This window comes from Peromyscus eremicus, chromosome 15 (assembly GCF_949786415.1).
Source record: "Peromyscus eremicus chromosome 15, PerEre_H2_v1, whole genome shotgun sequence".
In the NCBI taxonomy this organism is placed as follows: domain Eukaryota; kingdom Metazoa; phylum Chordata; class Mammalia; order Rodentia; family Cricetidae; genus Peromyscus; species Peromyscus eremicus.
In genome coordinates, this window is record NC_081431.1 from 25606874 (window position 1) to 25678962 (window position 72089).

Consider the following 72089-nt stretch of genomic DNA (forward strand, 5'->3'; position numbering starts at 1 on the left):
CAAGTTGTTCAAGGCTCAGAATGACAAACACTGTATGTTTTCTCTCGAATGAAGATCTTACCATCTGCTAAATAAGTGTATCTGGGTGGAAGTAAATATGGGTAAAGGAGGTTGAAAGAGTATGTCCGAGAAGCAAGGTAGGGAGATGAGGAGAGAGCAGAGGTGGAATCAACCGAAATGAAATACGTATGAAAACCTGAAATGGAAATCTATTACTTTGTAAACTAATTAAAAATTTTCTAGAAGTTTACTAATGATGATGTTCAAATCTGATATGTGTCCTTCTGATTTGTCATGGTCTGCTAGTCCTACCAGTTGAGAAAAGCATGCTAAAATTTCAATTACAATTGAGAATTTTGTATTTATCCTTCAACTCTGTTAATGATCCCAAATTATCTGTACTGGGGGCAGATTCTAAGTCATGCACTCATGTATGCCTGCACGTTTCCTTCTTGTAGAACACCGTTCTCGGTTTGCAGCACTACCTCTTCTCCTGAAAGTCTATGGCTGTCCAAGTCCTTTCTACCACGTGGACTCAGGCACTTCTCAATCAAGAGCCATGTAGGCACTATTTAAAAGTAAAATCTATAGAAATAATTTGAGCCTAGGATGGCGTTCTTCTTTTCATGTGGTTTAGTTAGTTGTCAGAATCTGCTGTTGGTCCAAACAGAGTCATAGTTCCATGATTCTTTATAGATATACAAATTGTATTATATGTGTATGTGGCATGTAAGCAGAAATACCTTTGTCTAAGGGTGACGAAAGGACTGATGGGAAGGGGGAAGGGAAGCAAAGGGGATAGGAAGGGGACTTAACATATAATCTATACCTCTATGAAAGCTTTTGAAAATAAATTTAAAAAATTTTAAGATAGTTTGGCATTTATCTAGGTCATGCTAAATTTTTAGTTCCTGTTAGTTCTCTATGGTCATTGGTGTGGAAGCCAAAAGGAGACGACCTGCTCACCAGGCTCTGTTTGTTCCCCCAGGGTTCTAACTTGGCCTTCTTACCCACTGGAGGTGTGAGATACTGCTAAGGGAAAAAAGTGTCCACACTGTGCTAAATTCTTTCTTTTCCATCATTGTCTCAACAATAGTCTGTCTATGTCTTGTGATGTGTGATAAAAAGTCTCTTTTGTGACAAACTGCAGCCAACCTCTGCCATGTCCTCCTCTTTACTGGGCTTCAAATATGGCCTATGGAGGTTGGAACAAAACTCCAATGTGGATTCTGACAGCCAGAAAATACATCCAAACATGACTTAAAGTGCTTCCCTAAAAAAAAAAAAAAAAAGTTCCAAATTTGGAAATTTGGCTTTATTTCACTTTTACCTTTTTGTTTGTTTGTTTGGGTTTTTGAGACAGGGTTTCTCTCTGTGTAGTCCTGGCTGTCCTGGAACTTGCTCTATAGACCAGGCTGTCCTCGAACTCACAGAGATCTGCCTGTCTCTGCCTCCCAAGTGCTGGTACTAAAGGTATGCGCCATCACCGCCTGGTCATTTCACTCTTCTTATTGGTGCTGCTAAGCTATATTTCTTTCTAGTCAGAACTAAGGGGACATGTTTCTAATTGACTTCAATGTTTTCCTCTTTCCCTCCTTCAATCCATTCTTCATATGGCAATTTAATTTTAAATACGTAAATTGAGTCATGTTATTTGTGCATCTAAAAATCTCTCAATGATTTTTCATAACAATGTAGGGTTAAAATGAAAGTTCTGTTTTTGGTGTTTTTAAGGAATTGTGTTCATCTGTTGAAACAGATTTGACAAAGTTATTTAGACAAATCAAGGCTTATTCTTTTATGGAAAAGCACTCTGAAGGCATTGCTGGGGGTCAGTTTGGTGGCTGCATCAAGTCTAGGGGTATCTAATTTTTCACTTCCGCTCTTTCTAGCCTTAGCTTTGATCCCCAGTGTTGCTCTATGACCACACAGGGCTGCTGGACCTCAGCTTCGATCCCCAGTGTTGCTCTATGGCCACAGAGGCCTGCTGGACCTCTAGCCATCACATTTATTTTTCATCTAAGGAGGAAAGGCAGAAAGAGTCTCATGATAGTGCTTTACCTGGCTTTGCAGGGACTTGTCTGGAAGAAGGTATAATTTGAAGGTGCCCATGCACATCTCCTTGGACCTAATTCCCTGTCCATATCTATATTCAAAGGGGACTAAAATCACTTTATATGAGTACATTTCAATGTTTCAAGAAAGTGAGTCTTCTGTAGTAAGAGTGAAGAGGAAAGTGGACTTCAGACAGACTGCAGCCAGTTGACTGAAAGTTGAATGATCTCACCCTTGGCTCCTTCTCCAACTCTCTGGCACAATTCTTTCCTTCCCATCACCATTGCCCAATGTTTGTGCCTATTCTGAGAAAACTGAGATTATCTTCTTAATCCTCTTCACAGTAATCTTCAATTCTTCTGTGACTTCAGGAATCCCTCTCAAGAGCCCTTTTTCTCAATGCCTGTGCTGGGCATCTAACTGTAACTATCAATATCATTTCTTGATATCAGCTGAATTGTTTTCAAACCATTCACATTATTCGTGAATTAAGAAAGAAAAGAATCACTACACATAAGAGTGTAGGAATCAAGGCAATCAAATAATAATAATCCCAGTTGAATTTCTAGTAGCTGGAATGAAAAGATAAGAACCTTCTCTTCAAAGTCAACTGTTCTGTCTCTGAGCATCTAACCTTATATCTAACATTAAAAGTCCCATCAGGCTAACATTGCTCATTACCAGCTTCGTTCCTGCATTTCTAGTTTTATGCTAGTTACTTTGGTTTATAATTAAATGCAAACATTGAAGTCCCACAGGTAGACTATTGCTATAAGTAATTCAGGATACAGGAAGTAGGTCTAGTCATAACATTAAGAGGCTTCACAATGGGGCATGGAGCAGAAGACAGATGTAAGAAGATAATTTGTTTTTAAAATGTATATGGCCTGATGGTTTAAATTGATTGTCATTTTGACGGGATCTAGAATTATTTTGGAGACAAATCTCTGGGCATGTCAATGAGAGGTTTTCTAGATTAGATTAGCTAAGGAGGGAAGACCCATTCCGGTTGCCAGATTGAATGGAAAAAGTGGAAGAGGGAGGTGTACCAGCATGCATTGCTCTCTGCTCCTTGACTCCAAATAGAGTGGGACCAGCTGTCTGGAGCTCCTCTTACCATGGCTTCCCTGTTATGATTCCCTGACCGCAGGAGCAGTGATCCCAATCAAATCCTTCCTGTCTTGAGTTGCTTCTGTAAAGAATTTTGTTGTAGCAACTAAACAGACAACTAACACCTTTGATTTTGCGTTTTAATAAATATTTTCAGCTAATCTTTGGTCTTTTTCTCAGTCAGCATGGCTAGCATGGCAGTTTGCAACTCAGTTCACTGCTGTTCAGCTGTTCAGGGTTTTATATTGTACGGAAAGATATATTTAGAACAGAGGTCATGCCACTCAGTTTGATGACAAAACCACAGCAAAACCCCTCACTTTATCTCAGAGGGGACGAAATAGAATGTGTTCGATGATTTTTTCTCTAACTATTCCTGTGGCTCTGCTCATGAACCCAGGCATATCATAGGAAAAAGGCCCTTATACAGGGTGGGCTCACCTTACACAGGACACTAGCTCTCATATTCTGTCCTCAGAGTCAGGGGAGTCCCAGAAGTGGGAAGGAAACGTGTCTCTGTGTCTCTGGGGGGCATGTGAACATGTGGTTGGCACACTTCCCATGCACCCTTGCAGTGTGTTGGGTCCTCAGGCCCTTTGCATCGTGTGGCAGTATCTGTTCAGTGCCTGCTCACCTTCACAGAGGGGGATGGGATGGCGATGGGGGAGCCAATTATGGCAGCTTCTCGCTGCAGTGTGCAGAGTGGCTGAGTTGTCATTCATTACGGCCTAATGTTTAGCCGCAGTATGCAAACCACCAAGGCTGTGAGGAATCACAGCTGAGAAGGGAATGCCTGACAGAGGCAATAAAGCACCTTCTTCGTCAAGAGGCACCACCGCAGGGTCATAGAATTTGCATGCGGCTCCAGTTGTGCCTGCAACTCAGGTTATTAATTATTATCCAAATCACCCCCCTTGTTACCTCCAAGCTCTCATTATGGCTGCAAATACAGGTATGTTCAACTCCCGCCCCACTGCCCTCATATATTACGCCACCACTTTGTTATATAACTACGGAGCCCAGGAGCCCATCAGAGGGACTTTAAACAAAATAAACACTCTGCAGAGGAGTGCTTCCTCTTTGTTCAGCTGAAGGGATAGTGGGGAGGTAAAACACCTTCACACTCAAGTCTCACATCCACACTCATCAAGACCTTAGATCCTGAGGTTCCCGTCTGTCATTTCATTGCTCTGCATCCACTCTGCAAAAGGGCAGGATCCGTCAGGGATGCCTTTGGCCATCATCACAACCAGACCCAGCTGCAGACTGGAAGGCAGGTGTATCTCAGAAGCAAAAGGTTAACCTGATCATTGTTGTTTATCGAGGCCCATATAGAGCCTTTCACAAACCTCAGAGCTTTATGGCCTGCAGACTGACCCCATAACTCTGCCTGCTGGAGGAACACGCCTGCCCTTGCTTTGGAACTCTTCCCTTTTGTAAAAATCACCAGCAGTGCAGCTATAAACAATTTTCTTTGGAAGAGTGGGCTGTCTTCTTGCCCTCACAGCCTCTCTCCCTCCCATCCTCCCTCCCTCCCTACCCGCCCCAGTGCCGAAGAACAGTCTCTATATGGTTAACCTGGTCCACTCTCCATTGCCAGATGATGTACCAATAAATCTAAACTGCTTGCACAGTGTTTTGAATTTTTTTCTTTTACTAGTAGACCTATAAGCCTCAATAATGATATTTACCACTCTCAGAATTGATTCCTGAATGTGTATCTATGGTACTGATTTTATTATACACTAATATAGTTGTGACAGTTGTATCAGATATATCATTTAGTCCAGTACTTGGTGTTTCCATCAACATAGCTACTATTATTTAAATTAGTTTTAATAAGTGTACTTAGTTAATGACAAATTTCTCTATTAAAGGCTATCACCATGAGAAACTATGCCTTTATATACCTTATCATTATTATCATTTTATTGTTTCAATCTAAAATATCTCAGTGTCCATTTTTCCCTTCCTCTGTTTGTTATATACATCAGTGTATGGGTGTGCACATTTGTGTCTGCATGAAAATATATACTACAACTCTCTGATGTAGAACTTCCCTAGTATACTCAGAGCTCTGGGGTCAGTGTTTAGGACAGGGAGAAAGGGAGGGGGTGAGGTATACTCTACAAACCAAAACTTTGGTTCAGTAAATATTTGTATGATTTATTCTGGGTTCTGATAATATGCTAGCTCAATCTGGAACTTTCTACCAATTGACTTAATGAAGTACTGAACAAGTCTCCATTTTATTACATCTGTCAAAATGGAGTCACCATTGATGAATGTTTGGAGTCCAGACAATCATATCTTATCCGTATGACATCTTTGTTTCCTGAATGCTCAGAAATAATTCTTTGGCTTGAGTGTATGTTAAAACCTAGAAGCATCAGATCTGGGATCTCCATGCTCCACAGCAACATGATTCTTTCACTTGTTCTAAAATTCCCACCTTCAAGCTGGAAGGTAGCTTTCAAAAATCTTGGGCTTTGTCCTTTGCAACAGGAAAGTAGGAGCATCAAGAGCCCTAACCATGGGCCACCAACCTAGCACCATAGCCTGTATACATCTTTGCAAACAGACATTATTCACTTATTACAACTGAAAACTGTAATGTGAATAACGACCCCCCCTCACATAAAATGCCCCAAATGCTCTCCAAAGAAGCAGAGTGTAACTTTAGCTCCGGAGATAACCCTCAAAGACTGTGTTTTCATCCCAGCCCCATCCTTCCTCTCCAAGTGTCCCGCTTCACAGTCCTTTCATGGGAAAAGTTCAGGCATCTCTGTAAATTCCTCTTTGGGGATGTGCTTAACAGCTCTTTCCCCAGGTAAAGAAAACATCAGTGTCTTCACAAGATTGTCACATCTGGCTTTTCATCCAGAAGCACATCACTCACCTTAATTGTCAGACATAACTTTTGCTTGCTTCTAGAAATTAAAATCTTCACAAAAGCTCAGAAGTTTTCTCTGCTGAATATACAGATTAAAATTAATTAAAACTCTGAAAAATGCATTTAAAAATGGAATCATCTATGAAATCAATATTCAGCTTGTATGTATAGCTACCCCTCCTTCCCTAGATCTTGTAGCATTCATTTTTTGAGCATGCACTAATTTCTTCTCTTCTCCCATCTTTCTTAGCAAGGGTTTGCTATGTTCTATAAACCAACTGGGAGACATGGAGGAACTGTGTGGCTATGGGTTCCTGCAGGATAGATTCTGGTAAGTTCAAATCCTGGGCCCAGGAATCAAAATAAAGGACCTTGACTATCAGTCCCCTCTCATTGCTTAATGCTCTTTTTGAACTCATTGAGGGGTGTGTGTGGGGACACATCAGAATACGGATATGAACAAACATTCCACACTGTTCAATCTTCCAGCAATGGGGCCAGATTTGTTTTACCCCTGGCTACAGCCGAGCAGCAGCACTGTTAGGAGAGCTGTTCAAACCTCGGAGTGGAGAAGTGAATTCATAATGCAATGGCCTGGTGAGGCAATTTAGGAAAGCTCAGAAAAGCTGCTCTTTGTGACAAGTGACAATGGGATTCAGTTAGCATCCTTGGAAGCTCTCCAGAAAGTCAAGGGCTTCTAAAACAGTGAGAATAGAGCGTGAGCAGTGGTCTTTAGGATGCTATACACCGAAGGCTGCATGGCAGGTAGGAGGACTTGCAGATACCTGCATCTTGTAAGGAAACAACAATTCTGTAACATTCATTTACAATGTCAAAAATAGCATTTGATGGTTACACACGTCCTGTGTATAAGGAAAATAGCTTATGAGAGCTCTCATCCTCTGATTGACATTTAGCAAGCGTTTAATATGTGGCAACTTTTATTGAAATGTGTGATCTTTGCAGGCTCACAGCAAATCAGAAAAGTGTGAGAAGCCTAAATGGGCCAATGCTATTTTGATTTCCAAAAAAGAAAGAAAAGAAAAGAAATCAAACTTTAGAAATCCCAAGATAGCAACAAGATAGTCCACACAGAGTTTGAGGAAATCTTAAATTGGTGGAAGTCATGACTAAGGGTTCAAGTGGCATTGGGTTCATAAAGAGCAAGTCATGCCACACCAGTCCTTCGAAAGTGTTACTAGATGACTATAGTAGGGAAATGAGGTTGATGTAGCTGGATTTCACCAAGGCACATAACAAGCTCACTCATGATACTCTGTGAACATGGAGAAATATGAGCTGGACACAAGGTACTTGAATCAGAAAGTACCTGAATGACTGTATCCAACAGGAAACTAATGAACTACAACAATACAAAAGGGACCCTTTAATATTTAAAAGGGAATATAGTTGAGAAAAGGCCTCACTATATAGCCCAGGCTGACCTTGAACTCATGAGTCCCCTGCCTCAGCTTCTTGATGCTGGAGTTCTAAGGTGTGCATGATCACACCTGGGTCAACATTTTTATAGAGTGTATGTATAAAGTTTGAAGGAAATATGTCATCACATTTGTTCGACATACTCTATCTTCAGAAAAGTTTTCTACTTAGGGAGTGTGGACCGGATTTGCTTCTTCCTTCTCTTCCTCTTCTGTTTTTCTTCATATTCTGGGAGAGACACCAAAAGTAGTAGGGACTGTCATCCAAAAGGATCCATTTTAATCCAACTTCTGATTTTCGCATATAAGACATGCCCCCATGTGTGCGTTTAGAATCCCATCAGGCCCCAAACATTGTTACAGGGAAATAAAACAACTGATGATTTTAATTGCGGAAAGCATGATGCATTGACAAGGCTCAGCTATGACTTGTGAGAATCCATGACAGGCGTGCTGTTTGCCAGCCCCTCTGCTGACATGCCCCCCCAAACATATTTGCTGAATGTTTGAGGAGCATAGAATGAGGGATAGCATAGGACCAGAAGATCAATGTTGTCATCCTCCACCTGTTTTCCATCCATCGATTTCTCATCAAACGTGTTCATCTGTTTGGGAGATGAACAGCCTTCTGGTTATCTGGAGTTGTACTTCTGAGAAAGCAATTTAGCCAACCCCTGCTGTTGTTCCTCTTGATCTTGGCATAGCCAAGTCGGCACTTCAAAGTGATCGTACCAACTGGCTCCACGGTATTGCTCAGAAGTAGTTTGGCAGCACCTTTCCAGTGACGTTTAGGGTCCCTACACTCTAGAAGAGTGCTTCTCAACCTTCCTAATGCTGCCACCCTTTAATACAGTTCTTCATGTTGTGGTGACCCCCAACCATAAAATTATTTTGTTGCTACTTCACAACGAATTTGGCTACTGTGAAGAATCATAACGTAAATATCTGATCACAGCCCACAGGTTGAGAACCACTGGTTTTGAAGCTGCAGAAACCACCTCTGTGAATCGGTAAGAATCCTGTATCACCCAGTAACCATAGAATTTATCATCCAGCCTAAAATACATTTGGAAAGTAAAAGGTGGCACTATTTGTAAGTTGGTAGTGTAACAGACACCCCATGGAAGTGTCCCAGATTGACCAGGAGGGAAGCATCCTACTTACAACTACTCAACTGCTATGAGATTAAGAAAGGCTGTGGTTTAGGATTGACCTTTGGCCTTTCTTACTTGCAAAACAAACCCAGAATGTTTTGGTTCTGTGTGGTCCCGCATCTGGTTCCTGAGAACAGAACAAAATGAAAAAACAAACAAATGAAAACACCTACCATTCCCCCCCGGCCTTTAGAGGACTTACATCACACTCTGAACACAGGCAACTCCTTTGTTTTTCCCTTAGGCCAGGACTAAGCTTAAGTTCCTGTCCGAGTCTCTGCCAGGGCAGGGGTAAATGCCAGTCTCTGTGTCCTGTAACCTCCGGGACAAAAGTCAGATCTGCTGGGAGTTCTCCAGGAGAATTGTCCACTTGACTTAAGGCAGGCAGACCCCAAGCCCTCATCTGTTCACTGGGGCTGTGCATTGGTATCCAGTACGTGCTGGACACTAATGGCGAAATGTTCGTAGAGCGTGTCCCACTTTACTACGGAATTCACTTGTACCTGACACTTGTGGCTTTATTCTTGGCCTTGGGAGTCACAGCCCAGGAAACATTTCACTCTAACTTCCTGTTATGCTTTTATAGCGTGTTCTTGTGAATTAGACCTCAGATTTTTCCTTCACAGATGTCTGTGGTGACCTTAGTCTTCGCATCCAACACCATTCTTTTGGCACACGCTTCCAATCTCTCCTCCTTTACTGTTGACAACGTTCGGATTTAATTTGGGGCGGTAGTCAGCCTGTTGAAAAAAAAAAAAAGATTCATGATCTTCAGACTTCCTTGGGAGCTGAGATGCCCACGGACCGGGGTGCTGCTCAGTGAAGCGGAAGTGGCAGTGACCGGATAAGGTTTCCGAGAAAGCTTTCCAAAGGGACGCAACCGACATACATCCTTTCACCTTCTGCTCCTTTGTCTTCCTCTGTCTGGAAAGCAGGCAGGGAGGGTGCTTGCAGGTGCAGCTGCCACCCTGAGATCACTAAGGTGAAACCTCCCTGCAAGGGTGGCAGAGCAGGAAGACAGGCGATCCACAGTCCTACTTGCCCCCAGAACTTGTGACATGCGCCAGTGGAATCCCTTAAAGGCATTGAAGGTAGCCTAAGACTCACAACTGGGTTCTCTTTCTGACTGACCAAGCTTTCCGATAACCCAGGGTTTTGGTTTGTTTGGTTTTGTTTTTGTTTGTTTGGTTTTGCCTTGACTATGAAGGGATTGAAACAACTATGCTAGCCACATGCACTAGTGTGAAAGGAATCATTGCCTCCACTGTGTTCCTGGCCCTCACAGGATATGGCTGGGAAAGGGAATAAGAATGACAAGAAAGTACAGCTACAGCGTGCATCACTAGATTCCCCCACGTGTTGAACCACAAGTATGCTCCTTTGTGTAGCCAAAATCACAAGCTGTAGCCCAGTCTACCTGTTCTTCCTGGAGCGCTGATCAGTGTATGAAGGAAAGGAAGGAACGCCTCAGTTTGAGCATCCACTCCCCAGTATGAGGCAGAGCCTAACCCATAATCCAGGACCACTGGATGGAGAAGAGGCCAGAGGAAGGCTTATCCTGGGGTGACCTCCTAGGTCTGGCAACAGTTTTGACGTCCTCAGAGTGTGCCTTAGTTACTGTTTTGTTGTTGTGAGGAGATACCATGACTAAGGCAACTTGTAAAAAGAAGTGTTTCATTGAGGATGGCTTATAGATTCATAGGGTTAGTCCATGATCTTCATGGTAGGGAGTGTGGTGTGGGCAGGCATGACAGGAGAACAGTAGTTGAGAGCTTGTATTATCCTCAAATTGCAGGCAGAGAGAAAGAGACACTGGACATTTTAAACCCCAAAGCCCACCTCTAATGACACAACTACTCCAACAAGGCCACATCTTGTCCCTCCTACACATTTTCACTAACAAACACATGAGCTCTTATTCAAACCACCACAGAATATCTCACTTACTTCTGGATTCAGTGAATTTATGGGAAGGGTGTTTCAAAAAAATCTTCGAGGTCCAGGCCAAACATATAAATGTACATGAAATATGAGGTGATAGATACAATACAACTGGCAGTGAAATAATATTTTAAAGTAGGGTGGCAAGCTGGCGTAAAAGGTTGAGCTAGCATTTTCAAAGTGCTCAGCCAACTCCCCTACCTTCTTCCCAAAAGATTGGGTCTGTGAAGGGGCTCGAGGAGGGATGAAAGCTTGCCTTTCTTTCCTTGAGGATGGCAGTTGTGGTGGTTTGAATGAGAATAGCCCCCTATAAGCAGCTCATATGTTTGAATATTTGGGCACAGTGGAACTGTTTGGGAAGGATTTGGAGGTGTGGCCTCGTTGGAGAAGGTGTGTTATTGGGGGTGGGCTATGAAGTTTCAAAAGACAAGTGCCATTCCCTAGGTACAGCAGTCTCTACTTCTTGTTGATGGATCAAGTTATGAGTTCTGCATTCATGTTGCTACTGGTTTGCTGCCATCCTGTCTTACTATGAAGTTACCCTCTGAAACCATAAACTCTACTAAATGCTGTCCTTTCCGAGTTGCCTTGGTCATGGTGTTTTGCAGCAGCAATAGAAAAGTAACTAGGACAGCAGTTAAACACCAAACAGCAGTAGATGAACCCCAAACACAAAACTATGGGGATCGTCTCTTTGTGAATCCATGTGTGTGGAAGTACAGGTGCAATTGTGTGTGTCCCTGTGCATGCATATATGTGTGTGGGCATGTGAAAGGCACAGCATGACTTTGAGTGTTATTCCTTGAGAACTGTCCTCCTTGCTTTTTAGTGACAGGGTCCCTCACTGCCTTGGAAACTCACTACATAGGTTAAGTTGGCTGACCAAGGAGAGCCAGGGATCCACCTGTCTCTGCCTTCCCAGTGCAAATGTGTGCCACCAGGCCCAGGGTTTTTTTTTTTTTTTTTTTTTTTTTTTTACTTTAATGTGTGTTCTGGTGATCAAAGTTAGATACGCATTCTATTTATGCATGTATTTGCTTATTTTTGCATGCACTTGTGAGTATGGTGTTTGTGTACTTGTGTGCAGTTGCTGAAACCTGACAAGCATAGAGTCCAGAGGAGGATATCAGATGTCTTGCTCTAGAGCTAGGTTGGTGACCAACAAGCTCCAGTAATCCTCCTGTCTCTGTTCTCTACACAGTGCATGTGAGACTACTCCCAACTTTGTATTATAGATGCTGGGGATTTGAACTCAGGGCTTCATGACTGGTTAGCAAACACGCTTACCCACTGAGCCATTTCCCCAGCTCCCTATCCTAGTTTTTATAAAGCAAACACCTTTCCTACCAAGTGACTGCCCCAGCCTGGGGAATGTCTTTTACTAGTTTAGAGAGCTCTTTACTTCATAATCTCTGAAAGAAGTCCCCCAGTAATCACAAAATCTAACTGAGAAAGAATCAAGTAGGGCTGACATTTCAGGAGTGATGAGACAAAGTCAAATTTCTTCTGTTCTTCTAGCTGTGTCCATCTCCCTTTCCCCAGCATATGATGGAGCATTGCTTGGTTCTGAGAGTACTTTTGTGAATAACTTGAAAAGTGATGAAGAACATTCATGAATGCTTGGTAAGCCAATGAAGGAGATTTCAATTGTTCCTACTAATGATAACAATGATGTTAGTTACAAATCTCTGCTGATAATAACCATAGCTATATTATATTAAGTTACTATTATTAGACATTACTCATGGTTAATCATTACTTCACAAGTGACAAGATGGGAATGTGTGCAGTGGGTGAGTTATAAAAACTAGTGAAGCCAAACAGTGTAAAGTGATGAAACCTGGCATGAAAGCGAAGACAGCCTTGCCCGGGAGCAGGGGGCTGATCACAGGGAGCAGGGGGCTGATCACAGGGAGCAGGGGGCTGATCTCAGGGAGCAGGGGGCTGATCTCAGGGAGCAGGGGGCTGATCTCAGGGAGCAGGGGGCTGATCTCAGGGAGCAGGGGGCTGATCACAGGGAGCAGGGGGCTGATCTCAGGGAGCAGGGGGCTGATCACAGGGAGCAGGGGGCTGATCACAGGGAGCAGGGGGCTGATCACAGGGAGCAGGGGGCTGATCACAGGGAGCAGGGGGCTGATCACAGGGAGCAGGGGGCTGATCTCAGGGAGCAGGGGGCTGATCTCAGGGAGCAGGGGGCTGATCTCAGGGAGCAGGGGGCTGATCACAGGGAGCAGGGGGCTGATCACAGGGAGCAGGGGGCTGATCACAGGGAGCAGGGGGCTGATCACAGGGAGCAGGGGGCTGATCTCAGGGAGCAGGGGGCTGATCACGGAATGTGGGGGGAGGTGGTGATGCTGATCAAGGTAGGTGGGGGAGGGGCCGATTGCTGCTTTGTTGTACCACTGAGGTTGAGCCTAAGGACTCGGACATAGTGAATTCTAATATTTCAAAATAAACGATGTTTCTAAAAATTTTAGGAAAACAAAGGAAGAAGGAGCAGAGGAGCGAAGGAAGACTCTGATAGTTAGAGCAGCTGACTCCATCCACACCATGCCAGGACAGTCGTTTTCCAGGTTCTACACTAACTGGTCTGCTAAGTGGCTGCAGAGGAAAAGGCTGCGGGAGGCTTCCCGAAGACACTCCCACAGATCCTCTCACAATCCTCCCACAAATCTACAGATCTCCCACAGACCCTACCATGATACCCACCCACCCCTAATCCTTCCACAGAGTCACAAATCCTTCCACAGATTTCCCACGGATCCTCCCATGATCCTCCTGTAGTCCTCCCATGGTCCTCCAGGGTCCTCCTGCCTTTCTCTCCCCTTGAATGGTGGAAGGCTAAGTAAGGAAGGCACCATGCTGTCTCTTGTGTTCTTTGCTGGTGTGGGGTCTGAAGTGGAAAGGCATGGAGGGGTGATAAAGACACATTGTCCTAAGGTTGTTCCAGAGAACAAAAGAGAATTCCAGAAGAATGTTCCAGGACTAAACTCCATCCCCTTCCCTACCCCCAACTCCCAGCCCAGGCCTTCTGTAAACTTCCTTGGGGACTGAACTTCTGAGTTCAGGCCCAGGCTGACTTGCAGGAATATAAACATCACGCGGTTCCCATGGGAGTGAAGCTCGGACTGCTGCGCTATTGTAATTTATTAATCGCAATTATTTCAAGATGAGAATGTAAGCTCGCTCTTCGGCCACACACACATGGTACACATAAAAGGCTTGAAAATACCAGAAGAGCAGATTTCTGCCCTGAACACAGAGCTAGAGACTCCAGCTTCAACTAGGAAGAGAAATGGAGCAGGGCCCTAGCACAGCCCTAGGCAGGAGCTCTATTTGTGTCTTTAGAACTTTTGTTATTTCAATGGCTAACACTGTCTTGTGCTGCCAAGGTACCTGTGGTGTTGGCTTACCACAATGAAAAACACCTGTAGTTCAGGAGGTGTCCCTAAGTTCTTCATCAATGTCTTTGTTATTTTTGTGGGCAACACACCAGGAGAGATTCTTATTTCCTACAAAGGCCTTGATTCCACTCAGAGGCCTTAAAGGCTTTGTCTTTCAAGAGATTTTGCTTTAGATGTATGAAGGCTGATTGTCCCTTAAGAAGTAGAATTAAGCATCCTTGTGAATATATCGGGATGTTAAGACGTTTATTTAAAAGGCAAACATAAGTTGGCCTCAAGGTCAGGAAGGCAAAGGATGAGTGTGGTATTTGTCCACATATGCTCACATTCACTCAGTATCTAGTGTCTGTGGTTAGTGTGTTGGTGGCAGTTCCCGAGGTGAGTTCCAGAGAGAGAAGCAGATGCGTTTCCTGGGGAGGAAATTCAAACATTCTTCCCGTGCTCTGCACAGAGAAATGGATAGCATGGACAGGTCAGGGACTGAATCTCTACCTGCACAGGAAGTTGGCCTCACAAGTGATTTACCAGATAGGAAGAAAAGGAAGCCAGCACTGGGTAGAGAGGCACACAACGATGTGAGAACCTCATGGAACTCTCCCTCGGGGCTGGTCCCCAAACACAGAGACTTTATGAATGCTGGTGAGATACTTTGTCTTCATGGCTCTGAAACCCAGAGAACAAATAAATGCCCAGGGACTAGGAGAAAGTAAAGCAAAGGTCTGTGGGGGCTGCACACTGGGAGAGAAGCGCACTCGGGAGGGTGAGTGTGAGGTGGTGTCTGCAATGTCTGGGCTTCTTCGTTCCTTCCGCTGTACTCTGAATGCAGATGCAGAGAGAAGTTGGGAAATGAGGAAGGTTTCAAAGAAAGGAGGATTAGGTTCCCCAAGTTGTCTTTCTCTGTGTCCCCAGATAGTCAGTGAGATCTTCCAGGGGGGATCCCTAGTGGGGGAGTCAGGACTGCAGCTCAGAGGCACCATAAGCGGGATACACTAAGTAAATTGTCAAGGGAGAATACTCCTTGGCCATGCCCTTCTCCTGCCCTGGCTCTCTCCTCCCAACACATCAGCAATGTTTATTAAGCGATGACAAGTCTATCAGGCCTCCTGAGGAGCCTTTCACACAGAGATCTTCCCGTACACTCGGGGAGTGTCATCAATCTTGTGCTTGCCCTGAGCTCCAGAGCAGCTGAGAGTGAAGAAGGACCCGTGCTGTCCCCCGCCCCCAGCCACTTCTCTCATTTCCTTCTTCAGTGCTTTTCAGCATGCCAGGAGGTGGTAGGAACAGGGATGCCGTTTGCACGACGTGTCTCAGGTGAAGATATGAAACACAGGAAAGCAGGAACAAAACACCCCCTTTTTCCAATGTCCTTGGCATTATGGGATGGATAGACTGTAGAAAAAAACCTGCTGCTGTGCACTTAATACTGTTTATGTTATAACATCAATAGTATAAAAATGGCTTGCAAGCTTCATAATATACATGTGAATATTGTACCCATCTCACAGAGAATCAGCTGTCCATCTTTTTAAATATCAAATATGGACATCTACTGAGTGAGAACAGATCCATGTTGCCTTTCCTCGATGCATGCATACCTGTGTGTTACTCCCCACCCCAATTTCTTTCTGGAAACAATCTTTAGACTATAACTATCAACTGCTGCTACTCAAGGAGAAGATGCGTTGCTCTGTGTAGGAGGCAGAATTGATACCAGTAACTAGTCATTGCAAGTAGAGTCATTGAATATATGTGTCTTTCAAGTATTACCTGTGCCACAGTGTTTGCAAGTCATGCATGCCACATAGTCGCTTTTCATCAGAAGGCCCCTAATCCGGGCCACACAGCTCCAAGTCCTGAAAGACACTGTCAGATGGGACAATAATACCACTTTTAAATTTCATGAAATTTATTGAGGCTTACAAATCACTTTTTGGCACTGGTTCAATATTTAAACGTTTCCATCGAACACATCATAAGGTTGTTTTTTATTTGGCGATGGAAGAGAGAAAATTATTTCTCTCTGCCATGAATGCTTCCAAACAGTTTTTTTGAATCTTGTTCTTTACTATAATATGTGCTTTTCAAAGATTTTGACACTTGGCTTTGTTCAGAGAAACGAGGAAGGTCATGAAAAACGGCTCTTTCATCCTTCGCGCGGCATCTCTGTGACTACAGCTGAATCAGATAGGAATGAAATATTGGGCTGGTTTAATTCACACTGGAAGGTCTATGGGAGACTGCATCGTGTGGAAAGTGTGTTCTCAGGCACAGATCCTGCGATTTGTGAGAGAGCCATATAGGTCCAGAGGTAGTGTTTTCAGGAATCCACAAACTCCAAATTAAGGAGTTGCATAAGCCAGCCTGGCCAGGGTCTGCTTGGCTTTTGTAGACAAGGTTTCCAGAATATTCTATGTTATAACTTAATGTTCAAGTATGAATGCATAGGTATGTGTGTGTGTGTGTGTGTGTGTGTGTGTGTGTGTGTGTGAGAGAGAGAGAGAGAGAGAGAGAGAGAGAGAGAGAGAGAGAGAGAGAGAGAGAATACAGAGAGAATACAAATAAACGTAATACCAATATGAATGATTTGTGGAGGTGAAATCTGCTCTGGGTAGCTAGGCAGTATCTTGTTAGTTTCAACGTGAAATTGTACTATTTCCCCATTTTGGTGAGCAACACCAAAACAAGAAGAGTCTTTCATGGGAAAATAAAGCTGGAGAAAAACATTGCTCAAGGTCCAAATTAGTTTATGAAAGATCTTTTCCCTATTAAAAAAAACAAAAAAACAAAAAACAAAAAACTCCTGTGCTGGAGTAAAATTTTGAGTTCTGAAACTTTTTTTCTAGAACATGATTTTATTTTTAGGATGAATAAGCCTCCTCTCTTACATTCAAATGTGCTGTGGTGTTTTTAAAACAGCTTTTAGAAACATCAGTTAAATGGCACTCATTCATTAAGGTATGTACCTCAGTGGAGTGATGCATATACTGTGAGGTAGACCCATGGCCACAATCAACTTTAGAACATTTTCTTCCCCTCAGACAGCCCACAGTCCTTCTACATCATCTCCCAGCCCCATCCACCGGCAATCCACAAATCCACTTTCTATTTCTATGGCTTTGCCTGTTCTGAATGTCCCCATATCAAGGCAATGCTGTAATACTAAGTCTTGTGATTGACATCTTCTGCTTTGCAGAGTATTTTCAAGATCTGGCCATCTTGCATGTGTGGACCCCCTATTCTTTTACTGATGGGTGACATTTATTGTAAGGGAATAATATTTGTACTATTTTGGGTGTGGAGTTACCTTTCACTTCTCTTAGACATGTAACTTGAAGGAGAAACCCTGGTCTTAGGATGATGACCTTTGGTAACCTTTGATGAGCTGCCCGCAGTTTTCCAGCCTGGCCTCCGCGGCACTCTACACTTCCATCAGCACTCTAGGAGGTCCAGGCTCCCACATCCTTTCACTTGCCGCGCTGGCTTCTGATGCTTGCAGCAGTGTCTCATTGTGGCTAGCATTTGTGTTTCTCAGAGGCTGAGCATCGTTTTCATGTGTATCGACTGAATATTTGCTTTGGAGAAATAGCAATGTAGACATCGTCACCATTTAAAATCTACTTAGTTATCATTTTATTATTGAGTCATCCTAGCCCTTTGTATATTTTAGAAACAAATCCCTTTTCTAATATATCATCGGCAATGTTACCCAACTTTGTGAGTTCTTTAGGCTCCTCCTTGTGTCCTTCTCGATACAGGGCTTCCGCAGTTCAATGCTGTGCTGTTTATCTTGTCTTTCCACTCTTTGCCCGTACCTGTAGTGTCGTGGTCCTTTACCTGGCTCCTCCAAGGAATGCCGTAATATTTGGATTCAGGGACTCCAAAGGAGAGTTGTCTTGACACCGGTGAGATTAAAGGTTGACAACAGGTGATCTTCCAAAATCCAACTTAACCGCTTCAGGCATCTTCAGCATGCACCAAATTATCACAAGTATTTGGTTAGGAAAGCATGTGATGACGACTACTGCCTGTACCCTTCCAGTATGTGCAATATGTGGACCTCTAAGACATGTTCAGGACTTCAGTCTGTGCACTCATTACTAAGAAATATTATATAGAGTGTGGCCACCAGGTGGTGATAGCAGCAGCTGTTAACGAGTAGTCTCACTGAACTGTGAGAAATATGATTTATAAGAGACCCAAGATGTCTAACTAGTTTATTACACTTGCAAAAATTGCTTTTTAAAGATGTTGTTAACAAAATAAACTTCTAGTAGGACCTGTGCAAATATTAAGGACATGAACTCTTCAGGTGCCCTGAACACTTACTGACTACTTTATAGAAATTATTTTTAAAGAAACATTTCTTAAATGTATATGCTATTCTCTGATGGGCATGCTTACTCTTCTCAGTATTGCTCTTACTTAATTTTCTTTTTAATATGTGTTTTATTTTCAAGTACATATATACATGTGGGTATATGCACAGGAACGTAGTTCCCATGGATATGGGGCCATTAGATTCCCTGGAGCTAGAGTTCTGGAGTACAGGTAGTTATGAGCCACTCAGTGTGAATTTTGGGAACTAACCTAGTTCTGTCAGAGCAACAAGTGATCTTAACCACTAAGCCATCTCTCCAGCCCCCAGTAAGCTGCCAGAGGAAGCACTTGTCTATTTTATTTAGTTCTTACAATGCTTTATCAATATACTGTTCATACCCTCAGCTAAAAGACTCCCTTTGTCTAGGGTCACACAGAGTGACACGCCGGAATTCAGGCCAACACACCCGCTTTTACTATTGTCTGAATTTGGTGGCTTTAGCACAGATAATAAACATCTACTATACCAGGTTCCATGATAATTAATTCTCACCAATATAGACTCAGTTTGTACTTTTCATCACTCCCAATTGTTATTCAACATTGTTTAATATTTATCTGCCTCCACTCAGATTTGATAAAGTTATCCCTTCCTCTCTCAATCTGATGATCTCTTCTTCCCTTCCTCTTTTCCTCCAGCTCCCCCAACTCTGAAAGCTAGTGCCCCCTACAGGCTGGTGTGTGACTTAAGGGAATCCTATGACTTGGTGATGAAATTCTCTGTGGAAGTGAGTCTACAGCTTCCTGACCATGTCTTTTCTCTCTTTTCAGGACTTAGTGTAATAGATACCAACTGGGTAGCAGGAGGCTTTGCCCATAGAATGGCATCCTGTGGCTTGTTCTCCAACACATCCTTGGTCCTACAAAATGCCTCCAGGGTGTAAGGATGTAGATGCTGTTTTTGCTTTCTCTCCTTATACCCAGCTACTCATCTTGTAGTTATTAATTTCCATTTTTAACCTGAGTCAAGGTTGGCCACTGAGATATTCTCTCTTGCAGATCTGTTGCTTGTCAGCATCACAAGGATGAGAAGCATGGGGCCCCTAAAGAGAGCTCCTTTAGAGCAGGCTCCCTGACCCTTTTGACCTACTAGTTACTAGTTCTCCTGGGGACTCTTTCTTTCCTTTAAAAATATTACCTTATCGTTCATACAGTACAGTTTCTCTTCCACTTAACACAAGTGGTGTTGATTAATCCATACTCTTAGGCTGTCAGATTTGATGGACTTCTGTTCATCCCCCTCACTTTTCTTCTTTCCTTTTCTGTCTCTCTCTCCCCCTTTCCATTGCTCCTTCATTTCTCCTTCCCTTCCTCCCTTCTTTTTTCTCTTCCTTCCTCCTTTCCTGCCTGCCTGCCTTTTGATCTCCTACATCTCTTTCCCCTTTCCTAATTCTTTTACTTCATGGAAAAAGACCTCTTTATGCTCCATCTACACTTAGCCAGTACTCAGGCCTTCCTTATCTTATAGCCAGAGCTTCTCCAAGATTCCTTGTTTCCCCTTTTTGTTAAGTTTTACTTTGTTGTAAAGAAGAGCAGTGTGTTCCCCCTGCTTACACATCTATCCAGAGGAATTGGCTGCTTAGTGGGTTTTGACTTTCATATGCAACGAGCTCTCATTGTCTGTGGGTTCTACGTCTGCAGATTTAAAGCATTTTCAGCAACAGATACAGTCAACTGACGTTAAAAAATGCTTGGATTAAAAAAAAACTATCTGTACTGAACATGTTCAGATATTTTTCTTCTATCACCACCTAAACAGTACGGGGTACCAACAATTGACCTGATATTTTTGTAGTGTTATATATAGTGTGTTCTATCCAGAGGTGATTTGGAGAGGTGTATAGGAGAATGTGCACAAGGTTCTATGCAAATGCTCTGCTGTTCAAGTAAGGGATTTTGCTGGCCACAAGGATCTTGGAACCAATCATGAACAACAAGCATGAAGGAAACACTATTGTGCTTCTCTTTGTTGTGAAAATAATCATCAGGCCTCTATATTTATAACCTGTGAGAGATCATAGAAAGTAATTTCAAACCAGCTAGCACAGACAGTGGAAGAATATATATTTGTAACAAAACTGTCAATGGTGTCTGAACATTAGGATAGTTCCCTCAACCTTTGAAAGGGTTAATTAAGCATACTAGCATGCCAATTGGATTAACTCAGACTTTGGAAAGCAGTGAATTTTTTTTCAGTGACATGATATAAAGAAGGGTGTCACTGAGGGTGATTAAAACACACTTGCTGAGATACAACTTATTTCGAGCACTGGTGTTTTTGCCATAGCCAAGCAAGAGGTGCATATGTAGAAAGTCAAAAGCCACGCCCAAACCATGTTCCTCACACAATGCACAGAATAATAGCCACATTTGTGGTGAAAGGCACATTCACAAACAGCCCTTTGTATCTTGAGGCATTATCTCTGTATAGAAATAAATAACCATCAGTAAGTGGTCATTTCCAGTCTGGGCTAGTCAGAGTGGTGCACATCTGGAATCCCATGTTTCTGTGAGCTTGGAAGGGGCCTGTGCTTCTGGCTTCTTGATCCCCAGTGCTTCCTCTGTGCCTGGCAGGGGTAGGGGTACTGTTTATCTTGCTGAGCAAGTGTGTGGCCAGGCAGCTGAGGATCTTGTAGAAGACTATCCACTTGCTTCACTCTGAGGCTGAGATCTGATGGAAGGGAAAGAGAAGAAAATTAATAGAACATGTAGTAGTGTATGGCAAGAGTGTGTGGTTAGCTAATTTTGGTCCACTTGTCGGTGGTAGGGAATTCCCCGAGTATAACTGTTAGGGTGTTTTCTAGGGAGATTGGTGTGGGAGTCTGAGTAGACTGGGTGCTGAAACTCTACCCTCTGTGGTAGTGAGTGAGAGCACAATCCAATTGACCCTGGCACCAAGAGAACAAAAATAGGTAGAGGACAGTGTGCGTGCGTGCGTGCGTGCGTGCGTGCGTGCGTGCGTGCGTGTGTGTGTGCCTTCCTCAGGGCACTGGGACACAGTCCTTTCCCCATCCACAGGTATCAGAACTCCCAACTCTCCAGCTGTGGTGACCCAGGACTTGCCTTGTTACTTCCCTAGGTTCTCAAGCCCTTGGTTTCAGACTGAGAGTCTCAACACTGGCTCTCCCAGCTCTGAGGCTTTCACATTTGCATTGAGCTTGCTTTCAGTGTTTTAGACTTGTCAGAATGTAGTTTAGCCTGAAGAACTACACTGAAACCTTTCAGGTCTCAGTCTCCATAATCTTGTGAGCCCAGTTTACCAATAGGTTCCCCTCATGTATCTTCTCTTACATGTCCGCTTTGTTCTGTGTCTCTGGAGAGGTCTGAGCAGCCATGCCAAAGTCTCTTTAGCAACAGCTTCTAAACTGTCCAGTGTGGGCTTTGGAGTTAACTCTAGAGGCACTCTGTCCACAGCACTAATCTCTTTGAACTGCACTGTCTCCTCAGAACCTCTTTCCATACTGTCAACCAGATCTTATGATCAGCATGACCCCACCTTCCTAATGTAACTCTTAAAACCAAGGGCTTAGAAGTCAAGTCCACAAAGCCTAATGATGATATGAAGAGAGTGCTTGAGATGTGGCGACTCTTTGTTCCTCTGCAATTTGAACCAGCTCAGTGCCTAAGTCTCTAAGTCTCTGCTCTTCATAGGAAACAGATCCTCTCAAGTACACACAGACTTCTGCAGCAGCAACTCTAGAGTTTTAAATGAGATCTTCCTGGACAAAGGATGACTTCAATAAAGAATGGTTCTGCTAGAAGCTCCGCCCCTGAGAAGGAAGGGCAGGGGAGGTTTGGGGGAGCAGATTGTGTTTTGAAGCTGTCCACATGGTATCGTCAGAGATGGCACCCTTCCCAGCTTTTGAGCCCTGACCCCAGAAAGATCATATCACTGTGGTTTCTGCCTCTGTAATGGCCATCTAGAATGACTTCAATGTGCTTTCCATGTGTGGAAACAATTATGTTCAAAAGATGTCCCAGTGAAGGGTGGATTTGGGAAGCAGAAAGGGAATGAGAGTAGCAGAGATGAAATTTGTGCAGAGAAGAATAGAGTCAAAACCTTAGGAAGAGTCACTCCCCTGTTCCACCGCCGTTTCCACTGGTTCTCAGAGCTGCCCACACTCTAACCATTTTTAGGCTCCATCATCAGCCACATCTGAAAAATGAGCATCTTTCTTTCTTTTAGTATATTTTATTGGTATGTATTAATTGTACAAAAGCAGCGGTTTCAAAGTTAAATTTATGTGAGTTTCATATTTATTTACTGATTGGGGGAAGGAGCATGGGATATGTCATGACAGATGTCTGGACTACCTGCTGGCATTGGTTCTTTCACGTCGTTCTCAATGATCAAACTCGGCTCCTCCAGTTTTTACCTGCTGAGCCATCTCCCCAGCCTGCTTGTTTCTTTTTAAGTTGCCACTTCCCATCTCTCCCCTAAACATTTCTTGTTTTCTAATAGAAATGTAGCCAGGCTCTGAGGACATCTACTGAAAGACTTGTCTCTGGGAACCAAACTGGAATCCTGTGGAAGAGGAGTATGTACCCTGGGTTGCTGGGCCATCTCTCCAGCACCCAAAACTGTCTCTGGTTGAGCAATTTTCTGACCACAGGAACAGAGATAGCTAAATGGAACAGTGGAAACTGCAGCCAGCACCCTCCTCCCTTTACTGAACATATTACCTTTAGCCACTCACTGAATGTTTACCACAGTGTGCAGTAGGTACTTCCAATTTCCCAGTATACACCCTTGTCCATCATTTCCCCCATTTTGAAAACCAGAGGGGGAGACTGAAGTTTAAAACAATTAAATAACTTGCATCTGTCACATATTTAATGAATGACCAGACTTGGTTTCAGTCTCGGCCATGGACTAACTGAACCCTAGAGTACTTCCTCCACCCTCCATGCTGCTATGTCAAGGCTGAGACTCTCTGTTGGTGGACACCTCTGGAAGGTTCCACGGGGAGCTGAAACCCAGTTCTTGACAAATAAGAGGGCCTTACTCAGGCAAGGTAGAAAGGGCTATGCGCAGCACAATAAGATTTCCGTAAAAGGCAATGCCAGAGCCTGAAGGTGTGAGAGGGAGAGGATTGCTTGGAAAAAAATCACAAGATCTCTAGAGCTTGAGATGCAAGCTGTTGTGGTTCTGGAGACACTGGTAGGGTCAGCAGAAGCCAAATGTTATGGAAACTTCTGTTCCTAGATAGGAAATGTGGACTCTACCTGTGAAGATCTTCTGATGGTTTCCTTCATTGACATTAGTTAACCATAATCTTGTTTATATGTATCTTGTGTATAGCTCTATGGGAAATCTAGCTCCATATAGGGTTAGCCACAGGCTCCAAAGGAGGCAACCACTTCTTCCACATGTTTCTGCCTCCACATACTGTATCGGTGACCCCTCACACACTGGCTTCTGTTGGTTATTCATTTATGCACCATTTATTCCATACTATTTCTTGAGCATCTATTGTTGTTAGTAAGTGAGATAGGTAGTAGGATAATAAATAGGGGAGTGAAAGGCACGGACTGTGCTGAGCAGGGCAGGGTTTGTTGGGAGGAAAGTTACATACACGTATGATTTAAAAGCAGCAGGTAAGATGCTGTGTAATGGGTATATCTGAAGGGAAGAGGATGGATGGAAGAAAAGGTAACAAGTATTAACAGCTAAAAGCAGACTCTGAAGTCACACTGTTCTGGGTTCAAATCCCAGCTCTGACTTACATTTGCTATGTGACATCAAGCCAGTTACTGAGTTGCTGTAAGTGTCAGCATCATCATGTAATAACTGCGAATCTTAACATTAACCACCTCATAAGGCTGTTACGAAGATAAATTGAGTGAACATTTTAAAGTTACTTGCTCCAGTATGAAAACAGGAACCCTGAAGTGACAATGTTCCCCAGTAGATGTCACTGCTACATAGCGAGTTAGGTGAGATAATATCTGTGTTCAGGTCGGTCACTTAACCATGCCTTCTGAAAGTCGGTACATAAATGGCTTTCTTCTCAAAATACAAAACCCAGGAGAGGCTGGTGAGTGGACCGTGAGCTGTACAACAGTGAGGACTGACCATCACTTTTTCATCAGAAGTGTTTCATGAGCGCTGTAAACTTTCTCTGTATTGGGGCTCTGGTAGAATCCACTCTTCTCTATGATTCTAAAAAAAGCATGGATTCAACTCCATCGGCCTTGTCAGAGAGCACAAACCCTTCTTGAGGAGGTATGGGGACAGTGACGGGTTGAGCTTCCAAAGGGGCTAAGGTGGGGAGGTAGGAGAGCAGAGGAGGCACAGAACCTTGAGAGGTAGTAGCAGATGACTTTGGAGAGGGGTGACTTTGTGACAGTTTAGAGGTGAGACTACTGCTTTGTTTTCTATGAGCTAGAAAAGATCAAAATAAAGCCGTTCGAGTTTTGCTTGCCCGTGACCTCTAGTGTTCTCAGATAGGCACAGCTGTAGGTGAAGATTTCTTCCTAGTTCTTGATTCTGCCATGGCCAGACTTCGAAGTAAAACTGATGGGCTAAAAGCACAAAGGTCATCACAGATGCCTTTCCTTAGACGTCCATAGAAAATTTCCTTTGGGCTTGGTTTTGTATTGCATGAAAGGATACAGAGATGAATAATTCATGGCTCATTTCTTCCAGCTGTTTACAGTCTAGGCTTTAGTGAGAGAGACAGGCATGTACAACTGTGGATACAATTCAAGATTTTAAATAGTATTTTTAAAATGCTAACAGAGTTTTAAAGAAGGAGAAGTTGAGATGGCATGTGGCCTTTGTATTGCAGGATGGGTAGGAGTTTATACTGTGGAGGAGAGCAAAACACTCCAGGTAGAAACAATATAAATGCAACTTAGTGGAAAAGCAAGGAGCTCTTGCTCTGAGCTGAAGGTCTAGGTGCTTGGGCAAGAGATGAGATTCTATCTTGAGCTCCAGTGAGGCACACTATGGCACTGAGACAGACTGGAGCTCTTAGCAACAGAATCAGAAAATGTTTCATTCTTACAACCACCTTTCTACATTGTGGCATCCGTTGATTTTATAATATCTACTTCCTAGCTAGGCATTTGATGCTAAGTTCAGGGCTGGGCCAGGAAGGATAAAGGAAAGCACTTTCTTTTTCTTAAAATACTTAACAATAAATAAATAAATGTGTGGTGGTCTCCCCTTATCAGTTCTCTGCTGATACCATGATACCAGTAAGATGTTCTAGGGCTTAACTCAATTCCGACATTCATTACTTGAAGCTAGCATAGAACCAACTTGTAGAGGGCTTGGTTTTGCAAGGGGCTCCCACTTCCTGATCCAAGCACAGGAGCATTTCCAAGGCACCAGACTTCTGTTATCTTGGCTGCTAATCAGGAGACTCCCCTGTTTTGATAAATTACAGCAACGGCACACAGAAATCTGGGGAACAATGTTTTTATGTCTACCAGTTGCTTATTAATGACATCATCAAAGATACAAATGAATGTGGGCATAAGGCAGAGCTGGAAAGGACCCTGAGTAGGGCAGCTGTCTTGTGTTTTCTTCGGGTGTGCTACTCTCCTGGAAGTTTTTTATCAGTCTAGAACCTCAGAACCTTTGCTAGGGCTTTCAAGGGGCTCTGTTGCACAGGCAACATTGGGCGATGGTGATGAGCTCAACCGTTTCTCTCCGTGGGGCTGAAAATTCCTATGACTCTAGTGACGTAGTTGATTCTTTTGGCAATCAGGCATTTTCCTGCTGTGAGGGGGTTTTCAGCCACTGGTCATCTCATTAACTCACACTTCAGCAGGTCTGTTTGAAAGGGGTTTCTTAGGAAAAGCAAAAGACTCTCCCCTCACCCCCATCATGTGGAAATTCTTGGGTCAAGAACTAGAAATGAAGACCAAATAAATGTGACCAAATATACTTTTTTTTTAAAAAAAATTATCTCATACTATCACAAGGGATAATTTGGAGCACATAGAACAATTTGCTGTGTCACCTTTGAGGTATGGCCCTGGTTAAAGAGGAAACAATCATCCTCAGTATGTAATGGCTAATAGCATTGATGATGTCAATGCCTGCTCATCTTGTTGAGTACTATCTGTTGAGAGCTGTGATAGATGCATTTTGGGTATGAGCTCATCTATGTCACATTGTAATCCTACTGGGAAGGTAGGATAGCATCAGGGTATAGCTAGAACCTCTGCCACCTGCCACCAGGCTGCCTGGGTTCACATTCCTGCCGTGTCTTTTTTGGAAAGCAGCCTAGCCCATCCCAGTGCTCAATGCTTCCATACCTAAGATGGAAATCACCTCGCCTACCTTTGATGTCTGCACTAACTTCTGGAGAGGGCATCTCAGGAGCTTAGTTGGGAAGCAAGTTGCCTTTGGCCCGCAGAGTCCATGCTTTTCCAACCTTGTTCTGTAGCCAGCTGGTACCATCCATTCTTCATTGTGAATGAATCCAAGAAATTCAACAGGTACAAGCAATCACCAGAAAGCTATTTGTTGTGATTGAAAAACACTCAAAGAAATGGAGTGCCTCATAGATGATTTAATATTTTAAAGGTGGCGCATGCGAATGAGTCAGCTTGGTGTATATGAGTGAGTTTACATTCCACATCAAGGTTTTACTTAAAGTTTACATTTTGTTTAAATTAGAAGTAAGATCAATGTAATACGGCTTAAACCTTTCTCAGAAATTTATGGCTTCTTTTAATAAACCCCATAAAAGACACTTTTAAACATATGCAGTGTTCTTAATGTAATGGTTCCATTCTCGAAATATATAGTATTTAGGTTGCATCTAAAATGCTGTAAAAGTATCACAAAGGCCGTAAAAATATTGTTAACGGGAAGAAATCTTTTAGAGGAATAAATATTTTCTTGGAAAGGGGAAAAAGCTCTGAACCTTTTAGGCAGGGAATGGCTTGGTTTTGAAAAATAACAATTTGCCTTTTTAAAATGTTCTTTCTTTGGTTCCACTCCAGCCAATTATTAGATTAAAGCAAGCTGTCGCTACGCGCCCTAGAAACTCAGACGGGTTTGATGTCGCACCCTAAGTTTGTGAGGACAAGTTCCATTTAAAGCTTTAATGAGGTCAAGGGAATAAAGAAGGAGGCTGGCTGAGGCTTTTGTGTTATTTTAGGACTGTATTTTAGAATTACGAGGCTTGAATAAAGCCATGAAAAGAACACAGGGTTTAGGGTTCAGAGTCTCTACATGAGACCCGGCATTGCTATTAGCTAGGTTTGTGACCTTGGTTAAAAAAAAAAAAAAATCACTCAAGTACTCCAGGGCTCAGTTTTTTGGTTCTGGAAAATAGGGTTAAAAATACCCATGAACACCATATGATCTCACTTGTATGCAGGATATAATAAAGTTAATCTTTTAGAAGCTTAGGGTAGAATGGTGGTTACTAGAGGCTGAGGAGAAGAAGGGAGGGTATAGACAAAGGTTGGCCAGTGGGTATTAAATTATGGTAAAAAGGAGTGAGGAGCTCTGGGATGCTATCACCAGTAGGTACTTGTGGATGAAGATAATATCTAAAAAGCTGACTCTGAATGGTCAACATAAAAAGCATGAGCAATGTCCCAGGAATTAAATATGTTTTACCTGATTTGAATATGATGCAGTATATAGCTGGGTTAGACTATACATAGTACCCCACAACTATGCACAATTTATGATACATGTATTGGTTAAAATAAATGGAAAATACAGAATGTCTTATTTAGGGTTTCTCTTGCTGTGAAGGGACACCATGACCACAGCAACTCTTATAAAGGAGAACATTTAACTGAGGTGGTGACTGTGGTTTCAGAGGTTTAGTCCATTATCAGCACGGTGGGGAACACAGTGGCATGCAGGCAGACATGATGCTGGAGAAGGAGCTGCTACATGTTGATATACAGGCAATAAGTGGTAGACTGTGTGTCACACTGAGGGAAGCTTGAACAAAAGAGACCTCAAAGCTTGCTGCACAGTGACACACTTCCTCCAACAAAGCCACACCAACTTCAACAAAGCCACATCTCCTAATAGTGCCACTTCCTTTGGGAGGCATTTTCTTTCAAACCACCACACAGAAGAAAAGAATCCTGGCTCTGTCCATTTTGCAAGGCTATTATGGAGCATGTGAGGTAATGCTCGGTGAAGTGTTTTGTGAGCTAGAAAGTGCACATGAACTTACTTAGTTGGCAAACATTTGTTGACCACTTACTATATGGAGATATAAAACATTAGTGATCCAGGATGACTTTGCTGAGGTCTTTCTGGTCAAGCCTGCCATCTCTCCCACTTCCTGTTGTCTTCACTGTATTTTGGCTGAACCACTTCTAAATTTTCTGCACAAATGTCTCCATTCTAATCTTAAGAAGGAACGTTTACACCATTGTCTGGTGATCAGTTACACACTCTATATTTTGGTCCTTGTATTAGTCAGGGTTCTCTTTAGAACATTTCCCACAATAAGGCATGGGTAGTATGATTAATAAGTGGACTAATAAATGTGTTTAATAAATGCCATGTCATAGCTGGAAAGGAGCCTGTGTCCAAGTCTTGCACATTGCTGATGAACAAACAAAGTTATTCAGTAGGAACATGCTGCACCCTGCCAAACTCAGTTTGAGTTTGTTTCTTGAGAGACAGGAATAAAAACCTCAACTACATGTGTACCCATCAGTAAAGTGAGAAGGGCTCTTGTGTCCACTTTACACAGGACTGTCCCACGTGACATAAAGCCTACCCTAGTCTTCATGAATTGAGATGGACAATAAATGGAGGATTGAGCTAAAATACTAAAGCTTGATCAAAAAGAAAGCTCTAGCTCATGAAGCTTTTCTTTCTTACACCCTATTAAGTATTATCAATGTTTATCATGTGCTCTTAGATAAAATACATTTAAAAAGATTTATCCATCTAATAGACTATAGCATGTTTGATGCTGATAGCCATTAAGCCATCTAAGTTAATTTCTCTGCTATGTAATTTTTTTCTTTTCTTTTTCCTTTTTGGAGACAAGATCATAGATATCCTAGGCTAGCCTTGAACTTTCTAACCATATCTGGCTTCCAACCCCAGATCTTCCAGCTTCTGTCTCTCAAGTGCAGGCATTACAAGCATGCACTACCCACCTACCTCATGCTTTTCTTGCTAGCTTTGTAACATGGTTTTCAGTCACAAATCTCAGAGCAGTTAACAAATAGCCAAACAGAACTTCTGGAGCATGGAGGACAAAATACCCCAAGATTAACTCCATTTTAAAGAGATGATGATTGAAGTCCTCGCAGGTCTCATGACGAGTCTCATAATATGCAAAGGGCAAAGGGAGGGAAAACAAGATTCCTGGACAGACAGGTTCTACCAGGGCAACTCTAAAAGCTCTGGCTTGGCTTCTTAAGCTGCAGCATCCCAGTGGCATCTTGGTCCTTACTGTTTGACCCCGGGCTTGGATCCCCACTTCCTTTTATCTGCAGCTCTTGTGAAGTTGTTTAACCATCCACACTGTGTTCATCAAATGAAGATAACAATGGATGCTTTCAGAATCAAAATTTCTAACCCATGCAGTGATCACACAACAGTGCTAACATATGTTACTTATCACTATTTGTCTTCATAGAAATATAACTCAGAAGTACGATGACATGCATGCATACATTCCATGTATATACAAACATGTATACACATATACATATATGTATTCATGGTGTTTATTTTACACTTTTGTTAACAATACATTTTCAGTCATCAAGGGAATATCCTAGAGTGCATATTCTTCTTTTTGGCTTCACTTAGCATGGCTATGATTTTGAAGGTGAAATCATTGACTAAGATCATTCATTTCCATATGAGGAAGGTCTTTGTCTTATATGAAATCTCAACAATTTTCCTAAAGGGATTTTTTTCTCCTTTGTTCTGTGACAAGCTTATTCTGGAGTGAATGTTTTGGTTGTTTTTGTTTTGGTGAAGGAGATCCAACTCAGGATTTGTGCATGCTAAACAAATGGTTTCCCACACTGAGATATAGCCCCAGCCTCTACTCTGGCACGTTCTTCCTTGAGTATCTCTTGTCACATTCCTTGCCAATTACATTTTTTAAAATCCTCTCTAAAACTTACACCCACTTCAGCCTCATTGCCACTGAAGACTGTTTTTCCTGGGTCATGCCAACTTTAAGATCTGGAATGAAGTCTGTATCTAATAAATTCTCCCCTTCCATGGGATTCTAGACTCTGTCAGCTCCTCCTAACATGTTCAGGAATGCTGGGGTTCCCACGTGTGCTCTGAGCCATTCCTTGATGGTCCATTTCCCACTCTTTTTCATCCTTCTTGTCCCTGCCTGTGTCAATGGTTGCAGAAATCATTGGCACCTCACAGAGGCAATTCATTTCTCTGTGTCTGACTTTGAGTGCAATCAGTGATGTTGTTGCCTACCACGAGCTACTTTATCACCAGCACCACTGCTAGATCCCATAAAAATGCTACCAAGTTACTGCTTATACTGTGAGGATCAAGGCCCAATTAGACTACTAATACCCCGCACAGTCCTCTGAGCCCAACTCTCAGAGTGTCTAGCACACTCTCTCTAATGATGCTCTTAAAGTAGTTCTATTTAGTTATTTAAGGTACTGGATCCACAGCTCTCTATTTAAAAAACTTAATCCCTTTAATATTGGTGGCTCCTTTCTATTAGAACTTGGGTATGAGCCCAGAGACCTGGCTGGTATAGCCTCACAGTGATTTATGTCAGAGTCTTCTTAGAAATCCCTCCCCTTCACTTTGGCCTATTTTCCTTGAAGCAAACTTATTCAGCTCCACCTTCTATTACTTTAGACTCAAGTAGTTCTTAAAATACCCACCCTCTATATAAACCATTTGTGAACATCTCACAGCAATTCTTCATTTGTGTAGGCAAGCAGATATTTGTTTAGCAAGCACTCATGGCAAAGCAATGTGTGTCAATGTGAGGAGTTAGCTAGTTGAAACGCATAGGCAATTCTGATAGTGGGAACAATATATCTGAAGCCCAAAGTTGAAATAGGAAGTGCTCTCAAGAGTGAAGCAAGGTCATGCATACCTAAAATAACTGAGAAGAACACTTTGACGCGAATAGAATAGAAAGAATCAAGAGGGGGAATTGTGGAGGATGAGGCTGGGAAGGTAGGCCAAGGCCAGTTCAAGAAGAACCTTACGCAGGTGTTAAGGAATTTAGGTTTTGGGAGAGAGAGGGAGAAGAAAAAGAACATGAAGCTGGGTGAGAAGGGAGGTGGGAAAGTTTTAGGAGAAGCTGAGAGAGGGGAAAGAATATGATCAAAATACACTGCACAATTTTTTTTTTAAAAGTCAATAAATAAAAACAAAAGGCAGTTTGGGTGAGCCTGAAAATGTTGATAAAACAATGCAGTATTTTAAACAGGAGGATTAAATGTGTGCTTTAGAAAAGGCTGTGGGAGCAGCGCGGAGAGCGAACTGGTTCAAACACACTCACTCATGCAGCTCTGAGGAGAGATGGCTACCATTGGGACTGAGATGGATCACTGGGCATGGGAAGAAGTGGGCCCCTTAGACTGCGGAGTAAATGGAGGAAGACCTCAGAGTCTCAGGCAGTGAAACAGATTTCTGATATCTTTGACCCGAGAATGAAGATAAAGAACATTTTTGGGGGGTGTGGAGTAATTGAGGTTTAGACTGACAGGTGGGACAGATGTCAATAATGGATGGTTGGTATGAACTTAAAACCTAGAGGGGAAAACCTTTATGCTAAAGATATTTGTTATGTCAAATTTCTAGGATGACCTCAGCTTCGATGCCTATATTTGTTCCTGGGGAGAAAAGGGGACTTGGGGCAGGAAATAATCATTGTTTTAACTAATTAGGTGTTTTTAGGTGCTAGGTGTTGTGTTAATTCTTTGAGCACTAATATTAACTCTTTTGTCATGTTGGTTCTCATATCACCCTTAAAGGCAAGATTTAAGTCAATTTGTGTCATTAAAGAATGAGGGCCAACACAGTTATAGTAGAATCGGGCTAATCAGACCATACACATGAGCACTCAAAGGCAGGCAAATCTGAAGTCAGAAGGAAAGGTTCTTGTTACTCAAATGACACTTTTCTGGGTCAGGCATTCATCACTTTAAATCCTGATTCTGTCATCCATTTGTTATGTGACCTTGATTAAGGGATCAGACCCCATCAGTCCCTTCTTCATTATGTATCAAATGGACTTAAATATGCCTATCTATCTCATAGAGTGGATGAAGTAACATGTGACACATATATGGAAAATAATTAATACAACACCTTACACAATGAGTACTTCATAAACAGTAATATAGTTGGACATCTCCAGCACCATATTTTCCTATGTCTAGTTCTCCAAGTTTAGATATTTGTTGTTTATTCAAATCGTTTTCTTTTGGAGCTCAGCTTTTAGTGATTCTCAACTGGTAGAAAGATTTTTTTTTCTTTTAAAGTAAGTCAAATTTTTAGAAACACAGCTGAATATTTTAAAACCCCAATTGGATAGCTTTAAATAGAAGATTAGAAAAAATGAAAAAGTGAATGAGTGAAATATGATTCATACCTGTTGTTTTGTATTTTATGAAAGGCATGGAGTCTCCAGATTGGTCAAATAAGACAGTCAATCATGATGAAATAAATTCCTACTGAAATCTGTTTCCGTTAAGTTGGAGGATATGGAATGTGAAGACACAGACTCCACGCCACAAGGTGCATGCTTGTCCATGTTTCCAGGGAGTTCCACAGCATATGAACAACCAGATTCATCACTGTCCCTAGAAAGATGGCTTGAAATGAGACAGCTTAATAATTCAAGGAGCCTGGACATTCACTTGACTGGCTAGTTTATTTCATTATGAGAAAAGTTTACTCAGTATAATACTTGTTGACCTTTTCTTCTTAATTAACAGTTCTTCGTCTTTTTTTTTTAAATTTAACCCTTCTTTAGATATGCATTGCTTCCTTAGTATGTTCATGTTTCATTTCTGTTGTTTATTAACAATTTTAGAAAATTTATAGCATCTCATTAAATAGTGTCTGCTCTCCCTCTCTGTGTTCTCTGCTGGGACTCCATTTAGAGACACACATCTAACTCTTCCCTTGTGTTTTCCTCACACAAACGTATACATACAAGTACACATGTATACACATATATATCTTCTTTACACATCTTCATTATATTTACTTATGTACTTGCTCAAGCAATTATCTTTTAATGAGATTTATGCCAAGAGGAAATAAACATTTCTCATCTATCCACAATGTCACCATTTCCAGTATTCTTTGCTCCTTTATGTGTATTCATATTTTCATCTGGTGTTATTTCCCTTTCTACATTTTCTTTTTACATTTTTCTTGCCATGAAAATTTTCTAGTAATGAATTTCCTGTTCTTATTTGTTCTTTAAAAAAAAACCCTTCTTATTTTACCTTAACTTTTACATCATTTGTACTTATAGCGTAGTCTTTGCATTCACAAGATGTTTTCATGGAGACTAAGTTTTAAGCTGGTGGATTTCTCTGTTCTCAACTCCTGACGGGTGTTCTGCCAGTGTCTCCCCACTTGCGTTGTTACCCAAACCAGTGTGTTGTTATTGATACCTTTGTTCTGGGTGCATGCTCCTGAAGTGTCATTCCGTCTTTCTCTGCCTTCTTCTAAGACCTTAGTTTCGTTTTGAAACATTTGTATGCAGTTTGATATAGCAGTTTTTTTCCCACGTTTGATAGTTCCTTTTATTTTTGAGAATATCGTACATGCATATAATATTTTGCTCAGACCCAGCTGTAGTCCTTCCCCTCAATTCTTTAATCTCCGTGTTTCCATTTTTTTTTGCAAATTTATAAAAATTTTGGCTGTTACGTGATGAGTATTCTTTTTCTATTCCATCTCTCTTTTATAAACTATAATTTAACATGCACTTGGTCCCTTCCTCTAAGTTGTCCCGTGCTGGTGTTTCCTCCTTTCTTTCCTCCTCCTGTTCATCTTCCTCCTCTTCTTCCTCCTTCTCTTCTGTTTCTAATATAATTCACATCCCTAAAAGTTTTATTTACATGCTTTTATACCTCCCATGTCTCTACTTAACTCTTTAAATGCATGGAATACAGTTATAATAGCTGTTTTAATTTCCCTTTTGCAAATTCAACATCTGTGTTAGTTATAGCTTGGTTTTGGTTGATTGGCTTCTCATTATAGGCAATATCTTCCTGTTCTGATGTGTGCAACTTTAGTGGATGCGAAGCGTTGATAATGTGACTTGTTGGGTAGTGGTTGTTTTCATATTTTTATAGTTGTTGAACTTGCTGAGGCAAGGCCCTTGTGAGTGAATGTTCAGCACCCCATAATTTATGTATTTACTAATCTGTCAGACATAATCCCCCATGTTTCCTGTCCTGCACATAGTCTGCTGGTGTTATATTGTATTGTTCCTGTTGATTTTTTCTCTTGTATCAGATGGTTGCTTCACTGGCTTTACTTTGGTCAGTATGTGGAAAACAAGTTCCTTCCTCTGTAACTTTCTTTTTCATGCAGATCTCTCTGGCAACTTGTCTCATGAACTGGAGCCTCCTTCCTTTCCTCCATATTTTGCTGTGTGTTCTCATACTAGGGTGTTTGCTAGGCTCTTCTTGACTTAGGATTCACCATAGAAACAGAACTATATTTTTCTTAAACATATTTGCTTGTGTAATTACTGAGGCTTACAAGTCCCAATTCTGTCAGCAATAGAAAAATCCGGGAGCTAATGTCACAGCTTATTATCACAGGTGATCTGTTGACTGTATTCCCACTTGACTGATATGATAATTTGTTTTAACTGTCAACTTGTCACAATCTAGAATCATCTGGGAAGAGTCTCAAGGAGGGATTGTCTGGATCAGGTTGGCCTGTTTGTATACCCATGATGAATTATCTTGATTAATTTAGTTGAGGTTGACACCTGCCCATGGTGGGTGTCAGCATTCCCTAAGAAGACACTGAACTGTATATTAGTGGAGAAAGCAAGAAGAGCACTAACATGTATGTATTAATTCATTACTCTCTGCCCTTGACTTGGGATGTACTATGAGTGGCTCTTTCACATTTCTGCTACCTTGCCTTCTCCACTACAATGGTATTGTGAGCTAAAATAAGCTCTTTCCTCACTAAGCTAATCTGACAGGGTATTTTATCACACCAACAGCAAATGAAACTAAAGACAGTTGGGCAAGGTCAGCCTTTTGCTCTCTTGAGGCATTCCACTGACTGGATGGAGATCATCCACAGTGTGGAGGGCAATGTACTTTACTTGGAGTCTTCCAATTAAAAAAAAAAAAATTAACCCCATCCCAAAACAACATCATAGAAACACTCAGAATAATATTTAACTGAATATCTGGGTATCCTGGGGACTACAGCTTAGCTGAGTTGACACAAGATTAACCATCGCTCTCCCCTTCTATAGCAGTCTAGATAGTCTCTTGAGGTGGACATCCAGGGGAATTCCAGAAATGAGTTGATTGGCTTTTCAACATTCAAAGAGTAATCACTTATCTTTGTTGCTTGATGTTTAGTGTTTTGTATCATAAGTGTGTGTGTGTGTGTGTGTGTGTGTGTGTGTATGCATGCATACACACATATATTATCTATCATCTGTCTATCTCTCTCTCTCTCTCTCTCTCTCTCTCTCTCTCTCTCTATCTATCTATCTAATCTCTCTATCATCTTTCTACCTACCTATTGGTTTTTCTTTTGCTGTTTTAGTTAGAAACATAAACCTAATAACCTTTATTCTGTGCTGTCTCATTTGGACACAACAAAACATCTGGTATCGTTTTTGATAGTTTTCTCTAGTTCTGTCTCCAAATTATTTATTCTTTTCCTTCCCAGTATGTATCTGTTGTTTACCTCATCCAACTAATTAATTTCAGACACTGGAATTGTTGTCTCTAGAATCCCAGATTGAGACTTTAAAAACATATTGCATGTATTAAACCCAGATCTTCAACCTTTGGTTTCTTGAACATATGAAAAGTCATAAAATTGTTTGACTCACTTACCTACTACTTCCATCTTCTATGTCAGATCTTGGTCACTTTCTGTTGATTGAATTTCTCTTTATTGTGGAACACATTTAGCTATGTGTTGTATCAGGTACTTTTGGATGTGATGCTAACATTTGAAATATTATCTTTTGTATGATTCATGTTACATTGTATTCTTAAAAGTATTTTTTGAGCTTTGATTGTAAAGGATATATTATTTCAAAGTAGTTAAATAATTTGGGATTTTGCTTTCATTTTTCAATTAAGGCGAATCAAAGAAAGCTTGGTCTAATTTTGCTCTATAGCAGAAACTAATCCTCATGAGACCTTTGCCTCATAGCCTATCAATTATGAGGTTTTCTACTCTGCATAGTGGGAACAGACATTATTCTTGGCTTTCTGTGAGGGAAGCAATTAGTCCTTGTAATCCTGTCAGGTGATTGCATTCAGAGTCCTGTCGCTTTCTTCATACACAGTTACAGGCAACTACAAAGCTAAGAACTTGAAGAGACCTTGGTGGGTTTCAGGTTCTTTGTTCCCCATGTGGTTCTCTCTACTTCTTCAACACTCTGCCCTGAGAACACCAGTTGCTCTAGCATATCTGCACTCCAGCTAGATTTCTCAGTTTGGAGAGACTGTCCTCTCTAGGTTGCATCTCCCATGTGGTGGCCTGGGCACTCTTTCTAGACAGTAATTTGGAGAAATCATACAATTTAACTCCTTTGCTTCCTACCTCTGATGTTTCCTGTCCATTATTGTCTCATATATAATGTTTAATGACTCCACAAACTGTGCACAGTATTTTATTTGTCTCAGACAAGGTATATCCATATTATCTAGAATATTTCTTACATTGCTATCTTGACTAGTGTCTTCGTTAGGGTCTCTATGGCTGTGAAGAGACACCATGACCACAACAACTCCTATAAAGAAAAACATTTAATTGAGGCTGGCATACAGTTTCAGGGGTTTAGTTCATTATTGCTATTGGTGGGAAGCATGGCAGTGTGCAGGCATATATGGTGCTGGAGAAGGAGCTGAGAGTACTACATCTGGATCTACAGGCAGCAGGAAGAGGCTGTGAGCCACTAGGCCTGAGTTGAGCTTCTGAGACCTCAAAGCCCACTCCTAGTAACACACTTTCTCCAACAAGGCCATACCTCCTAATAGTGTCACTCCCTAAGGGCCTATGGGGGCCATTTTTATTCAAATTATAGCAACCAGAAATTAGATGTTGGATATGTGGAAAACCAAGAATTAGTGAAACATAACAATGTAAACTGAAGTCTATTATTAGTAACGATCATAGAGTGCAGGAAATGCTGTTCCTTGGAAGAACAGAAAGCAGAATAAAATATTTGTATTTATTTTCTATACTTTAGAATGAGGAATGGTCTGTACAGCCACCCAGTCTGCCTACCAAAGTCAAGGTCAGCTGTGCTGAAACTCTGCACCCAGGCTTATATGCCTCATCTGCCTTTTCCAAAGCTCCAAAAACCTATTGACTGTGAAACCTCCCATGATGCCATGCAGCTCTCATAGCCACGTAGCTGTAAAGAGATCCAGGCAATCTTCACTCAGTTCCAAGCACTAGAAGAGAAAATTTGTACTAGTTTCTTAGCATTACTATAACAAGTTACTGTACATTTGATAATTATCACAAAGTGAAATTCATTCTCTCAAAACTCCAGAGGCTAGAAATATTAAATCCAAGTATCAGGAGGCCCACACTACCCTAAGACTCCCCTTACCTCTTCCAGTTCCCAGTTTCCATTGGTCTATAGCAGATAAAGCACACTGCTGCCTTGTTTTCACACGGCCTCTTCCCTGTGAGCTGGAAGTGAATAAATCTTAGAGTTCTTCACATGGAGCCTTAAAACTTCTCCATGTCCAGCCCTGCATCTCCACACCCTTCTCTGCTCTCCAAACTGTTCCTCTCTACCACACACTTAAGAATTCTCACTAAAGAATGCTTTAGGGTTCTAGTTAACAATGTACTAGGTGACTTTTGCTTCGTCACATTGTAGTTTTCCTTTTCTCTTCTGAAAAGTACAAACAATAGCGTCCTTCCCTCACCTGTTTGTTCTGAGGATTTAATGACTCAACATAGAGACAATACTTATGAACTGGGTTAGACGTGTAGTAACTGACACCTACATGTTACTTAGTGTCATTGGAAAAGACCACCAGTGTTCCTTGTCTCAAACTGGAACAATGTAAGGGCACATTCAGTTTGCTTTTTTGTCTCTGAAGTTTTCCCACTCCTTTTCACAGATATCCAATGTATAAAACTTGTCATTTTGTAGAACATGTATATCTTCATATGATTTGCATGTGTTTAAAACTTCATTCAAGTTATGCATTTCCTGAAACTTCAGCTTATCTGAAAGTAGACATCTCATAGCGCTGTCTTAACTGGAAGCCAGGGAAGGAAGTTACTCCTTGAGATGGGCCAGTTACTTTAGTTCAGAGATAGAAAGGGTGAAGTACATGAATATATATATATATATATATATATATATATATATATATATATATATATATATTTCTGAGAATTTTCACGTTTAACATGCCTGGACTCAGTTTTTAATTTGGCCTCAACTAAAGCCCCACAAGAATTATGGAAGCTGTGTGACCTCTGCTCCAGAATGCATGTCGGTATGAGAGCTTACATCCCATAAACTCCCTCTGTATGCTGACCTGACATTGGACCTGAGGAATGATGAAAACTTTCATCACCAACCTCAAATTCTCTCTGTAGGTTCTGTCTTTTTTGTTCATTTGTTTGCTTGTTTACTTTTGAAAAGGGGTTTCTCTGTGTAGCCCTGGCTGTCCTGCAACTCAATCTGTAGACCAGACTGGCCTCAGACTCCGAGATCCATCTGCCTTTGCCTTTGAGTACTGGGATTAAAGGCGTGAGCCACCACATTCTGGATGATTTGTCATTTTATTCCCTGACTCCTTCATTCATTCACTCTAGAATAAAGTTTTTATAAGGACTGTGCTCAGCATAGTGGCTAGGTCTTGCATATATTTTGAATATATGTATACATACATATGAATATATGTTTGTATGAGTGTATGGGTATGTTTGTGTGCTTGTTCATGTGTGTGCAGGTTCATCTGCATGAAGTCAACCTTGGGTGTCATTTTTCAAGTACCATACTTTTTTTTTTTTGAGACAGGATCTCTTCTTGGTGTGGAGCTTATCAAGTTGGCTAGGCTGGTTGCCAATGAACCCATCTGCCTGGCTCTATCTCCCAGTGCTGGGAACAGCAGTATGTTTCACCACACCAGGACTTTTTTTTTTTTTTTTAAAAAAAAATAAAACAGAAACCATGAGTTCTGGAAATGGAAAACAGGTCCTTATGCTTTTATGACAATCATGTCACTGATTGACCTCTCTTCCTGGCCCCGTTGTAAATACATTTGACATGTAGGCTAAAGTATAAAATGTGGGGTGTGAGAGAAAAAGAGCAATGGATAACAAATACTAGGCATTTTGATTAAACAGTTGTTGGTAGTGTCATTTGCCACAGGAGGTATAGACTTGCAGGACCATTGTGGTAGGATAAGATCTGTGATGCGGCTATACTATGTTTGAAATGTCTACTGATCATGCAAGAGGAAGGGGCAAGTAGGCATAACTTCAGTTTCTAAATCCAGGTTGGAGTTGGTTTATGGAATCCTATACATATGCATGCATGAGCACACACACAAATACACACATATGTCGTAAATACTTATAGAGACCCTCTGAAGAAAAAGGATCTATGAGAACCAATAGCAGAGGCTTCAGATCTATAGAACATCATAACATTTAAAGATGCTGCAAAGATCCTTAAGGATCCTAAGGGATTGAGATGGAAGCAATGAGGCCAGAGGAAAATTGGGTGAAGGTCATATCCTCCAGGCTTAGAGGAGAGAGTGTTAATAGAGGGGTAGTGTGATCAATCAAGTCACATACTGGATAGAATTTCAATTAGATGAACACAGTGAACTGACTAGCAGGAGAATAAATAGCAAGAAGAAAGTTATTTTAGACCTTTAGGAGGAGATCCCCGGGGATCAGAGGAAGGGACAAAAGCCTGGTGGAAATGTTAGAGAGGGAAATAGAATGTGTAAGAAGTAGAGGAAGTGAGTATGACTATAAACAGTTCTTGTGAGGCATTTTTGCCATGAATAGGACAAAGATATGCCATGGAAGGTGGTAAAGAATCAGCTCAATGGCTCAATGGGAGGTCTTAACTATCTGTCACTCTTCTGCAAATAGATGGTGCTTTTTCATGGTGTTAAGGTTTTATTGTGACAATTTCTGTATACATGCTCCTATAGAGTGTAATTAAATTGATGGTGCAAAGGAAAAAGGGAATGTTTCTGGGATGTAGGGTATATTTAAATGGGAAAGAATGGATTCTGGGGTGTGGAGAGAGATATCTGTCTTAAACAAAGCAGAAGGAAGTAAAACAAACCTGTAAGGGACAGACAGTAGGTTGATGGATTTGTGAGTATGGCATGAGAAAGTATCATAGTTATGCATGTGACTGAAGAGAAAAGATGCAACCATATGTTAAAATTAGGGTTGGGACAGGAAGAGTGGCTGGAGAAAAGATGAGAAGTAGTCCATTTTGGAAAAAGAACAAGTGAATTAATGTGGGTACTAGCAGAATTGTCTGATGTTATATATACACAAATTGAGGATGCTGGTTAAAAGGGAATGCACCTGTGTGGATATGTATGGGCATGCGCTCATTCAGGTGTTTCCCCCTGGAAGCATTCAGCTGCTCAGGTGCAGGTGCAACGTACTTGGTACCTCTGAAAGAGGCTGAGGAAGCGAGATACATCAGAAAAGAGTGGCTGGCTAGGGAGATGGCTCAGCAGAGCTCTAGTTTTCTTTCTGTTGCTGTGATAAAACATGCCCACCAAAAGCAATTTAGGAGAGGAAAGGATTTGCGTGGCTTAAACTTCCAGGTCACAGTCCATCACAGAAGAAAGTCAAGACAGGAACTCAAGCAGAAGCTTGAAGCAGAACCCATGGAGGAAACTGCTTGCTGGCTCATTTCATAGGCTCATTCTTAGCTAGTCTGCTTATATAGCCAAAGACCACTTGCCCAGGGAATGGCGATATCCACAGTGGGCTGGGCCCTTTTATATTAATTAACAGACAATTCCCCACAGACATGCCCATAGGCCATTTTGACTTGGGTAATGTCTCAGCTGAAACTCCCTTCTCAGATGACTCTGTGCTGCATCAAATTAACAAGTAAAGTAACTAAGGTAACACATTTGCTGTGCAAATGTGAGGTCTTGAGTTCAAATACCCAGAACCCACATAAAGCTGGATCCTGGATCCACTTGTATATGTCAGTAATCCCAGTGTGCTTAATGTGTGATGGAAGGCAAAGACAGGAGAATCCCCAGACACTCATAGACAGCTCGCCTGATAAACAGAACAGTGAAAAATCAGCAACCCCTTCTCAAATAAGGTGGCAGATGAGGCCCAACACCAGGTGCTCTCGCCTTAATTACTCTGGGGGAGAAATAAGGAGTCTTTTCTGTCATGTGCCCATTTCCAGAGGGACACAGGGCACACCTCCTTCCAGCATTCCTGAATGTGCTATGTAGAATACCTTGCCTGAAATCCAGGAGGGGGATTAAGGATTAATGCCATACCCTCCTTGTCTTGTCCTTAAGGGTCAAAGCTTTAATAGAAAGAAGACTTGATTTTCTGGGCTGCGCCACACGGGTTGCTTTCCTGTTAGTCCTGACCTTGCATCTGAGGGGAAGCATTGCTCAAGGATTGACATGGCCCTTCAGTTCATGCCATGTATACATGTGCCATGTGTGCATAAGCATGTATTTGAGCATGTGCCTATGTATGCATGTACCTTTATGTGCATATACCTGTGTGTAGGCATGTGCTATGTGTGTATATATATGGATATACATATACCTGTGTATGTGCATCTGCCTGTGTGTGTACATGCACCTGTGGGTGTGCGTGCACTCTGTGTATGCATGTGCCTCTGTGTGTGCATATACGTGTGTGTGTTTGTGTGTGTGTGTGTGTGTGTGTGTGTGTGTGTGTGTGTGTGTTCATGTGCCTGTGCATGTGTTGAGTGGAATGAGTAACAGGAGAAAGCAAAAAAAAAATGTGAAAAAATGACTATGATTGCAACCACCATTTAAAAACTAGAGGGGATCCTAGACATTTTATTTTAGTATTATTTTTGCCAACACAGATTTTATAACTCATCCATTAGCTTGAGAAAATAAAAGCACAAGAAAGACACAGGCACCAAGCTCTCTCACCAGACGAGCATAGACAGCTCTGGTAGACAGGTTCAGGCTCCTGTTCCAGTGTTCTGTCTCTTTGTTCCAGCTGCCTCTCTCCCCACTCTCCTCTCTGCATCTCAGTGTATCACACAGTTGTCTTTCCAGTTGCCCTGCATGTCAGCGTTTTAGGTGTGCGTTGTCTGAGTGGGTACAGACGGGAAAGTTCATCCCTGCCTGTGAGTGCAGCAGGCTATAGTCTGCAGCATTAAAACTCATGTACTCACTGTGACGTTGGGGAACAGGCCCAGTTCCTCAGCTCTGAGTTCTTCATCACTAAGAACCAGACCATCCATCCTTACAGACCCTTTTCACTGGTAGCTGTGATATTTGCTGCTACTGAGAAGGGAGCCTGGAACTCTTTTGAGGACATCTTCATGGTCCTCAGGTCTGAGAGATAGTGAGACATCTGGGCTCTTAGGACAGCTATTTTTCTGGTTTTAGATACCCTTTCCCTTCCCTTCCCTTCCCTTCCCTTCCCTTCCCTTCCCTTCCCTTCCCTTCCCTTCCCTTCCCTTCCCTTCCCTCTCCTTCCCTCCTTCCTCTCAAGTCCCCTCCCCTCCTCTCCCTTCCCCTCCCCTTCCCATCCTCTCCCCACTTTCCTCTTCCTTTTCTTTACCCCTTCTTACTTACCCGAAGATGGCTCTATAATGCACATTGGAATTAGATTCTAAGAAACACCCACCAATAAAGCTCCTGAAAATCTATGATCAGTACTAGTTATGAAGAGAAGCAGATGTTTTTCTTTTGCTTATGCAGATGAGATGTTTGAATATTCACTAATATACTTAGACAAATGAAAAATCTTTCTAAAACTCAGTAGCTCCAAAGGACTGACTCCAGAAGACAATGGCTCCAATTTTCCATCAGGATGGACAAATGGATGGGGGAATCTTGCTGATTTTTTGAACAAGAAGTGTGTCATACGATAAGCCCAACATAGCGCTAAATAGGATAAACATTCAAAAGAGGAAGTGTGCAGTGGGAGGCTGGGGATGAGCCCATCCTGAATGCTGGCTTTGCTGACTGATGTTGCAGGGCAAAAAGGAGGAGGTAGTTCTGCTGGAAACCACAGTGCAGGTAAAAGTGCCACACAAAGGCCAGTGTCTACAAGGTGGAAAAATGTGTGTGTGTGTGTGTGTGTGTGTGTGTGTGTGTGTGTGTATGTATGTATGTATGTATGTGCATTCTCATGTGCACATGCATATGAGATTCTGTATGCTGGAGCAGGAGAACTATTTAATGAGACCCTTCTCATTTTCTAGAAAGAGCACTGAGGCCAGCAGAGATTACACTTGCCCTAACCTGAGAGTTAAGGGAGAGGACCTTTCAGGACACGTAGTATTTTGGAACTTGTAACAGCTAGTCGCCTTCCATGGTGGAGTACCAGTCCGACTTTATCATGCATGGAGAACAGGCATCCTGGATCTTCATTTCCTGCTTGCTGACTGATCTTCCGGGGATGGAGCTAACACTCAGCTCGTGACCAAGTGCTCTTACTTGGGGTGGGGGGGCTCTGCTGGCTCTACTCAGTCTGTCTACACTGCATGCACTCTAAAGAACACACCCAGCTACCGACCCAGGAAGCAGATTTCAGCTCCAGAGTCCAATGCTCTCTGTTCCTCTGGCCTTCTGTATTTGCTAATGTCTGGCTCTGCCCTTTCTGTGATCCCCTGAGAGGAAACTTTCAAATAAGAAACAAGCAACTTGTGGTCTGTTCCCAGAGATTCCACCTCGGTAGGACCCGACAGTGGAGTCAACCTTTATATTTTTCCAAAATTTCTCAAAGTTATAATGATGGGAGCTAAATTTAGAAACCTCTGTTTTCTCTAATTAGTTGAAATAAAAATTAGCATTCATTACTTACTTTTATTATAGCACCAGTGACTATCATGTAACTATTACCTCATCTAATTACCTCTAAATAAACCAAGAGAGTGTGCCATCATCTTTTGAGGAAGAATTTCCTAAGGTCACAATTACTGAGTAGAAGGAAGAGGCTGTAATACTCACAACAAATTTTGTTGTTTGTGTTTATTAGCTCATTTTTAAAAATTTATACAGAGTCTCATATAACCCAGGCTGGATCTTGCTTTATAGCCAAAAATGACCTTCAATCTCTGATCTTCCTGCTTCAATCCTTAAGTAGTAGGATAACAGGCATGTGCTATCACATCCAGTTTATGTGTTGCTTTCAAGATGAACGCAGTTATTCATGCATAGTAGGCAAGCCAAATACATCCCACACTGAGTATATTGTACATTGAGTACACTGGATAAACTCTACAAGCTGAATGGAATGTATTACCACTGAGTACACCCTACACTGAGTACACTCCACAAGCTGAGTACATCCCACATTGGGTACACTCTACAAGCTGAATACATTCCACACTGGGTATATTCTACAAACTGAGTACATTCCACACTGAGTACACTCTACAAACCGAGTACATCCTACACTGAGTACCTCCTTCACTGGGTACCCTCTACAAGCTGAGCATATCTCAGCTGAAATGAACTAATCTTTTTAAGCTTATATATTTCTTCTAAAAAATGAAGATGGAAATGTGTTTCATGGAGTTTTTATAGAGAGTGAACAAATGTTTGGGACATTGACTGACGTATACAAAATACTTGTATGGGGTATTGTTTTGGTTAGTATGGAAACAGGATCTCATAGGACATTATTTAGTCATGTTTGGAAGAGATAAATTACATACAATGAGTATGGTATAGACTCTGTAGAACTCTCTATCAAGAACTTTTTACTCTATGCAGTTAATGAAGAATTGTCACTATTGGCTCTTCAGAATCTGTACAGCTGTTACTTCCCTCTCTATATTTGAAATAAACACACACACACACACACACACACACACACACACACACACACACAGCTTCATACAAACAAACCAGATCTAGAAGAGGGGCCTTGTGTGGTTTCTCACATTTGTGTTGGCTGGTATCGCTTTTATTTGGGTCTTGTTTAGGCAACATATTATTGAAATTTCATGATTGCAGCTTCCCTGTCATGGATAGAAGACACAGTCTTACAGCAGATATCCAGATGAAAATCTCCTGGCAACTCATGCTACTGAGAGGGGGAGAATTAGTCTTCCTCAGGGATGAGCCCTCTAATGGGATATCACATACCAAATGATCAAATACATGTGAGCCACACTAAATGAACTCAGCAGGCAGCAATTATGTATTTATTTGTTTATATATCTGTAACAATAGTAAGTAAAGAAAAAGAGGCAGCAAATTTGAGAGGGTGTAGGGGATGTGAGAAGAGCTGAAGGGAGGGGAGGGATGAGAAAATAATGTAAATACAGTAGACATATGAAATTTTTAAAAATTTTTAAAATCCGTGTATACTAACATTTGAATACAATACAAAGCAAAATGAAAACTGTTCAAAACAGCAGAACAACAAAACAGAATTGGAGACTGTAACTGCCTTGTGTTTTTCATTAGGTGGTCTCTGATTTATCAATATATTTTAGCTGTAAAGGCCCATGATTATTATTTTTGTTGAGGTGGTATCAAAGTTCCAAGATGTTATTTGTCATTATTTAAAGCAAAATAATCTTGTCCCCATTCTGCCCTGCTGACCTTTCACTCCCTCCTCTACTTCCTGGGGAAAATACTTAAGAACGGGTCAAGGTACATTTAGCAGCCCCCTTGGGCAAGACACTCCTGTTTGACTGTTTGAGTAAATTTGGAATTTTCATTTTGTCCTCAGGTCAATTTGCCCACCCCAGGAATGACACTTCTGTGATGAACTGCCTGGGTAGAAGATAGATAGTTGGGGCAGGTTGACAGCAACGAGGCATTAAAGATGGGAGATACAGTACAGAACAGATCATTTCATCCGCCCAGTCCTGACAGAGGACCCCTGGAATGATTCGTCTCCTCTGGGCTGTTTCTTTTCCTTCCTTGGGAAAGCCCCTGCCGCTTGACATTCTTTCTGTCCGTCATTTCCCTGATCCTTCGCCTAAGAGGATCTTTTTGAGATTTCATCTCGGGTCTCTCAGTACTTGATTGCAGTTCTGTCCCCCACACTAACTTCAGGACATTGCATCATCTCATGTTTTACGGTTTTCATTATTCCTCCATAAGTGTTGATGCATTTCTTCTAAACTTTGCAGTTTTCAGAAATACAGGCCTTTAGCTCTTAGGGTTCCAGTGTAGCAAAGCTTTGGAATTACCACGACTCCACAGTGAAATGTACCCTAGTCTGTGGCACTTGAAGTAAGTCTTCAAATATTTTCTTTAAAGGAAATATTCATTTAAAATGGATGTGTTTAAAATTAACATACAAAGTAATACATTTCATTACGGCATTTCCAAATGAAATTTGTTTCTGCTGATTTTTTCACCTCTCTTCCCCCATCTCTCTGTCACCCTCTGTTCCCTACCCACTCTAGCAGCTTCCTTCTCACGTCCATGCCACTTGTGCCCTATCGCCCTCCCATGCCCACCCACAAGCTCCCTTTTCTCCTCTAACATAGATGAATACCCCCCTCCTAGAAATGTGCACTCTGTCACATAAACACTTAAAGTTGGGATTGACATGGGAGAGAGCATTCGGCATTCAGCTTTCTTAGTTGGGGCTACCTCAGTTAACATAATGCTTTCTAGATCCATTGATTTTCTTGAAAACCTCACAATTTCATTTTTTCCCTTAAAACTGACTAAAATTCTTTGTGTGTATATACCAAGCATAATACCTTCATTCATTGCTGGTCGGAGAGAAAATTACTAAGTCATAATAAAAATGAGTATGGTGATTTCTAAAAAAAAATTAAAAATAGATCTACCATATGATCCATATGGACCAGTTATACTGTTCCTGGGCATGTACCTAAAGGATTCTGTATCCTACCACAGATATACTTTCATCTGTATTTAATTATTCCTCTGCTCACAATAGCAAGGGAATAGAATCAGTTTAGATGTCCATCAACAGGTAAATGGATTTGTTTGCTTAAGTGCAACATCTAAAGGCTGTGTCAGATAGATTCTACCATGTTACAAAGTCTCTGGCTCAGGTTTCTGTTTTTCAGGAGTCCTGGTTCAGGTGGAGGGAGTAAGAGGAGAATATGGGATGCCTTGGAATAGTCTTTTTCCATAACACCAGGGACATTCCATTTCCAGGCCCTTGAAGCTTTCCTTGGCTATAATAGTTCAGCTCTGCAATAAATTAATATTAAAACCGTCAGAACCAAGGCACCATTTTAATAAAGCTTGCTGTATATGGAACTCAGGTTTAGTGTAGCTGACTCCTTCCCCCTTCCAGACTTTCTCCCTCTCTACCTCCCTATGTCCTTTGTCTCCTCGGTCCTGTTTCCACCAGCTGTAATGAACCCACCTCCCTGGGGCTTCTGATTGCTCCCTTCCTTCCAGACCAGGCTTCCAAGGTTCTACTTATGGGGAGCTTTCAAGGTTTGAGTCTGCTGGGGGGCTGGCAGCTTGGTTCTCGGTGCCTGCAGACAGATCCAGGAAGGGCTCTAGTCACACTGCTCAAGTCTCTCCCACATGTGTAGGTGTGTTTACCCCCTGGAGTCAGCACAGCTCTAAAGCTCCTCCTCCTCCTCCTCCTTCTCCTCCTCCTCCTCCTCCAATCTGAAGACTTAGGCCATTCTAAAATTACAGCTCACCTCAGTTCCTGGCTTTATCAACTGCAGAGTTCTGCAGAGTTCTTTGGTGTAAGTTGTATTTTCTATATTATTTGCACAATAGCTTTGATCTTATTCCTTTCTCCAAGTTGCTATGCCTTGAGATGCAATCCACAGGGCTTTTTCTTTTGTGATTCCTAAAAGATTTTCAACATAGGATTGCCATGATATTAAATTTTTATTATGAAATGCATCATCTACATATATATATATATATATATATATATATATATATATATATATATATATATATATATCATATGTTTAGATTTAAAGAAATACTGAAATGAACTCATGGACAATCAGACTTCAGGAAGTAACCTCTCAGTATACCTGACCTGTCCAGCTCATGCCTGCCTCTCCTACTGAGTCAGCTAGGATCTGGATTCTGTATTCGCTGTTTTTTTTTTTTTTAAATTTTTTCTTTTTTATTTTTATTTTGCAATACAATTCAGTTCTACATATCAGACACGGATTCCCTTGTTCTCCCCCCTCCCGCCCCCCTCACCTTCCCCCCAGCCCGCCCCCCATTCCCATCTTCTCCAGGGCAAAGCCTTCCCCGCAGACTGAGATCAACCTGGTAGACTCAGTCCAGGTAGGTCCAGTCCCCTCCTCCCAGGCCGAGCCAAGCGACCCTGCATAGGCCCCAGGTTTCAAACAGCCAACTCATGTAATGAGCACAGGACCCGGTCCCACTGCCTGGATGACTCCCAAACAGATCAGGCCAATCAACTGTCTCACCCACTCAGAGGGCCTGATCCAGTTGGTGACCCCTCAGCCATTGGATCATATTTCATGTGTTTCCGTTCGTTTGGCTATTTGTCCCTGTGCTTTATCCAACCTTGGTTTCAACAATTCTCGCTCATATAAACCCTCCTCATTCTCGCTAATTGGACTCCCAGAGATCCACCCGGGGCCTAGCCATGGATCTCTGCATCCAGATCCCTCACTAGTTGGATGAGGTTTCTAGCACGACAATTAGGGTGTTTGGCCATCCTATCACCAGAGTAGGTCAGTTCGGGCTGTCTCTCAACCATTGCCAGCAGTCTGTTGTGGGGGTATCTTTGTGAATTTCTGTGGGCCTCTCTAGCACTTTGCTTCTTTCTATTCTCATGTGGTATTCATTTACCATGGTCTCCTATTCCTTGTTCTCCCTCTCTGTTGTTGATCCAGCTGGGATCTCCCGCTCCCCCAAGCTTTCTTTCCCTCGACTCTTGCCCTTCACTACCCCCACTCTTGTCCAGGCTGTTCATGTAGATCTCATTCCATTTCTCTGTCATTGGGCTATCCCTGTGTCTTTCTTAGGGTCCTGTTTTCCAGGTAGCCTCCCTGGTGATGTGAGTAGCAGTCCAGTCATCCTTGTTCCACATCTAGTATCCTGCTGAGTGAGTACATACCATGTTTGTCTTTCTGAGTCTGGGTTACCTCACTCAGGATGATTTTTTCTAGATCCATCCATTTGTCTGCAAACTTCATGATGTCATTGTTTTTCTCTGCTGAGTAGTATTCCATTGTGTATATGTACCACATTTTGTTTATCCATTCTTCAGTTGAAGGGCATCTAGGTTGTTTCCATGTTCTGGCTATTGCAAACAATGCTGATATGAACATAGCTGAACAAGTGCTCTTGTGGTGTGGTTGAGCATTCCTTGGGTATATGCCCAAGAGTGGTATAGCTGGATCTTGGGGGAGATGGATTCCCAATTTTCTAAGAAAGCGCCATATTGATTTCCAAAGTGGTTGTACAAGCTTGCATTCCCACCAGCAGTGGAGGAGAGTTCCCCTAGCTCCACATCCTCTCCAGCATAAGGTGTCTTCAGTGTTTTTGATCTTAGCCATTCTGACAGGTGTAAGGTGGTATCTCAGAGTTGTTTTGATTTGCATTTCCCTGATGAATAGGGATGTTGAGCAATTCCTTAAATGTCTTTCAGCCATTTGAGTTTCCTCTGTTGAGAATTCTCTGTTTAGTTCTATAGCCCATTTCTTAATTGGACTGTTGGGCATTTTGATGTCTAATTTCTTGAGTTCCTTATATATTCTGGATATCAGTCCTCTGTCAGATGTGGGGTTGGTGAAGATCTTTTCCCATTCTGTAGGCTGTGGCTTTGCCTTGTTGACCGTATCCTTTGCTCTACAAAAGCTTCTCAGTTTCAAGAGGTCCCATTGATTGATTGTTTCTCTCAGTGTCTGTGCTACTGGTGTTCTATTTAGGAAGTGGTCTCCTATGCCAATGCGTTCAAGACTACTTCCTACTTTCTCTTCTAGCAGGTTCAGAGTAGCTGGATTTATGTTGAGGTCCTTGATCCACTTGGACTTAAGTTTTGTGCATGGTGATAGATATGGATCTATTTGCAGCCTTCTACATGTTGATATCCAGTTTTGCCAGCACCATTTGTTGAAGATGCTTTCTTTTTTCCATTGTGCACTTTGGCTTCTTTGTCAAAAATTATATGTTCATAGGTGTGCGGATTAATGTCAGGGTCTTCAATTCGATTCCATTGGTCCACATGTCGGTTTTTATGCCAGTACCAAGCTGTTTTTATTACTGTAGCTCTATAGTACAGCTTGAAGTCAGGGATCGTGATGCCTCCAGAGGTTGTGTTATTGTACAGGATTTTTTTGGCTATCCTGGGTTTTTTGTTTTTCCATATTCCTTTCTCCAAGTTGCTATGCCTTGAGATGCAATCCACAGACCTTTTTCTTTTGTGATTCCTAAAAGATTTTCAACATAGGATTGCCATGATATTAAATTTTTATTATGAAATGCATCATCTACACACATATATATATATATATATATATATATATATATATATATATATATATATATATCATATGTTTAGATTTAAAGAAATACTGAAATGAACTCATGGACAATCAGACTTCAGGAAGTAACCTCTCAGTATACCTGACCTGTCGAGCTCATGCCTGCCTCTCCTACTGAGTCAGCTAGGATCTGGATTCTGTATTCGCTGTTTTTCTTATTGTTTCATACACACTTGTTTCTCTAAACAGACTATCATCTGTATCACTCAAATAAATACATATAAATATAATGCTTAATTCACCTATATTTTGCTTGATTTTGTGTATTGATCTTTTTTACTGGAAACATTAGCAAGTTTCCTTACTAATGCTTACTAATGCTTAATTCACCTATATTTTGCTCATGGAGCAAAATATAGGTGAATTAAGAAAGATTTTTGAACATAGCAGTATTCACAGTTTTACTATCTATGGCTCTCTATTTTATATATGTAATTATTTTATTACTTCCAAATGCTTTTAATTATAAACAGTGTACTTATGAATATTCCTGTAATCATCAGCTCAGGCAGACTTGCTGGGTTGTGGGGTCTACATCTCTTTAACTTTCTTAGATATTTATTACAAATCACTTTACAAAGCGACTGTCTCAGCTTACCTTCTACTCAGCAGAATTGACGTAAAACTTTGTGCGACACATCTTGCCTCCTTTTAGCTTGTCTAACATTTCAGGTTCTGCCGACCCCTTGCTTGAGTGGCTGTGTCTCCCCGAGGTTTCCTTGTACGTCCCCAAGGTTTCAGTGTACGTCCCCGAGGTTTCAGAGTACGTCCCTGGTCACTGATGACTATTTGTTGACCGCTGCTGTTTATTTTTCTGGAAAATGTATGCCGGAGTTTTTGCCAGTTCCCCTATTGTCACGTGCCTTTTACTCTTGATCTGCGGCTTATTTTTTCTTAAGAGCCTTCTATTAAACTAATGTGCTGTAAGTATTTTCTTAGGCTATGGCTCACCTTTCTTTACTTTCAGTCTGCTATCTTCTGTGGAAAGCAAAACCTGGTGTGTGTGTGTGTGTGTGTGTGTGTGTGTGTGTGTGTGTGTGTGTGTATTCTAATTTTAACATAGTTCAGTAGATCAACCTTTCTTCTTATTTTGAGTTAAAAAGTCTTTTCCTCCCATGAGTTCACACAGGTCTGTACTGTCTTACATGAGATTGAGTTCTGCCTTTTACTTAGGTCATAATTCTGGCTGTGCCTAACACTGGTTCATGCTAGGAAATGAGTATCTGCTTTTGTTCTCCATGGACAGGTTGTTCTGTCTATGTCATTTGTGTGTAGAGTCAGATGGTAGTACACTGGGATCCTCGGTGCATGGGACCTCGGCTTTTGTCGCTTCGCCCATCTCTGACCCCCAAACCGCGCTGTCTGTTATCATTCTCAATGCAGCCATCTGTGCATACTTTTCTTTTCTTTAGCCACATATTAGCTATTCATCAATTTTTCCAATATCAGAAGTAGAGTTATCCTAAATATAAATATTGCAATTTTATTTTTTTTGAAATTAAATTGTGAAGAACAATTTGGGAAGAATTTTCGTTCTTGAATGAATAATATGTACCTGTCAATTTATTTAATGCTTTAAAAAATGTTTTTCAAATCATAGCTTATAGTTTTGAATTTAAAAGTTTTGTTGCCACTCATTTTGATATCTATTCATTGAATGTTGTGCCATTATTAGTAGTACATGTAATGCTTTATGATATTTTTTTGCTCCTTATAATTGTGCATTGAGCTGTGTATTGATCTTTTTTACTGGAAACATTACCAAGTTTCCTTACTAATGCTTCCAATTAACCTTAATAGCTTTTAAGATTTTTATATAGACACTTGTAATAGCTGAAAATAATGAATTATAATTTCCTTTATCATACTCTTGTACCTACTATGTTCTTTTAGTCAAATTGAACAGCCTAAGTTCAAATATTCTGTTGTCTAGAAGTGATAGCAGTAGACTTTTACTCCTAATTTGAAAGAGAATGTTTTTAATACCTCCCAAGAAATCTAGAGTTTACTGTAGTCTTGGGTTTTGGTAATACCTTTTACCAAATTTGGAAATCATATCTATTCCAAATTTTCTAAGACTCTATTTTTTTGACATCATGAATATCAATTGAATTTTATCAGGTGATTTTTACTGAGGTGACATTTTGTGTATATGTGCGTGTGTAACAGGATCTTGATACACAGCCTTGGCTGTTCTATATTTCACTCTATAGACCAGACTGGCCTTGGGTGTGCTTTAATCTGTCTCCTGACCATTTAGATTACAGCCAAGTACTATTATGCTTGATTTTTGTCTTCTTATTATGTCAATCCCATCAACAGATTGTTCTAATACTGAAATAATGTTAAAATTTTGCAATCAATCTTATTTGTTAATGAGGTATCTTCTTTCTATGCACTGATGATACATTTAAATTTTTTTAATGTAAGTATATAAATAGGGTCTGAAGAAATGGCTAAGTTGGTAAAGTGCCTTCCATACAATCATAAGGAACTAAGGTCACATCTCTATTATCCACATTAAGAGCTGGGCATAAAAATTAATTAAACAAATCTGGGCATGGTTTTCATGCATATGCAACCCCAGTGTTTGAAGGGCTGAGGCAGGAGGATTCCTGGAGCTCCTTGGATAGTCAGTCTAGCCAGTTGGTGAGTATTGGGTTCAGTGGTAGACTCTTACAAAAGAAAATGGAACACATAGAAGACATACAGCCCTCTGGCTTTCATGTAAGTGCCCATGTACACACACACACACACACACACACACACACACACACACACACACACCTGCATTATACACACATACACAATACAGAAACAGTTTTGATGTATAATGCTCAAGTCTTCAGAATTTTCTTTTCTCTTTTTTAAGACTGTAGTCAGATTAGCCCTGTAGGAAGAAATGAGCAGTGTTCCCTCTTTTCATAGTTTATGAATATGAAAAATTGTGTCACTTGATGAATATCTTGAATGTTTATAGTGCTCATCTGTAAACCCATTTGAACTTCATGATGTATGGCTAGAGGCACACAGGACAGGATCTTCTGCCAATGCTTTTAATAGCCTCAGGGATGCTCAACCTAAATCCCCACCCACGTGTCTGAAGGAGGCTCTGCAGTTCCTTTCTTGTGCCTAGAATTAAAGTTCACTGACTGATAGGCTGTGGGAAGGTTTTCCTTGGGACCCACTGGGTGTAACTATGGACCAGATTGTGTATGAATCAAAGCAGTTATTCTTTAAGACACCGTCATTGATTCAACGTTTTACAAACTGTTTGGTTAGTTCTAGATTAAAGGAATGTGAGCTGAGTGTAGGAAAATAGTTTTCTACACTGACTTTTGGGGAAATTTCTATTTTTCTTATAAAAATTTCTCTAATTTAGACTATCAGTTGGTATGAAATTAACATGGTATGTATTTAATATGCTTGGAATTTTCTATTTGTTCAATATTCTAATGAGAAGTAATTTATGATAGTATTTTTATTAAAAGAAAATATTTTGTTTCTGGTTATATTTTCCAGAGTTTTGGAAATTAAATAATACAAGACAGGGCCACATTCCCGGTATTTCATTCAAAAGGCAGAAGAAGATACCACTTAACAAGGCAGATGACATCCATCTTGCCCTTCTAACTCTTCTCTCTGCTTCAACACAGTGCACATGATGTCATTCAACATGGTGCTCACTGTCCAGGGTACGTACCCAGTCTTTTACTTTTTCTCTAAATTGGCATTGCACATCTGTAAATGAATTCAGCACAACATCTGGAGTTGAAGGTTATGTAGACACCCTGGGGACCTGGATTAATCACCTTCTCCATTACTTATACAAAGAAGAAGCAGCACCTTCAAGCAATAAAGCGACCCTGAGCTAGTGATTTCTCCAAGGTTTATTAATGTTCAGATGCTCAGGACATAGAACAGAAATTGGCCAAAAACACACATTAAATATCATAATCTGTCAACACCATGTGCTATAAGGAAATTAATATAAAAGAGAAATATCAAATGTTCTTCCAGCCTATAAAGAACTTATAATATGACCACAAATATTAGGCTAGAAGGGTAGTATATGAGAGAAAAGTAACCCACTAAGCTGTGAGGTATTGAACAGTTGCCTTGCTTATGAGAACTATAACACACTCTCATATACTAACTATGAATATACTAAAAATGAATAAATTATGTGAAGATGGAAATTTTTATTTGTGTGTTCACATAAAACCCCCAGAGTCTGGAATAGCACTGGAATATTACAGGTACCTGGTCTCCTGTTGAGTGAATCCAAGAAGGATTTTGAGTTAAACACAGTTATCTTTTACCATCTACCAGTTGTGTGATTTTGTAAAAGCTATTTATCTAGCTTCAGTCATATCCTCCATAAAATGGAGTAACACTGTACCATCCTCCTAACTGATGAAGAAAGACTAATCAGATTAATAATTAAGTGTATGTGTGCTTAATTCTGCACAAAAAGCAGCAGAGAGTTAATAGGTGGCATATATTTTTATTTTATGTATTTTCATTTATTTATTGACACATCTACTTTAAAGCATGATGTCTTAGCAGAAGCAGAAGTAGCACTTTGGAAATGAAAACTCTCAATTTGTTTTAAATCTATCTTTATTTCTGATCACTAATAGTTAAGAATAGCTCTTCCTGAGTTGAGATTTTAAAAAAAAAACTGAATTTGAATAACATTTAAATATAAGAAATAAAATATATTGATTGAATAAAACCTATTCACTTAAAAAGCTACATTATATTAATGACATTATTAGCTCAAATTATATCAGAGACCAAATATAGTCACAGAAAAATTTAATTAACATTCAATTTTCTTCAGGTGTGACTCCGCACAACTATGTGGAGTTGAGTCCTAGAAATGTGGGTGAAAAAACTGACAGAAACATTCTAGAGGATAAAGTGACTTGTGTTTGCAGTCATGTCCAATTGTAGTTCTTGCATAGAAAGACAGAGAGCAATAACCCTAAAATACAAAGGAGTCAGTACATTTTCAATCCAGATTGACATCATTCAAGACTCATACACAACTGACATTTGTTCAATAATGTTCAAGTATGTCAAAGAATCTGTGAAAGAAAGTTTGATATCTCTAGTCAGCTTAAAGTCAAATAGTACACTGGGAAAACATGTTTCGGGCAGATGTTCTCAGTTGAAACCTTGCTTTAGAAAGTAGAGGAAAGTGTTCTATTAATAGACTGTATTAGTAGAGCATCATATGTGCTTGTCTCTTGGTCATTAATTCATAGACATAGATAGATAGATAGATAGATAGATAGATAGATAGATAGATAGATAGATAGACAGATAGATAATAGCTAGCTAGCTAGCTAGCTTCTTTTGTTTATTTGGTGGGGATGTAATGGCAAGATGAGATCTCTGTTAAATAGTGACTTTTATAAAAACCCTGGGAGTAAGCTCCTTTTGCTCCCTGGTAACGTTTTACTCATTCCCTTTCACCCTCTTTATCTGTACCCTTATGGGCTTAGATTGGCTTTTTAGACACGGCTATGATTTTCCTTCTGTGTGCCACTTCTCAAGAAGAAGCCATTCTCCCATCATTCTTTGCTTTCACATTCTACTTGTTCATTGTAATTCAGTTCAAATGGTGGCCTCTTTGTGGTCTTCTTTCTATAGCCAGACCTGATTTCCTCCTTATATGAAACACTCAAATTCACTACTGGATTTTAAACTCTTACAGGGGAAAAATACATCTTCCAAGGCAAACTATTATTCTATGTGGAAGATTTTTCCATATGAAATACTCATGTTAATGGCTCCAATTATCGTTCTCATCAAATGTGCATGCCTTATGTCACGTGCCTTGGCAGTGCCTTCTTGCTATGGGCAAAGAATTGCTCTCTACCCCTTAGCTTTCCCACCCAGTTTGCTACAGCTGAAGGCCATGTGGGAAGGGCAGAGACTTGGGAAGTGCTGTTGGAACTAGCCTCGTTGCTGTTGAGCTTCAGACATTGCCATGAGAGAATCATGATGAGGGTGAATCTGAGGGTGAGCCACGTGTGGAACAGAGTTGTTAATCAAGATTTGCAGAGTCACTACCATCCACAGAGCGATGAGTAAGCCTGGTGGAGGTCATTTGGATTGCAAAGACAGCTGTGTGAGCAATAAAAGAAACCCATTGTTGAGATTTTTGCAATTGTTTTGTGCATACCAATTTTATAACAATAGCCAATGGAAGCTGGCTACGGTAGCATGCACTGTAAACCTAGCACTTGGGAGACAGGGCCAAGAGGGCAAATTTAAGGCCAATCTGGGCTACATCTTGGGGTGGGGGTCGCAATAGCAACAACAACAACAAATAATAATAATAATAATAATAGTCAGTGGGTATAGTCCTCAATAAATTTCTTGCGACACATTCAAATATATAATTTCTCACATTCTAAAATTAAGTATTAGCTAATTTACACACACTTAAAATGGGGAAACAGTGATCTTTAAAAGACACTATGTATTTATTACATAAAGATTCTAATGGCACCAACAGCATGGCTAAGGGGTGCTATGATTTCGGCAAAGGTAAACTGTAGAGTAAATGACTGGGTATACGATATTGAATGATAGGAACGGAGCAGCACTTCACTGCGTTTGGAAGCAGCAAGTGGACATTTCCCCTAAGAAGTAGGATAGTAAGTGTGAGCATTGGTATAAGATAAGGCATTGGTAAGTGAAGGACTGGAACTTCCATCATTACCAGTGTCTAATAGCTTTTTAGTTGCTCATGTTCTTCCTGAAGCAAAATTGTGAATAAGGACCCTTTGCTAACTATTAGCAGTGAGAAACAGGGGTTGATGATGAGCATGTTAAGGTCCTTTCTCACTCTGACTCTGTCCAAATTTCTCCCATGATAATGAATTTGAACTTTAAAATTTTATTTATGGCACTTGATTATATTTTATTTACGTATTATTGATGTGTGTGTGCATGTATACATGTTTACGTGCATATGTGTGGGGGTGCATGTACTGTGGCTTGTGCAGAGAAGTCAGAGATAATTTGTGGGAGTTGATTTTTTCCTTCCACTGTGTGGGTCCCAGGGGTTGAACTCAGGTGAGCAGTCTTGGCAGCAAGCTCCTTTACCTGTTGAGCTATCTTGCCTGCCTCATTCTACCTCTTTCTGAGTCATATTAAGATTTTCTTTTTAAACATGAATACCACAGGAGTAAAACAACATGCAAACAAACATCAGAGGGGACAGTATATTATTTCTCTTTTCTCTGAAGCCAATGTTCAGTTTTTGCCAAGCTCTGCCAGTGACCTCGTGTTTATGAAAAGTATGCTTACCATCATGTCTTATTTCTATTTTCCATTCAAGTTTGTCAGGTAAAGAAGTGTATATATTGGTTTTTCTTCTTCCTCTACCATTCAACAGACAGATGGTGTAGCTGCAACACAGACAGATTAAGTGTGTTTCCGAAGATTATACAAGTAATGATTGCTAGAGCTAGAAAGAAGCACCCAGGCTGGCTGCCCTGTGGCACATCCTACCAGATCTGATTACATCCTTATGGAGACATACACACATGCTTGTTCCAAAAGTCTAATACCAATGGAGGAAAGCTCTCTATCATTGTACTTCCTGTAACCTCCCCACAAGCTATCAGAGAAAGCCCCGGTGCCAAGAGTTGGGATGCACAGACTTGGCCCGTGTGTGAGATTTAAACGCTAAATGCGTTGACTGCTGAGCTCAGGTGTCTCGGGGTTGTGAGTCTGCATCTCCTGGACAGAAATGGAGGCAGAACGAAGTGTGCATCTAAATTACTGTCACTTGTTATTGATTTACTGATGGCTTCTAAAAATGTCGCATTTGAACTGTCAGTGAATTTGCCGACTGTTGGCACGGGTGATGAAAGCAAGTGTGAACCATAATTGATTAGGCCTCATTTGCTTATCCATATTATGCTAATTAGATCTGCAATCTTTCCCTTTGTACCATCACCCAGTGACAGAGTAAATCAGGGTGATTGGGATGCAGATAGGATTAGAGGGAGGAATTTAAGATTGAGCAGGCTCCATCTTAACTGAGAGAAAGTTTATTTAAAATATGCTTCCTTCTAGAAAGAGAGCTCTATATGATTCTCTTTCTCAGTACTGTTGTCTCTGGCTGGTTTTGTTGTGACAAGTTTTGCTTTCTGGACCCCAAAGTTGAATTTTCTATGGGGGATTCTATTTCCTTGTTAGCTGCATTAGTAGAGTCCAGCATTCTTTGACAGGAAGCTAGGTGTATATATGTGCTATTGGGATAGTTCCTAATAGACCAGGGGAGAAGGGGATTCTGAGGGGACTTTATCTGATTTCTTACCTCCCCATGGTAAGAAAGATTTTTCTCCCATTTCTAAAGACATTATTTGTATCCCCAAAGGCTGAGTTATACAGGAATGTGGGATTTTAAACAAATGTTCTAGTGCCAAGTCTCAACTTCAGCAAAACCACACAGGTTTCAGGAGAGTTTGATGGCCTATTAGGAGACTCTATTCATCATCAAAGATTTGTTAGGCACATACTAAGTGCCAAGGACTAGACTATTCCAAATACGGCCACGGATCAGCTATGTAATAACATTTCCAAAGTGTCTGTTAAAAATGTAGACTCTTAAACCTCATCACCTTCCTTCTGAATCAGTCTTTGGATCTGAATGACAACATTTTAAACAAATTCTGCAGGTGATTCATACACTCAAGTGTTGAATCTGTTACATTTGTATAATTCTTTGGTATGCAGTAGATGTAAGACAGAGAGATGCTGCCTAAAATCAACTTAAAATTCAACCAAGATAAAACTAAAAATAATAACAAAATCAACAAACAAGATCATTTTAGCCTCTTAAAATTTTAGGGAATGAGAATTTTTCAGAAGCATGTAATCTAGTAGTCAGTTCAAAACTGGCAAACTTAGTTGTACAAAGAACCCATTAAGTACAGCATGTCAGTAGAAATGGCGGAGGGCTTTAATCTGGCCATCTGACCACGGTCTTCTGAGGAGACCTCTGAGGATCCAGGAGATCTTAGGTTTTCCTTGGAGAACACCTGGAAAAACAATAAATATGGAGAACAAATCTAAGCATCCATCAACATTAGAGAAGATGCACAAGTTCATTAGCAATCACGGATATGCAAATTAAAATAACAACTTTACACTGGTGGGAATGTAAATGAGTTGGCTAGATTGCAAGGTATAGAGTGCTCCTCAGTATTGCTCCGGGAAATGTAATTTGTAGCATTTTTGGAAAGTTTTGACAATATACGTTAAAAGTAAAAATATACTTATTCTTTGATCCAACTATTCTGCTTCTGGGAATTTATCCCGCAGAAATAAAATCATTAGAACACACAAGCATTTTATCATACAGTGTTTGCAGTTGCTAAAAACTGAAAACAAATAAATGCTCACAAATAGGAAAATGGAGTTTTAGTCTCTCCATACAATAGCATGCGTGCAGTCATTAAGGAGATTAAAGTAGATCCATTCTCGAGAGCTTGGATGGACCAGAAAGCATTTTAAAATGAGAACAGGTCAATTTCAATAACATCAAATTTTATAATGTATGTACCTCCTCCACAGAGGTTTATTTCATTGTTATGTTTATAGTTATGTGCTCATGGTGAAACCTGAAAAGGAGTTATTTCATTTGAGGATGGAACACAGAGAAAAACAAGAGGAAAGTTAAAAATGATATTTAAAAAATAGGATCTGCAGTACAAAAATAGGACACAGCCTTATCAATGTAAGACTAACTGTACATCACGCATATATATGAGCAGAGAACTATGTAGGAGGGTATCACCCAAATGATGAATAATGATGGGCTTTCTGGGAGTTTTGCTTCTTTTATTATGGCTTTATTTTTGTATGAATTGTTTTTCAAAGTACTGTGAAGAACAAAAACAAAATGGAAATTTTGATCAAGACCATTCTCTTGTAAGTAAGCTGTCTAGAAGCCTGAGAAGCATGGTTTATGTCTAAACTGGTGTTAGGGAAATGATTAGCGTGGATGAGAACTTCTTTCTTGATAAGACTGACGAGCCAACATTGTCTGCTGATGGAGTTATACACTGAACCATTCCCAGAATTAGGAGCTTGCAGGAGTTACCACATCTCATCTTTCAGTCTCTACTGGCTTGCATGTAGTAGCAAATAGGCTCTATTCTTAGAAAATTAATCTATTATCTGTGCATGTGTGTGGGAGGTGATCACTGTGATTTCCAGGTTACACTTAAAGAATAGGAGAGATTAATTTATATCTATTGGTATTTACTTGTGTGCATATCCATCATACACATTTCTCACTGGTTTGAAACAAACAATGAATGTTATTGAATGGCTGAGCAAGCATTTCCATGGGATTCAAGACACTGTTGGACCTGAGATTTTCATGGGGTCATCAATATACTGAACCATTCAAAAATGCAGAGATGCAGGAGATCTAGATGGTACTATGACTTAATATCTCATATTTCCATAAAGCTCTAGGTTCTAAATAGTTTTCTCTTTATATACAATGTATAGTGTGAATGTTATATAATGGAGCCATTCTTTCTTACCTAAGGAAATAGTTATACAGAAAAAGAAAACGATTGGAAGTTTTCAGAAGAATATTGTCAATTATATTCAAAAACATTATTTTTTTATCACTGGTCTTTGCGTGTTGTAAATCACTGTTATTAACATATAAAGTAACCAATGATGTGATTAAAAGACTGATAGTTTCATGGCGATGATTATGGTAATGAGGGTAGAGAGCACAGTAGAGATTCAAACCTGGGTTGGTAGACTATTTTCCACACTCTTGTGCTAAATGATAACTTTGGCTACTGTTAGCACTAGTTGTCTATTCAAATCTTAACAAACATAAACTTGAATAAATAGTATGTCCCAGAAAGTTGTTATAATAAATACTCAGATCTGGGATATTCAGGGTGCAGGTCATTCTCCTGAGCCATGGCACTGCGTGTGGAAACTCTGTCAACATGGCTCATGCAAGTGTTGGGTTTTAGATGGTGAACCAACTCCTGGAAGCCATAGTTCAACAGAGCCACTGAATCTTGGAGGTAGAGTGTTATGTCAACCTATTTTGCCCAACATGAACAATAATGTTATTTTTTCCACTTAATTCTGAAGAGATAAACTTTGTTGGAGTTGGATGATTCAGTATTTAATTACAAGAAGAACAATATTGGAAGTAAAATGGTATCATCTTTTAAGGTGAGGGAGATGTCTCAGTCGATAAAGTGTTCGGCTTACATGCAGGAGGAATGTGAGCTCAGTCTCCAGAAACTATATAAAGGATATGGGTGTGATAGCACACATGTAATCGTTGCACAGGGAAGGTGGAACAGGACATATCCCTGGGTATCCTGAATCAATGAGTTCCAGGCTAGTGAGAGACTCTGTCTCAAATAAACAAACAAAAATGTGGACAATGCCTGACAATATCACCAGAGATTACATTTACACTCACTTGTATACATATGAACATACATACATACATGTATATACATACAAAAATTATACCATAATTAAAAAAGATATTTTCCTGTAGTAATTCTTGCTACTCATGATTTTAGAGCTCTGTGGAAAGATGTCCATGAACAATGCTGCTAATTACAAACTGGCCAACCCTACAATGTGCTTTTAAAGTTACTGTTTCTTCCTCTCTTTCTAGTCCAGCCAAGAATCACACAGCCTGGCAGTTCATCCTTGTGGTTCTCTGAATCTGTGTGGTGTGGTCCAGTTCCACCTGATCCAGACACCTTGATGTCCTCTTAAATATCCAATCCATGGATCTCACACGTCATTCTCGGTCTCCTCTTTCTCTTCCTTTGTATTGGGGAGTTATTGGTACCTTTTTGCCATGAAGATCTTAGCTTGTCTTGATGATGAGGCTGGCTTTCTTTTCCAGAACATCTTTCAGGGGCTGATTAAGCAGTCATCTCATAGGAGTCCACCTCCTAAGGACCCATCTATTTCATTTTCCTTTGGGTAAATTTTAAGCTGTTTGAAAACAGTCACACCTGTAGAGCTTGTTTATCCAACAGATCTCTTGAATGTCATTGGGTGAAGTTAGCATGATTAGAAGGTGCTTGCAATGTATCAGAGAAAGAAAAGGACCAACTATATAGAACAACAAACAGCTGATGTGTACAATCAGCAATGCAGGATTCAATGTCAGCATAGCGGTTCCCTTTTAAATGGCTGAGAATATTTTCGAGAAAAGGAAATGACTTTCAGAGATATTGGGAAACAATGACATTTTCAATTCAGTCAGTGACATCCATGATACAGCCATGGTAGGGTGGATCTAGAACATATGAGTAGGCAGAAACTCAGTCCTTAAGCAGAGGTGACTATGTAGAAATCTGCAAACAGAAGTTACATACCTTTAGGAATGGATTACACACTCTCTCTCACACACACAGGCACCCACACACACACGTGAAATCTTGGCATTCTCTATTGATCTGGGGCTTTGGCGCAGGGGTTAGTGCATTGCCCACTGTCAACTCCTCTGAGCCCCCATAATCCTTTTGTAATGACCCCAGGCAAGCTTCTGTCCTCAGAGCAGGGTCGAATCAATGGAGACGATCCCATCCCATCCCATTATGGAAATGAGTGGTTCCGCTTAATGTATGGGGTGTCCTCACAATTTACTGATCTGAACTAGAGCAACATCAAGCACTATTTTTCAATCCCTTTTATTAAATGTGCAAGGTCTGACTCAGCAAACTGCAGGGCCTTGCTGGCCTCTGGACCTGACTGATGGTGATAACTTCATTTATTAAGTTGATAGGCACAGTAGTGCTGCATATCCACCCCAGCCCCTGTTAGGTTTCAATCTTACCTAGACACTACCATAATATAGTTGAACAATTGGCCTACTCACGGCACACCTGGAGCTGCTGATTTGAAAGACATTCGGAACAGGAAGCATGGGAGATTTTATTAATTTTGTTTTTACTCTCATTATCTTCTTCCTTATAAAAGACAGAGTAAATGATGTGATGTGGAGGGAGGAGGCTGCTCCACAGAACAGAACAGGACAAGGGTCAAATGGTCTGTGTTCCCATCCCAACGGAAGTCATCATCATAATTATCTGCATAATTGATTGAACTCTTCAATTCTCTAGTGCCACAATAACCAAGCTATCTGTGCTAAAACAACAACAACAACAACAACAAAATTCTTCTAGGATTAAAAAAATGGTTATGTACACTCAATTTTAAAACTTTAAGGTTTCTGGGCTGTCAAGATGACTAAGTGGATAAAGGCGCTTGCTGCCCAGCTTGAACAACTGGGTTCAGTCTCTAGAATGCACATGGTAGAAGGAGAGAACCAATGATTTCTGCAAGTTGTTCTCCGACTTCCACAACTACTGCATGGTATGTGCATGTAAACACACACACACACACACACACACACACACACACACATGCACACAGGCACGCACACACATACACCCCCACACAAATAAATGTAAAAGGTTTTAAAAAAGAAAAAGTGAACTTTAAAATTATAATTCCAGAGTGATTTAAATCTTTTTCCCTTTCTTACTCTTACCCTCCTAGATGCAATCAGCCAGATTTGAGGTTGAGGGGCCTGGCCTAGGAAGAGAACAGGTATCCCCTGTGACTTTCTTACTCCATTCTTTTTTTGTTTGTTTGTTTTTATTAAGAAATTTTTTCATTCATTTTACACAACAATCAAAGATCCCCCTCGTCCCTCCTCCCACCCCCCCAGCCTCCCCTCCCAACCCATCCCCTACTCCCTCCCACAAGAAGGCAAAGCCTCCCATGTGGAGGAACATTCAGTAGAGGCAAGTCCAAGCCCTTCCCCCTGCCTCAAGGCTGCAGGAGGTGTCCCATTATAGGTAGTGGACTCCACAAAGCCCGATCTGCACCAGAGATGGATTCTGATCCTATCACCAGGGGCCTCCCAAGTAGATCAAGCTACACAACTGTCTCACCATGCATAGGGCCTAGTCAAGTTCCATAGGCTCCACAGCCATTGATCCAACTTTCATGAGTTCTCTGAGCAAGTGCATCAGGATCATGATGGGGAAACATGCAGGGATGACCAAACCAAACTAGAGGGAACTCTTACTCGATTCTTTTGCCTCTCTGTGCTTAATTTCATGTGTATGGGACCATGTAAGAGGAGTAGTATGCAGAAGGAAAGTATACATATTGGTTTAATATATGTTTCTATTAGTTGTCACTGGTTTCCTGGCTGTGGGCTGTGGAGACTTTGTATAGCTGACTTCCTAATGGTGTGAAGCTAGCACCTGAGAGCTCTTGGGTGGGGTTTCCTTCTGCAGGGATCCTTGATATAGCATCACACCTCAATTCATACCCATAGCAATGTATTTCAAAGCTTTTGGGATGCCTTCAACTACTGATAAGCTTGCCTTAGAAGAATGCTTAACCTTCTCCAAGGTCCTGTCATCCTAGAGAAGGCCAGAGACAACAGGACAGTTTCTAGAGGTTAGGGTCCAGCTCAGAAACCCTGAGGATGATGGGACCATGCCAACAATGCAATGCTATCATGTTGCCTCTCTTTAGCTCCACTTCCTTCTGCTCAAAAGTTTACAGGTCACATCAGAGGCACCAGTCCTTGAAACTTCGACATGTCTGATCCTCTTTCTGGTAGACACAGCTAACATTGGGGAACTTTTTTACTTGCTTATACCTTGGGGAGAAGAGAAACTTCCATGCCATGTGTCTTCCTACCAGGCTGGTTATTTTTGACACCAAATTGATTGTTGACTCTTTCTCTAAAAGATTACTTTCCATTTGTGTGTGGTGGTGCCTACCTTTAATCTGCACTTGATAAGTATAGGCAAAATTTCTGTGAGTCTGAGGCCAGCATGGTCTATATAGCAATTTCCAGACCAACTGGGACCTTGTCTTTTTTTTTTTTTCAAGTATTTTTGTCAGTTAAAATGATATTCTGCTATAGTCATAGATTGGTGCCTAGCCCAATCATCATCAGAGAGGCTTCCCCTGGCAGCTGATGGGAGCAGAAGCAGAGACCCACAGCCAAACATCAGGAACTAAAGGGATCAAAAACACCAATAGAACTTGGCCCACCAAATCTACTAAGCAGGCCTCACAGGTGCTCACAGAGACTGAAGCAACAAACCACAGAGCCTGGATGGGTCTTCACTAGATCCTCTGCATATATGTTACAATTGTGTAGCTTGGGGGTTTGTGGGACACCTAACAGTGGGAGTGGGGGTGCCTCTGATCTTTTGCCTGCTCTTGGGACCCTTTTCTTCCTGAGTTACCTCATTCAGCCCTGATACGAGGATTTGTGCCTAGCCTTACTGTAACTTACTGTTTCATGTTCAGTTCATATTCTTGGGAAGCCTCTTCTTTTTTCTGAAGGGAAATGGAGGAGCAGTGGATCTGGGGGAGAGGGGAGGTTGGGGTGAAGGGAGACTGGAAGAAGTAGAGGGAAGGGAGACTGTAAGGAGGATGTATTGTGTGAGAGAAGAATAAGTAAAAATAAAAAGGAAAAAATTAATTAGATGACAAATAGGCTTCCATATCAATTTTGGTTTGGTTGAATCTTTATTTACACCCAACCTCTCTCATGTCCCTTCTTCCTTTTCACTGTTGTGTCCTTTAGTCCCGTGCTATTCCACCTCCACTTTGTTGTATTATCTTCCCCAACCCCCTCTCTTAAAGCCTCTTTTTCCCCCCTAGTCACATGGCCTTTTTCTAGTATCATGGTATTTATCCATAGTTACTCCCACTGGACTCCTGAGAAGCCCCAAACAAAACACACTCTCCAGTGCTGTTTACCTTGGTGGCTGGAAGATTCCTTTAGAATATGGGTTATTTAGCATCTCTTAGACTTCTGCCTTAAATCTTAGCCACCAGTCTCAGCTTAACAGGAGACATTCCACTTCATATTCTTTTATGCTTAACTTTCATAAACTCGGGGAAAATTTAAAAATTATATTTGGAAAAATGAAAGTGCCAAGAAGAACTATATAGCAAAGTGAATCCAAATGTCACTGCCTCTGCTGGAACCACTTCTGTGGAGCACCACTTGGGCGAGGTGTCACTGGGTGCCAGGATCCTTGGGCACGGCCCTTTCATCCTCAGGGTGCCTGAGCTGCTCATTGATCTCGAGAGATTGTCCAAGTGTTTTAGAATCTTCAGTGTGTCACTGACTTTCTTGATACATCAGTTCCTTGTTGCACACAATTATATCCCTCCTTCACAGAGACTTCACTGTTAATAAGATCACTTGCGCTCACTGGGACAAGATCGATAAATGTCATTCCGCACTCGGTTTTCTCATGTGGTGATACCAATACTAAAAAGTAGATGCTCTGTAACATTTGAAACAGTAGAGAATGAAGGTCAGATGGAGGAGAAAGAATGTACAAGCATAAAAATGTTCTTGGTGGTTAACTGGGGTCCAAGAATAATGAAGTCAAACAATACACTCCTGAAGTTGTGTCCTGGAGACTCTAGGAATCTGTATTTGAAAGGTACAGGGTCTAGTCTACCATATTTCTGACCTTCCTTTCCTGGAGGTAAGAATGCAAACCTGCCATCAGCAGTAGTTTTGACTCATCTCTGAAACTATCTACACTATTGTTGAGGAATTATTTCATCACCAGGAAGTAACTTTCCTTCCGTTTTCCCTTCATTTCTTTCTCCTTCCTTTTTTTAAAAAATGTCATAGCAAGTTTTCTTGAAGCTGGAGTCCATAAACAGTACAGGAGAGGCAAGGCTGAGTTAGCAGGAGGTAGATGTGGATGCTTCCATCTTTGCCTTCTCTTGTGGTGTGGGATCCTGGATTTAGTGTTGGGGCTCTAGGTTCCTTTCCAAGTCATCACTGTGCTACTGTGATCCTGGTGTATTCTGTTTTCAGGGCCATGTGAGCTCCAAGGATACCTTCTTCCTTTGTAGGGAAAAAGGAGCTCATGGATTCTTGAGCTTCCGCATGAGCATCCTGGGGCCACACAGCTCCTATGTCTTCATTCATCTCTCTGGAGTTTCTCCATGAGAAATGCACATTAAAGCAAGTCATTTCTTCTCTATCTGTGAGGTTTTGTTCCTGATGAGGGGAAGGGGGCATGAGTAGATGGCAAGCATCTGACTAGAGAGCTGGGTCTCATCCTGGATTTTCACGGCAGTCCTTTTCTGAAGGTGTTCCACAGTCCAGGGGCAGCTACTATGCTGAAAATTCTCAAGTCTCAGGGAAAACAAGGCTAACACCTCTAAGGAGGAGGGAGCATACCAGCTTCACAATATATTGCTTTCCCCTGCTGAAAGATGACTTCCCTTTCTTTTGAAACGTGTAAATAATTTGATTTTTAAAAGATCATAAAAGTACATATGCGACCATCATGAAAATAATAGAAATACAAAAGAATAAGAATAAAAAAGGAAAGCAGAAAACATAATAATTTTACTGTCTTTGTTAGGTGCTGTTGCAACAGAGTAACTCAGTCTGGGGAATTTACAGTGAGTGGAAATTTACCGGCTCAAGATTCTGAGGTCTGGGAAAGCTGTGCCATCAAGGAGCTGGCAACGGCCATGGCCTTGTTAGTGTATTGTAGTATTGCAAAAGACAGAAAGGAAAGAAGGAGGGATGGGAGAAGAGAGCAAATGCAAGCTAGAAAGGGAGGTAAGGAGACACAGAGAGAGAGAGAGAGAGAGAGAGAGAGAGAGAGAGAGAGAGAGAGAGAGAGGCAGAGACAGAGACAGAGAAAGACAGGGAGAGACAGAGACACAGAGAGAGACAGAGACACAGAGAGAGACACACACAGAGAGAGAATATACTGAATGTGTTTCCCATAAATAGCCCACTTCAGAGCTAACAACCTCATTCCCTCATGAGTGAACCTGCGAACCCTCAGCACCTCCCACTAGGCCCTGCTCCCAGAACTGATGAATTTGTAATTAGTAACATGACTTTAGGGGGATACATTCAAACTATAGGGCCTTCTACCTATCTTTTGGTGAATAGCTACTTTTTAATTCAGTTTTCCTACTTTGAACTAACCTGTTATGGGTCCATCAGCTCTCCACTGGTCCTTGACCTGGAGGGCCAGAACCATATTGGATTTGTTTATTGATTAGTAATCATATCTGCTTTCTTAAGCATTTTCTGTGTGATAGGCTTTATTTTTGGCATCTAGCAAGTATGAGTTGGTTTAATTTTGACACCAGAATAGCATTGTGAGTTGAACATTAGCACTGTGTCTGGTTAAGGATGATGATGCAGAAGGCTCAGCAAGTCAAATAGGATAGCCTGCCCCCAACAGCTCCTAAGTGAGGGAGAATGGAATTTACAGAGCCTGGCCTGTGACTGCAAGCGTAACCATGACACTTGCCTGCTATGCTGGACTGCAATAAAATGTACTAACCATGATCTATTACCATGCATGGGTGATATCAGAAGGATTAGGATATAGAACCAGTTCTCACCCTTTCACAAGACTATACAGACCACAGATCCCTAACCCTTAATTCCCGCTTGTTTTGTCTAGACCTTACTCATATTCTTTCCCTTTTGTAGGCTAAGGAGCCTACATTGACAGTGAAGATATGATTAAAATCGTAAGTGTCCTGGCTATGCAGTCTTTGTGGGACTCTAGCCTGGGCGATTGACAATGTTTACAAACAGTAAAATATTGATTTTGGTTCAAGAAATGAGACTGCACACTGCCACACAGTCAGTATATGCCTTTTTTGCTCAAATGAGTGCAAAGTCATAATCAGGTCCAGACATTTAAGTTCCTACATTAAAGAGAGAAATACAGATACACGTCTAATACATGCTTGCTTCTGTCATTTCACTTTGATTCTAATTTTGCAAGTTCAACAACAGAAGATCCATTAGAGTTTCTCTTTTCAATCAATATGCAATATATTGTCAGTCTAGACGACCCAAAATGACTCATATAAAATATCAGCGCATTGCGTTTTCATTATGTAAATGGAACTCTGCAAGAGAATTAATTGATTATTCGGTTACTATGGATCAGACTCAGATGTCTTAGTGAGATAAGAGGGAAACTTATCAAGCCTCTCTGGCTGGCTATAACTTAAAAAGGAACATGGGGGAGAAAAAGAAAGAGAGAGTGTGAGAGAGACAGAGACATAGACAGAGAGAGAGACAGAGAGAGACACAGAGGGGGGGCAGTGGGGAGAGAAGCAAATACACATTTCACCTTCATTGGCAGCTTGGGCAAAACCTATGAAATGTTGAGAGAGGAAAGAAATCCATTACCAAGTTTATTAGTGATGGAGTGTCGAGAGTTATTAGTCTGGTTACTGTTTGGGGATCAACATTTTTAAAAATCACACAAACAAAACTGTGATATAGGCAGTGAGAGTCCTCTGGGTCTCTCCCCAGACTCCCTCTGCCTCCAAGTCATTCACACCTAGGCCATATATAATTACAGCAGGATTGTTTAAGTAATATCCAGACCTACTTCTTTTTCCTGGTGTGAGTAGAGGTTGGGGAATGAGGGAGAGATTTTATCATTATTTTCATGACAGAATGGAAAAGAGGTATGAGAAGCAAGGACAAGTGGTTCCTGCTGCCTCCCTCCCTTTCTGAGCATCAAAAGAAACAGAAAACAGAGGGTTCATTGCCACTATTGGTGTACGTTTGGTTGGTTGTAAGCTAGTGTCTTCAGTCCTGTTTGAAAAGAAATATCCAACAACTGTGAATACACTGGGCTCTTCCCCAGGTCACTCAGAGCCTGTGCCATACTTACCCAGCAATGTGCCTTCCCTGTCCAGAGATCCTTGCTCTGAACCATAGGGGTTCTGCAGAGAGGACTTGGAGCTATTTTGTAGTGACCTGTGTGGTGACAATGGTACCGAAGGGTGTGTTTAATTTTTCCCAAAATGCTGGTGAATGGAAACAAGATTGCTATGGAAGAACAATATTTCTTTGATTCAAAACAATTTTTTTTTGTAATTTATATAACCTTATTTTATGTGCATTGGTGTGAAGGTGTCAGATCCCCAGGACCTGGAGTTACAGACAGTTGTGAGCTGCCATGTGGGTGCTGGGAATTGAACCTAGGTACTCTGGAAAATCAGCCAGTATTCTTAACCACTGAGCCATCTCTCCAACCCCTTAAAATAAAATTTTTAAAAGCAACAAGAGTGACATAAACAAACTTCTCCCCTCCCCATCTCCTTTTTTGACTTCCTTTTTTTTTCTTGTAAAGTTCTAGAGGCAAGTTCCGTAGTGTTGGAAGCCATGTGAGCACTGAGAAGGAGCACATGGTAACTAACGTGGCCATTTTTGGCCAACAGTCCTCCTTGTCACAAAAGGTCTTTCATACCAAACAAGCCAAACCAAGCCAGATGACTTTATTACCATATACTTACTTTGCATATAATCCACATTTCACTGATGAAAGTTGGTGGTGTTTATTTGGTGACCACATATTTAGTGAGGTCAGATTGGCTTTCACATGGAGGGTTGATGCTCTTGTTTCTTTTTGCTGGTATAACAAACTAACACCAAGTAGCTTGGATGTCCAGCATGACTGTACTAAATCACAGTGTCAGCAAAAGTATTCATTTTGGAAACTTAAGAAGAAGAAGAAGAAGAAGAAGAAGAAGAAGAAGAAGAAGAAGAAGAAGAAGAAGAAGAAGAAGGAGAAATTTATTTTCTTGTCACTTCCGTGTTGGCTATCTATATTCTTTGCCTGTGTCCCCTTTCAAAGTTCAAAGATAAAGCCAGCCACTGGCTGGTTGAGTCTCTTTCATGTTGGATCACTCTGACACAGACTCATCTGACCACTTTGTTCCTGTGCCCACCTGAACAATGC

At 41.1% G+C, this 72089-nt stretch overlaps 1 long non-coding RNA gene across 2 annotated transcripts; it reads left to right on the forward strand.

Annotated features, from left to right (window-relative positions):
• Positions 1–26012: 26012 nt before the first annotated feature.
• Positions 26013–54883, forward strand: LOC131925492 (uncharacterized). Of its 2 annotated transcripts, XR_009383264.1 has the most exons (4): positions 26013–26154; positions 26612–26827; positions 32956–33077; positions 54751–54883. It is a non-coding gene; the product is annotated as an uncharacterized LOC131925492 (long non-coding RNA). The 2 variants fall into 2 exon arrangements; XR_009383265.1 differs by lacking the exon at positions 26612–26827.
• Positions 54884–72089: the final 17206 nt, after the last annotated feature.